Source organism: Polypterus senegalus, chromosome 5, assembly GCF_016835505.1.
Source record: "Polypterus senegalus isolate Bchr_013 chromosome 5, ASM1683550v1, whole genome shotgun sequence".
NCBI lineage: Eukaryota > Metazoa > Chordata > Cladistia > Polypteriformes > Polypteridae > Polypterus > Polypterus senegalus.
Window position 1 is genome coordinate 118,761,391 of NC_053158.1, and position 72,089 is coordinate 118,833,479.

The following is a 72,089-nucleotide window of genomic DNA, read 5'->3' on the forward strand; positions in this document are numbered from 1 at the left end:
CCCCATTTGTAAGGCCAACTAAATCACGATTCTCAATAACTCTACATACTTGGTCATTTAACATTAATAACTGGCTCATATCTTCATCCTCAGAATTCAATAAGATATCACATTGTATATACTCAAGTTAATGTTTCACACACGTGCGCTTAGGAGACAGTTAACAGTCCCAGAGGTGAGTGAGTTATCATTGGATGGGGGGTTGTATTGTGGTAATAGTGCCTCTCTCTCTGATCTTATAGAACCAAGGAAGATAAAAAATCCTCCAATACCATTAACAAACTCTTACCTGGAAAACAACTCTACAATAAGATCCACTTCCGGTCCCTCCACGATGATGTCACTTCCGTCTAACCCGAATGATGTCACTGCCGGTCCCTCCATGATGACGTCACTTTTGTCCAGCCAGAAAGATGTCACTTCCGGGCCCTCGATGATGACATCACTTCCTGCCACATCATCTTTGGTGGCCATTTTGTCTACTGTATAAATCCAAGCCAAACTGTACCCATACTGTCAAATGTTTTGATTCTTTTTTGAAATCTTTTTGACCAACAATTGTGTACCAGCAATATATGGGGCAAATCCCCAAATCTTTATTATTGTTTGTGATCTTATTTCATCACAATTGTTAATACATCCCTCTTCATCAGAAGCCTCCAGTGTGTCAGTCTCTTGATCACTTGCGATGTCTCTTGAAAGCTAGTAAGCTTCAGGGTCTTTGAGTCTATACAGATTCTTCTTGATGCCCCAGATGAGTTCTTTGCACACTGTTGTCATGACATATCCCTCAGCCGTGTCACTCCTTTTGGCAGAATCAAGACTTTCCCTGAGGTCTGATCACCTTCTCTGTAGCCAGCAGCTGTTGTCTTGACTGCAGCTACATCCGCTCACCTTGATCTTGTGGTTCTGGTATCACTGGATCTACTTCATTGAATAACTCAAGTGGAAGCAGATCTTGGACTAGCCCCCAGAATTTCTTACAGGCCCTTGAATCGGGCCACAGCAACAAAATGACAAAAGTAGCAAATCCAGAAGTGTATGCGAACTTTGCCTCCACCAGAGGATGAACTACGTTAACCAAATCTGGAATTGAACTCCACTGGCTCTCAATGGTGATGTAATCTGGGTCTTTGGCCCTGTGGAATAGGTAAAGTGGAGCAGTAATGAGAGCACACCGCTTTCAGTTTGTTGTCCAAGTTGCGTCTGAGGAGTGGGCAGAAGTTCGTTCCTTTACTGCAACCCTGACAGAACCACTTCAGTGTGAAACACATTCCTACCAATTACAATGCTCCATTCCACAGTTCCTTTTCATGGTCCACTCTATAACAGGAATCCTTTCTTTCCCAAATAGCATCACTTTCTGTGATTTATTACATTAATAAAAAAAACTCTTGTGGCCACTCTCTTTTTTTTTTTGAGTGCGCCACATATATTTCATGATTAAGTCCTAGAATTTATTATACAAGAGAAAACCAGGCACATCTATGCTGAGAAGTCCTCTTAGGAAACACCCATTCTGAATACAAAAGTCATTTTCTATCTTACAGATATTTTTTTTTCACAACATTCATCGCTTCTTTAATTGTTTATACCTGTCTAGAAGTTAGAAGTACAGGTAGTCCCCAGGTTACGGACACCCGACCTACAACATACGAATGGGGCTGCAGCTGCAATGCATGTGCCTCAGTAACTGCCAATCTGTCATCTTTGGCCTGGGGACGCTGCAAGCAGTGGCTGGACGGAGGCTGGAGGGGGGCGATTTTGCTGCTCGCGCAGTGTAGTGTCCCTCGGGCAGATACCGGCAGCAAGCAGTTTCACTGCCCGCCCACCACACAGGGCTGCCCCATTTGTTCTCGTTGGGCAACTGGTAATGATGCAAGCGGTGACCCGGTTGTGGCTGAACGGAGGCCATTGAGGGTAAATGGGGCAGCGGGGGGTAGCAGTGTAGTGTGCATCGGATGGCTGCCTATTGAATGGGGGCGATTCACTACCCGCCTGTGGAAGCACTGTGTTCGTTCTCGGTGGGCAGATGCTGTAGGCAGCAGACTGTAGTGGAGGTGACTGTGAGGTAGGCTGGTGATGAACCGCCCATCGATGCCCCCATTCATTCTCAATAGCAAGCCTACTTGTACTGCTACGCACATAGCAGGAAGTTGTCTCTTGTCAGTACATCAGACATGTTGACCACTGTTGCCTTCCTGCTATGATAGCGTGTACAGTGCTGTGCAGAAGAGCTCATCTTAATCTTTTGTCTTCACCCTTCAACAATGTCTCTGAAACACAAATCTGATGCAAGTGCTGGTGATACAATAAAGAAGAGAAAAAACATCACCATTGAAAATAAAGTAGAAATATTAAAAAGGTCAGAAAGAGGTGAAACTCCATCATTCATTGGCAGAGCACTTGGTTACAGTCTGTCAACAATAGCATTTATTAAATTTATGTACCTGTTCCCACTTACATACAAATTCAACTTAAGTACAAACCTACAGTCCCTATCTTGTATGTAACCCGGGGACTGCCTGTACAGTGTTTCCCCCGAAAATAAGACCTATCCCAAAAATAAGCCCTAATCAAAATTGTCAACTGAAAAGTAAGGCACCTAAGGCCAGGTTTATACTTCACGCGATGCGGTGCATGTGCCCAAAATATCCATTAAATTCCAAGGACACCGTGCCACAATATTTCTGAAATGGATGTTTAATAATTACATCCATCAGTTTGGGGATGCACCTATTCCAGCAGCATCAGTGCAAGACAGAAAGAAAATCCCTGGACGAGGTATCAGCTCATCGCAAGGTCAACACAAACACTCACATACACTGACGTCATTGTAGCTTCACCAAACCCCCAAACTTTCATGTCTTTGGATGGAAAACTGAGCCCACTGTGGAAACCCACCAGGAAAAACATGCAAACTCCAGACAGGGAACACAAGGGACGTGACTTCCTGCGAGACAGCAATGCTACTGCTCTGCCACCGTGCCACCCCATATGTGTAACTATTAGCAGTATTCATTATTTTAACAAAGTTAACGATTTATCTGTGCAATGTAACAGACATATTTTAATGCATTTATTCATGAAAGTGATATCAAATATAAATAAGAATTCTAAATGTGCAGAGAGCTGGAATATAACAAATGTAAAGTGTTCTGTGGGGCTTTTGCTGCTGTCAGTTCAGGAGGAAGCTCTAGAAACACGTAGAAATTTAACCACTGGGTCGGTTTTAAGATGACGTTAACAATGGTCTGCTTTAATGATAAAGTAAACTACAAGGTTAAAGTGGACATTTCGAGGTTAAAGCCGAAATTTTTACTTTAATCACAAAATAGACATTTTCATTATGTCCTTAGTTTTTTTCTCTGTGGCTCAAATATGTCACTGTACATTCTGACGGTATTGTAAAGGTGCAAAAAAAAAAATGGCACAGAAGATGGTATGTGAGACTTTTAAAATATATTGTGTCATCACGATTGGGAATATGCGATGCTTGAATATAAAAGCACCACAAGTGCATTTGTATGTCAACATTTTGCTTCACCACATCGAGCCATTCATCAAAAGCGCAACAATCCTGGATGATCCTAAAAGCTGTTGGATTCAGGATTTGAATGTGGAGAGTTATGACAATATTCCAGAAGATTACATGACGGCATTTGGATAAATGTATATTGTTATACATGAACAAATATAAGACATCCCCTGAAAATAAGCCCTAGTGCATCTTTTGGAGCAAAAAGTAATATAAGACCCTATCTTATTTTCGGGAAAACACAGTATGTTCTCTTTTCAATTGTTTAAAGCAATTTCAGTACGAGCCTTTATGAGATCATCTGAAGCAGCATTAATAGCTGCTTTATGACAATGACAGGAGCGTCGCAGCAAGGTCTTGAGGGTTGGAAGTTTTCTTTCTGTTCTGCTTGACATGATGAAGATCAGATGGATATGAAATGCTTTTACATATAGCATAGCCTTATCTTTTAATGAGGTACACTACATGCTAGTTCTATAAGATTCATTAATATTTTACTAGATGACAATGCATAATCTATGGGAGAGTCCTATAACCCCCATATATAGAATTGTATTGGTATATTCCTGCCATTTTCTAACAGCTTTGAGTAAACAATGTTCTCCAGTTAGTGACAGCCTTGCCTTGAGTAAGGTATGGAAGGCATAAGGTTTTAAACCATGCCTGGGCACACGCCTATGTTCCAACAGGCCTAAGGGCTTTTTGAGTGTGACATACCTCGTAAAACAGCACTTATTTAAGTGTTAAACCATATGCTTATAGCATACAGAAGAAGAAACTAAGAGCTTTTAAGTATAGAAAGAAGAAGTAAAGAATGTTTAAGTACAGAAATAACTAAAGTTTCTCAGGAAAAGCTAAGTTTATAGAAGATACATTTTTTCTTTTTTTGCCTTTTATTCTATGTGTGTAACTATTTTTTCTTTTATTCTTGTATGGATTATTTGCTTTTAACTTTCACTAAATATTTTTAAAACAAACTTTTGGACTGTGAGATTTCTTTCAGCATGCGTTTTACCCGTGCTTGACCACACCTTATATTTCGGCAGCTACACTAAAGTTTAAAACCTGCCTGAAGTTCAAAAACCAGCTTAAAATTGAAAACAATCTGAGTGAAAACTATAAAATTGCCTTGGATTATAAAAGAAAGCCTGCGTGTTCTACGCCTGAGATTGGACTGCGACGAAAGAAAGCATCGACAACTTGAAAAAGCCTCAACAGGTGCTTTTAATCTTTGTTTTTGATCGGAGTTGGACATATTTGAGAATTGCTAGTGTTCTTCACGAGACTGTATAAATTATAAAGGATTTTAAGTATGGTACTTTGTGGCAGGGCCATTCTTAGGACATTGGGGGCCCTGGGCATAATTAGACTGTGTGGGCCCTGTATTAGCTACAGTTCAGCCAGATTTGACCTGTTTCCACTGGGCGCCACATTGAGGTATGTAGCTAAGCCCAGCGTGTGCAAAATGTGCCGTGCAGTGGTGCATATTTTTATAAATTTTAGAGTATTTTATTTATTTTTTTGTCACAATTAAAAAGTGTGTTTTTTTATACCGTTTTCCATTTTTTTCTACCAAATTAAAACTTGGGCATTCCAGAATAAAGCTCAAGAAAGGAAATCAACTTTTCGCGCTTTAACACTTGCAAAATCTTTAATTAATGCCGAGTAATCAAGCGATTGGACAACGTCTCTCTCAATGGACATTAATGTTAAAGCGTTCAATCGTTCTTGTAACATGGTTGTCCTGAGGTAATTCTTGATTATATTTAGCTTAGAAAAGTTGCGTTCCCCAGCAGCGACAGTAACTGGTATGGTCAAGGCGATACGTAGCGCTATTGCGACGTTTGGAACAGAATCTTGCAAGCTGTTCTGGTATATAAACTGCAATGTTTCAAGAGCAGAAGCATTAGGAGGCACCAGATTTGCCAAAATATGCAATTCAGAGAACAAGTCCTGAGCATCAATATCTGAACCTGTCGTTTCATCTGTTAATATCGCATTGAGATCCTGACAGGATTTAATCAAATCCGCATCACTTAGACATTTTATTCTCTCATAATTATAAAGAAAACCAAAGTAATCATAATGACCTTTCATTTGGTCAAAGCGCTCAGTCTTTGACAATATCGCTTGGTCAAGCAATACATTGAAAAACTCAAAAAGTATTGGTTGATCTTGCGCTTCATAGTCAAAATTTGACTCAAATTGTCTGCACACTCTTCTTCTGCGCAAGCTTTCTGGTGCAGGAAAGCTAATTTCTTATGGATTCATTTCCAATTCTTCTGCTAATTCTTTAGCTGTAACCTGAGCGCCAGCAAACCCAGTTTCCTTGTAGGATTTCAAAAAGTCAATTGTCTTTTCAGTGCTCTTCAAAGCAATGTGAAACTGCATGTCCTTTGTTTGCAGTATTTTGCTTACCACGTTGATCTTTGACAGAAGATTGTACCAGATAATGAGTGATACTAAGGACGGATAACTTTTTAGTTGTTTGGCTAACACGGTTGCTTCAGTTCTAGCCTTTGGGTTGTTTGAGCTTTCAGAAATGTCTATCAATGCATCATAAATTGATGCAACTTGGAATCGCACAGCCTTAACCGAATCTACACAACACTTCCAGTGAGTGTCTGAGATGGGCTTTGCGGTAAAATTTGTCACGTGATTTTTCAGAATTTGCCACCACTGTGTGGAAGCACCAAAAAGTGTGTAAATCTGGTGTAACATACCAAAAAGCATCATGGCCATTTTTGATGATTTTGCCATGTCACAAAGAACAAGATTTAAACTGTGGCAACCACACGGGATGTAAAATGCCTTCAGATTTAGATCTAGCAAGTGTTTCTAAACTCCGCTATTCTGGCCTTTCATATTAGAGCCATTGTTATACCCTTGGCCCCTGCAATTCTGCAGACACAGCTCCAATTGCTCGAGGTGACATTAGCGGAGTACGATAAGGCCAATGCCAATGCAAAAAAGGGAAGAAAGCGTTATACGCGACAGAAAAACACGGGAAGAAGTCCGCGCCCATGCTCACGATGCAACCGTGGTCTGGAATGATATGGTCTCCTCCAAAGAGAGCACTCTATTTATTGACTTTTGTGGGGCGTGTCATAACAGGACTCTGCCTGCTTCCCAGTTCCCTGTTGCAGCATCTCCGGGAAAGGACAGTAAGCTTAGCATTAAACTTTGTAGTACAGATACGTAGCTTGCATCAATCTTAAAAAAAAAAAAAACCCTCAAATGATGGGGCCCCTTTTGTCTTGGGGCCACGGGCGACTGCCCTGCTCACCCATGCCTAAGAATGGCCATGCTTGTGGGATTGCCATGGCGTCTGAATCCGGAAGCAGGAATAGACATCATACGCCGAACAAACGTTTACATGGTGTGAATGAAATTCACAAAAGACTGATGTCACAAAAGAATGATGTCACAAAAGACTATCTCCATAACGATGGAAAGCCATTCAATTCAGCGACAACTAAGCTTCAATAGGAAATGGATTACAAATACAAAGAATTTTATCGTCTGATAAAGATTGTAAGGGATTTACAACAAAATGAACTTAACTGGAAAAATGTAAAAATAATTATCGAGAATCAGTTCCTCAACCTGAGAAAGGAATAGAAAAGTTTAAACGACAAACTTTTATCTATCCAGAGCAATGAAGATACATGAAAAATGTTACAAAATTGTTACAAAAAGGAATTTGATGCTAAAATGGAAACTTTTCGTACATTTTTGGAAAATACATTGTATTGGGTTTTTGAAATACGCCAAGAGAAAAGCCTCAATCAACAGCATGACTTTTCTGCTAAACAATTCAGGGATTACAAAAAGAAAGATGACATTTCCCCTGCAGTTAAAGAATCCCATACCTCTGCAAAAACTAAAAGTCGTACAAGTACAGTGACTACTTCAAATAGTGCCATCAGATCTCAAGAGGCAGCACACGCTGTGCTGTTAATTAAAGCAGAGAATCAAAGAAAGCAACAGGCTCTAGATACAGTATAGAAGAAGCACAGTTGAAGGCTAAAAGAGAACAATTGGCTTTAGAGGCAGAAATTGCAGAATAAGATGCAAAATTAAGAGTTCTTCAAAGACACAATCGAAGTTCAGATAAACCAAATTCTAATAACATTCTTCAGAAACCAGATGTGAGAAGCGCAAAGCCACAAGAAGCAAGTATTCGCGACATTCCATGTAACAATGAAAATAAAAACAAACCTCTGCAATCGCTTTATGATAAACAAAATAAAGTGCCAGCACCTCTTCAACATTTGCATTATGAACAGTGTTACGACCAACCGAAACAGTATAAGACTCAAGTGCCTTATGTGCCATACAGTAAGATTCCAGTATTTGACAGCGATCCCTTGAAATATGTAGATTTTATTGGAGCATTTGAGAGAGAGAATCCGCAAGATAAATTGAAATTTTTAGCACAGTTTACTAAAGGTTCACCTCACAAGATTGTTAAAAACTGTAAATACTTGTCACCGTTAGAAGGATATCAAAAAGCCAGAATGAAGCTCGAAAGTCTTTATGGAAACCAGCTACAGAAAGCAGATGCCTATATGAGAAAAGACAAAAGGCGGCCGCAAATAAAGCCATATGATGGAGAAGGACAGAGCAATTATGTGAACTTTCTTGGTGGATGTACAAACATTATGCCCAACTTACAAAATGAACAACAATTTGAAAGTAATGATAACCTTCCCTACGGTGGCTCTGAAGGACAAAGCACAAAAACAAATTCAACAACAAACCAAATGAAAAAACAAAATAAAAAAACACAATGAAATTAGTTAATATATGAAAACATGAAGTTAACAATAAAAAGTGAGGGCATAAACTTAGCAAACAGTGAGAGCGTAAAATTAACAATTAAATTACAGAGCATGAAATTAACAAAAAGTGAGAGCGTAAAATTAACCAAAAGAAAGAGTGTGAAATGGACAAAAATGACAGCATGAAATATACGTTAAGAAGCTGCAGCATGAAATCAACATTAAGAGGCCGCAGCATGAAATCAACAAAACTGAAAACGGAAGTGAATTTCACAACGGAAACAGCATTTTAAAAACGGAAATGTCCACACTGGAAATGAGATTTTCAAAACGAAATCTCTGCATGTGTAGTTGAAAGAGAAATCTGTGCAACGATATCTTCAACTGATCAAATTTTAAGGTGAAATACAGAATATTCTGTATATTTTAAACCTATATATTATACTGTATACATGCAGTGTGGCGACTGCAAGGGTCTGTAAATGTTTATCTCCTGAGCATTCAACATGTTAAGTGCGGGAAAGTCCGCTTCAGTGAAGGGTGTTCATAGTTGGTTGTAATAACTACCCAGATCTCATAATAAACGACAAACATATACTGGTTGTTCTTGTTAAATATAATCCCTTCACAACTACAGTTTTTGTGACTTCCTGGTAATTAAAAATGAAAACGTTGTCTTGGGAAACTGAGCAAAAAGTTTAACATCTTCACAAACTTTTAAAACAAAAATGTCAAACTTGAACTAGATAACTGCGGCTACTCCCTATCGTGTCGGCTTCTTCTTACTCCTCGCGAAGTGTTATTAATAACATATTTTATTATCAGAAAGTTTCGAGTGCGAAAACGCGCATGCATTTCTTTCTCTTTATTTGGTTGTGGTCCCATTTGGTGGGTCGACGGTGCAAACACATGTGGTATTGCGGACGAGGGTTTACCATTCATTTTACTGTTTTGTTACAAATACTCCACTTCTTCCTGCAACAAGCGTTCTCATTTTCCAAAGGCAGACAATGTTTTGTCCCTATTGTGGCAGTCAGCTGGGCACGGGCACTGCGCCAGCTTTTTGTTCCACCTGTGAGCAATCACTTGCCTTTCTGCCGTCAGGTGACCAATCGTCCTCAGTGCTGGGAGGACCACCAACAGGTAATATGTCTCTCGCATTTAAGTATATGTCATTTTTTTCGCTACAGTACTTTGTGTGCGCTAAAGCGATTAACCCTTTTGAAAATGTTTAGGACGCCAGCATCCTGAAAATTCTCCAACACTGACGGAGTTTTTTCGTTTCAAAGAAATAAAAAACAAAAAAAGATCCATTAATTTTACTACTAAAAGAAAGTCTCAGAAGGATACTGTAAGTCTGTGCCGGTTCTAGACAGGCATATATGAGGGGGCAGACAGAAATGTGAAGGGGCCACATGGTGACGACGGAGGCGGGAAAGGGGTGGGGGTGCTCTGGATAACTGTTTTTGTCATGTAATTGGATTGCACTTTGTCAGGCCTCTACCCTAAGACCAGTCCAACTTGGGTGTCCCACCTGAAGGCTAAGCTTCTGCTGGTGTAGCTCTTAGGGTCACTGAGGCACGCAAACCCCCTGACCACAATAAGGTGGCAATCCCTCAGGAGGAAAACTGAAAAATAAAACAACAAAAAGTTAAATAAAATATTCCTCATCAAATTATAACAACTAAAAACATGACATTTACCTTAATTTTATGGCCTATATCAAATATATTTGAAGCCAACAATAACACTTCTCAATACTAACAAAACTAAAAAGGGTAGGCCAAGTTATAAAAAAAAATCAATTCACCAAGTCTTGAAAAATAAAATAAAGAATAGAATAAAATAAAATATCCATCCAGATCTTTACAACCAACAACATAAAAATTATCTTAATTGGATGGCCTAATTCTCAAATAAATTTGCAAAATAAAGTAAGAATAAAATAAGACCTCTCAATATAGCCAATATTTACAAAACTAAAAAGGGTTGGCATAGTAATTTAAAAAAAAAATTTACCATGTCTTTTCCTACAATTCTCAAGCTAATTTGTAGAACACAACAGATTTAGAACAGAACATTTGAACTTTTTTCTTCTTTTTTTGTCTCATTTTAAGCTTGTTTGTTTTGTAAGCAACTGAACTCTGTTTGCAACTGAACAGCTCCGCTCTCCTTTCTCCTCAATACACTCTACAACAACAGTCTCCTGTTTCCCTTTGCAAACACTCTTCCAAATTCATCCACATCCAAGTTATTTGTTATGGACTTCTCATGGGCCAAGATCACCAAATTCCTCTTTTTTATGTAACATGGTGTGACGATAGGGGATTAGGACCCGTGACAAAGTGGAGAAGGAACTCTCACACGATGCTGAAGACACACCAATTACCAGGGCTGTTACATACAATTTATGCAACTCAGGAAAGGCTTCCTTGTACTCCTGCAGGAGTTTACACACAGTGGACAGGTCTGTTTCCTTTGAACATTTTTTGAGCAGCATCTGTTTTGCCACAAGAACTTCAATTTTCAGACTTACAACATCTGCTACAGTGCCAGCCATCACAGCAAGAGGGTGCAACAGGATGGGATCTAGAAATGCACTAGATTTGGGTGCAAGACTAGATATGGCTCTCATCAGGTCAATATTCTTGTGTGAAAATCTAGTTTCCATTTCTGAAATGGCCCTGTCAAGGATTTGAGCAGGGATCTTTTCAGAGACTGATGGGGAAATGGTAGGGTCACCAGAGTCTGTATGGCCCAAAGTTGAGAGCACAACACTTTGACCCAGGTGTTTGCTCATTGTTCTCCTTCTCTTTGTTGGATGTGACTCATCCTCAGCAGGAGATGACACTCCCTAACAGTCATCCTCACGGATGTTTTTTAAGGAGTCCGTGCTGCACTAACAACCTCAGAAGCACTGCACAGATCAACTGACTGAGACCGTAGAATAGCATTTGCTGGTTTCAAGACACCAAGCACCCGCACTAGGAACTTTCCAATCTCAAAGAAGTGATGCCTCTTAATTTGGCATAGCAGGCCTGATTCCTCGGTGCACAGGTCAACTGCAGCATCATCATCCTCTGTCATCTCAGATAGGATACTAAGGATTTGTTCTTGATTGTCCACAGTGCACCTTGTCACCTCACCTCATAGTGACTTGTCCATCTGATCTCAAGCAGCCTTTTTAGACAAGGTGCATCATGTTTATTGAGCACATAGTGGTGGTGAAAAAAGTTGTAGAGTGAACTAGATAGACTAAAAATCTTTTGCACACAGCTCACTCTGCATGGCATGCACAACCACTAAGTGCAGTTGGTGGTTGTAGCAGTGGATGTATGGGACATATCTGTCAAGCTTCTTTTGGAGCAGAGCTTGTACCCACCTCTAACCCCATCATAACACTGGTTAAGTATACTGTCAGCACTGTAGCCAGCATCACAAAGGTGTAACAGTATCTCAGAGGTGATGTACTCTGCATCAAGTTGTTGCAAGTCAAGCAACCCAATAAGATGCTCCTCTGGCATGGAATTTCTGACAAACCGTATTATCACAGACACATTTTCCACATTGCACCTATCCCTGGTCCCATCACTTTTGAGGCAAAACCCTGCAGAATCAGCACTTTCATATTTTTCCTGACCTTCCAAGCACCATGTCAGCCAGTGTTTGGATAATTTCATTTTGGATATCCTTAGATGTGTATTTTGCATTTTATGGGACACCCTTAGCAATGCTTGCTAGCTTCTCATCCTTCTCTAAGGTATATTCCATCAGTTTTAGAAAAATACCTGAAACAATGTCATCATCATTACCGCTGCATCATGTCTCAAGGTTTCTGCAGTCCCACGGAGCCCCAACTCATTTACACAGAGAAACCTTATAGCACTACCAATACTCTTGACATAGTAATGTTTTTTTTCAAGTTGTGTTTTACCAACCAACATTGAATCCACAGTCCCCCGCGTGGCCTCTCTGCTTTTATGCTCAGTCCAGATGGTTGAAGCATGCACATGGTTGTGGCTGGACACATGCCTCTGTAGCCCCTTGTCTCGATCAAGTGCTGCTTTCCAGTTGTTAAAACCAGTTAAGGTAAAAACTACATCCCTCTCATTAACAGTGCTGCCATATTTCCGACATGGGAAACAGAAGCATCGTCCCACACAACAGAGTACTCCAGCCATGGCTGTGTGCGGTACCAGGCAGGATTGAATGATCTTAATGTTGTACCACCAAATACACGTTTGGGGTAACTACCCAGTATTGGCTGGGATGGTGTATTACCATTTAACTCACTGGGTAGCTGAGCGGGTTGCTTTGGGGCAGCAATTGTTGGCAGAGGTACAGGAGAAGCAGTGCCTGTTGATGCCACAGGAGTAGACATGCTAGTTGCTGTCTCTGATCATTGCTACTGCTATTGGTACAGGCAGGGGCAGCGTCACACTTTTTAAAAGCTTGGGAAAAAGGATGCATATCACAGCATTAACTTTCCCTTTGTGAACTGCTGGAAGCTGGGGAGGAAAGTAATTAAGCTTTACTAAAATCGCTGTGATTTCATCAGTATATGAAACGAGAAAACTGTTGAGTGCAGAGTTGAAAGCTGGGGAGGGGCTTTGTGTCGGGTCTGACAGATAGACACGGGTCCTCCAGTCCTCTATGCAGCAGCATTGGTGCTTGTGGGATCGAGAAAGAAACACTTCTCTACCAGACTGAAACTGTGAGAAGAACAATGGACTAGTCCTCCATTGACTGTACAAATATAGATGTATTTTCTAGTTGTTGTTATTTATCTCACAAGTCGCTATGACTTTGACAACAGAGATTTGCTGCTTCCTCAAAGCCTGCCGCTGTTGCACAGCCCTGCCTACTGAGAAACCTGAAACCGGGTCATTTGCATACTAACAGTGATTGGATGTTTAGCTGGGGGGAAGGCAAGTGGGGAATCTCTGCGGAGTGCTGTGTGAGCTGCGGACAAACAGTGCACGGAGGGAAAGAGCGAACAAGAGGTGAAACCTATCATCTCATTTGTGCCTTTTCCAGTGGATTTTTCAGCTACTGTAGTAAATCTTGTCCATATTCAGTTTGTGGGTAATCTATTATTTTCTCTCTCAGCTTCTAAAAGTTTGATTTAAGGGGGCATTGCACCCCCTTGCCCCAGCGTAGAGCCGGCCCCGCTGTAAGTTGTGTACAGGTACGTCTGAATATTTTAAATATTACATGCGTGAAATATATTTTTTAAAGATCTGATCAATTACTAATTAAAGGTATCGTTATTTACGTTTGTTTTACTCATTTATTTTTATGAAACATATGAATGAATATATAAATGAACATAAATGCGTTTTTTTAATTCTGATTGTAATTTCTCAGTTCTAATCCAGTTTATGTAAAACTACTTTCTTTTTATTTATTTTATCATGTTTCATTATTTCTTTCTTCATTACTTTTTCTGTATGTAGATTAATGTAAGAATTATGAGGAAGTGTGGAGGAATGTTAAAAAAAGAAAGAGGCAGGACATTACCACTTCGAATTTCTTCAAGAAGTTCCAAAAATGAACTTTTGCATGCTGCTGAGACAAAACTCTGCACATTCAACAATGATTTACTACCAGGTCCATATGTGCTTTTGTATGCAGATGGGAATCTTATTAATAAAATACCAGGATCTGCAAATAATTTTATACTGTAAGAATAACATTCTTCATCTGCCCAGAGGCTGAATACAATAAATTAGGTAGGTTCAGAATCAATTAATATTTAAGTATTTCTGTATATTTAATTACAAATCACAGAATCAAAGGGTTAATTTTTAAAAGTTAATTGTTCTGTAAATGGTAGTAAATATAACTTATACAGCTTGATGGGTTGACCAATTCCTAGTTATGCACAACTTGTGACAACCTGTTTAAAAATGTAAAAATTTTGCATTTTTCGTACTGTAGTTTTTTAAGGATGTATCTAAGTATGTTTATTACTTAAATGACTATCAAGAAAGAAAATAAATATTGTGGTTTTTAGTAATTTTTTTCAAAATGAAGAATTTGAGCATCTTGTACATTATTAGTAAGTATATATACTCAACTGTTTAGGATACAATTCTGCATTTTTAATTGGTGGTTAACTTTTAATTTTTTAACTAATATTTTTGCAGAAAATGACAGTAGTGATCCTAAAGAAGCGACTATTCATCCAAAATATAAAATAGAAGAGGACTCTCTCAATGATACTGTGGTAAACAATTAATTAATTAATTAATTAATAGGTTTATTCATTCATAATCAGCTCAGCTAAACCTTTCATAGTGAAATGTACTGTAAGCAGTGCTTAAAGTAAAACAGTTGTCATAATGTTTCACCCAAATGTTCTGTATTAACAGCTAACTAGCAAGTGCATTGTGTAGAAACCCAGTTACTGTTTTAATTTGTAATTAGATGGTTTTTTTTTTTGGAATTCACTTTTATCTTCCAGCTTTTTGTCCACAGCTCCCCCAGGGAAAAAAATGAAAATCTAACTGCAAGGGGTAAAGATGTGGTAAATCTGAAATGTTTATTCATGCTTATCTTGTGTATACGATTTAATATTTTTTTCTTATCTTTGATTACTTTATACTAATACTGTACTCTGATATACTTTGCTAATAAATATACTATCTACCTTACTGCTTCGTGGTGACACTAATAATATAATTTTACAGCAATCTTTTTGTATTAAAGAGGAATTTAATAACCTTTTGCACTAAAGATGAAGAAAAAGTTGGAATTTAATTGTCTGTCCACACCAGGATTAGAGGGGATGGATTAGATTGTATTCCATTCAGTGCTGGTTAGAGATCTGGTGTTCAAATAAAAGAAGAGTCTTTGTGATTAATTTGGATGATTTTTGAGAAAGGCGTGGAGTTTTGAAGAGAGATGGTTTTCATCCTGACTAGAGAGGATCTTTTAATTTATCTGAAAACATGATTAGCTACTTTAGCAAAATCTAAATGAATTAATACTCATATTATAAAGAGCACAATTAGATCAAAAGTTATAAAGAGATTCTCCACTAGGAGTAACTGCATTAGTAACAATTTCAGTTAAACACAAAAAATATAACAGTAGTTTAAAACCATGTTTGCAGTTTAAAATGCAGGTTGCTACAAATTCTCACTCACTGAATTGTTGTTTTCATCTCCTCTGTTTTTAACTGGCCATAGTTCAACAATTAATCAAGAAACAGATAGTGCTGAGCTCTGTTTATGTCAATACGTTTTATGTACTCATTATATAATTAGAAAAGTTGTAATTGCATTTTACCTGAAAACTTGACGCAGAGCTCAGTGTCTGCATTTAGTTAAAAGTACTGTACAAAAATGAGAATTTAATTGAATTAAAATACAGTATTAGTAAATTACTGTAATTCTGTGCCTGTTGTGTTTGTTACTTTAAACTGTTTTGATTTTCAGTTTCTGTTTTAATAGATTTCTTTGATTAATCCTGTATCAAATGAAAAGCAAAATATGGCGAGCACATCATCAAAGGATGTTTCCACAAGCTATACTAGTGTTAGTACAGGTGCACATTGCTACATTTATTATCAACAATGCTACCTATATAATTTCCGTTAAATATGTTGCTGAACAAAGTATTTTATAGTATCTCAATTGTGATTAATATTACATGTATTATTACTGTTTTCACTTTACATGCTTCCACTGGGATCTCTCATTAGGAAACATAATGTTCATTTTCACTCGTATGCAGATGACACCCAGTTATACCTTTCATTTAAATCAAATGAAGTTTCTCCGATGTTGTCTTTAATTAGTTGTGTTAGTGAATTAAAGGAATGGATGAATGAGAACTACTTGTCTTTAAATACAGATAAAACAGAGATGTTAATTGTTGGAGGGAATGACGCTGATCACGATAATATTCTGCGATCATTTAACTCAGTTGGAATCCAAATTAATTTTACTGAATCAGCCCACAATCTAGGAGTTATCTTTGATTCTAGCATGTCATTTAAAGCACATATTACAAAGTTGTCCAAAACATGCTTCTTCCATCTTAATAATGTTAGGAAATTAAGGCGCTTTCTAAATAAACAGGATTCGGAGAAATTAATTCATGCATTTATCTCTAGTAGGATTGACTACTGCAATGCGGTGTTCACTGGCTGTTCAAACTGTTCTCTATACAGCCTCCAGTTAATCCAAGAATTATTACAAGAACAAGAAAACATGAACACATAACTCCAGTTCTTAAATCCTTACACTGGCTCCCGGTTAAGTTTAGGGCTGATTTCAAAATCCTCATTTTAACATATAAAGCATTAAATGGCCAAGGTCCGGCTTACTTGTCTGAACTTATCATGACTTACAAACCTGAGCGCACATTAAGATCTCAAGATGCCAGTCTGCTTTGGATTCCAAGGATTAATAAAATAACAGTGGGAGGTCGAGCTTTTAGTTACAGGGCCCCTAAACTGTGGAATGGTCTTCCTGCTTCTATAAGAGATGCCCCTTCAGTCTCAGCCTTTAAATCCCGGCTGAAGACTCACTACTTCAGTTTAGCATATCCTGACTAGAGCTGCTGATTAACTGTACATACTGCATCTCTGTTGTTAGTTATTAGCACTAAAACATAAGTAACATGATAGTTAGAATTGAATACTAACCCTCATCTATTCTGTTTCTGTTCTCGGTACCCAAATGTGGCAATTGGTGCCACGGCCCACCTGCCAAGTTGTTTGCCTGCCTATGGTAAAGTCATCCCTGATGGAGGATCACAGGAATCATGGGAAAGAGGGGTCCTTTCATCGGAGCAATGTTTCACTTTTAAATTCTGCTCTGTACCTCTAAAATTTTTATTATTATGCTGTATTAAGGATTTGTTCTGTTCTGTGTATTGTGTTGTATTGACCCCCTTCTTTCGACACCCACTGCACGCCCAACCTACCTGGAAAGGGGTCTCTCTTTGAACTGCCTTTCCCAAGGTTTCTTCCATTTTCCTACAAGGTTTTTTGGGAGTTTTTCCTTGTCTTCTCAGAGAGTCAAGGCTGGGGGGCTGTCAAGAGGCAGGGCCTGATAAAGCCCATTGCGGCACTTCCTGTGTGATTTTGGGCTATACAAAGATAAACTGTATTGTATTAATAGACACAAATTAAAACTTTTTTTTCTTTTTATTAATTAGCATGAATACTACTTAGAGTACATTTGCAAACCAAGCAATTTAAAATTAGTAATGTCTTTAATGCATGCCTTAGTACTCAAATCATCTTCAAATGTAACATTCAAATAAGAGGATACTCTTACAAATGTAATATATATGTAAATAATCACGTTTTCATATTGATTCTAGACAAGAACAGGTCATTCAGCCCAACAAAGCTCGCCAGTCCTATCCACTTAACTCTTCTAAAAACACATCAAGTCGAGTTTTGAAAGTCTCTAAAGTCCAACTGTTTACCACACTACTTGGTCGGTTCTTCCAAGTGTCTGTGATTCTCTTTGTAAAGAAAAACTTCCTAATGTTTGTGTTAAATTCACCCTTAACAAGTTTCCAACTGTGTCCCTGTGTTCTTGATAAACTCATTTTAAAATAACAGTATCGATCCACTGGACTAATTCCCTTCATCATTTTAAACTCTTCAGTCAGGTCTCCTGTTAATAATCTTCTTTCTTTTAAACTGTAAAGGCTCAGCTCTTTTAATCTTTCCTCATAACTCATTCCCTGTAGCCCTGAATCAGCCTAGTCGCTATTCTCTGGACTTTTTCTAGTGCTGCTATGTCCTTTTTTGAATTTTATTAGTTTATGTAGTAGTGTCGTATATTAGCCAGATTGTTACTTATGGGCAAAGTAATAATAAATGTAATTTATTTAAAATTTCTTACAATAAGATAAGAAGAACAACGTAGATTTCATAGGGGGGATGGTCCAGCTTGTCTATAGGCAACATTTTGAAATTCATCATTTTTACTATTGATCCTTCTATCTCAATATGTAATTGCTTTCTTATTTTTTCCAAGAACATATACAAAGGTTTGTGCTCCAATTCTAGTTGAAAGTGATACTAGTAGCTCATCAGAAGATGAATTTGCTCACAATGTTAATTGGTAAGTTTCTGTGGTAACACTTTCTCTTCCAGTCTGAATAAATGTAGTTAATATGGTAATTATTGTTATTTAATAATGATTTAATATCTGTTTCATTTATATTATATGTTCTTTAGAACAACTCATGGTTATCTTTTAAATTAATGTGTGTGTTTTATAGTCTGTCAGCAATGAGTAAAATCTTGTTATATATCCTACAGATATTGTGGCTGTTGCTTTTTTGATATAATTGTTCCTCAGTAGTTGACTTATACTGGTTATTTGTAAAAAGTAAATTTTATTTCTCCTATTTTTATTTCTGCATACAGTTTTAATGACAAAATAGTGTGGAAGACATCCTGGAAAATTTAGCCATGCAGATTAAGTCTGAAAAAGTCTCACAGTTCAATATAAACAGAGCTGAGATTTGGGATGGAGCTCAACGTGGTTTTAAGTGTTTGTCCTTTGATCCAGCACACACCATTTTAGTGAAATAGATAGATAGTGATAATACTGGCTACATGGAGAGTGGCATTGACACAGGAGGACCCAAGCGAGAATTTTTAGAACTCCTAATGCAACATCTTAAAAACAGAAAACTGAAAAATACTTGACCTGTGACAGTGCTGGTGAGTATTATGAGTTGTCACATCCTGTAATGGACTGACATCTTGTACGTGTAAGATTTCTTGTCATTTGCTCAGTGTAGCCATTATATAATGTGCATTAACTATGGCTGAAATAAGATAATTTAATCAATGGATAGTTGAATTGATGTGGTGACTGGTTTGGCACTTTGTTTTTGTTTTAGCATTTGATAATGATGAATATCAAATGGTGGGGGAAGATGCCGGTCAGACCTGGTAGGCCCAAACGTGTTGTGAGGGTCTGCTGGGAACGGCCGGCAGAGTCCCCTGTCAGAAGTAGCTTCAACTCCTACCTCCGGCAGAACTTCAACCACGTCCTGAGGGAGGTGGGGGACATTGAGTCCGAATGGGCCATGTTCCGTGCCTCTATTGTTGAGGTGGCTGACGGAGCTGTGGCGCAAGGTGGTCGGTGCCTGTCGTGGCGGCAATCCCGAACCGTTGGTGGACACGGCGGTGAGGGATGCCGTCAAGCTGAAGAAGGAGTCCTATAGGACTTTTTTGTCCTGTGGGTCTCTGGAGGCAGCTGATAGGTACCGGCAGGCCAAGCGGAACGCGGCTTCGGTTGTTGCTGAGGCAAAAACTCGGGCATGGGAGGAGTTTGGAGAGGCCATGGAGAACGACTTTCGGACGGCTTTGAGGAGATTCTGGTCCACTGTCCGGCGTCTCAGGAGGGGGAAGCAGTGCAGTGGTGGGGATGGTGCGCTGCTGACCTCGACTCGGGACGTTGTGGGTCGGTGGGAGGAGTACTTCGAAGACCTCCTCAATCCCACTAACATGCCTTCCAATGAGGAAACAGAGCCTGGGGACTCTGAGGTGGGCTTTCCCATCTCTGGAACTGAAGTCACCGAGGTGGTCAAAAAACTCCTTGGTGGCAGGGCCCCGGGGGTGGATGAGATACGCCCGGAGTTCCTTAAGGCTCAGATGTTGTAGGACTGTCTTGGTTGACACGCCTCTGCAACATCGCATGGACAAAAAAAAGGGGGACCGGAGGGTGTGTTCCAACTATAGAGGGATCACACTCCTCAGCCTCCCTGGAAAAGTCTATTCGGGGGTTCTGGAGAGGAGGGTCCGTCGGATAGTCGAACCTCGGATTCAGGAGGAACAGTGTGGTTTTCGTCCTGGTAGCGGAACAGCGGACCAGCTCTTCACCCTTAGCAGAGTCCTGGAGGGTGCATGGGAGTTTGCCCGACTGGTCTACATTTGTTTTGTGGACTTGGAAAAGACGTTCAAACGTGTCCCTCGGGGAATCCTGTGGGGGGGTGCTCCGGGAGTATGGGGTACCGGACCCCCTGATAGGAGCTGTTGGTCTCTGTACAACGGTGTCAGAGCCTGGTCCGCATTGCCGGCAGTAAGTCGAGCCCGTTTCCAGTGAGAGTTGGACTCCGCCAGGGCTGCCCTTTGTCACCAATTCTGTTCATTACTTTTATGGACAGAATTTCTAGGCGCAGCCAGGGTGTTGAAGGGGTCCGGTTTGGTGGACTCAGGATTGGGTCACTGCTTTTTGCAGATGATGTTGTCCTGTTTGCTTCATCAGGCCGTGATCTTAAGCTCTCTCTGGATCGGTTCGCAGCTGAGTGTGAAGCGGCTGGGATGAGAATCAGCACCTCCAAATCTGAGAGCATGGTCCTCAGCCAGAAAAGGGTGGAGTGCCCTCTCAGGGTTGGGGGAGAGATCCTGCCTCAAGTGGAGGAGTTCAAGTATCTCGGGGTCTTGTTCACGAGTGAGGGAAGAATGGAGCGTGAGATCGACAGGCGGATCGGTGCGGCATCCGCCGTGATACGGGCTCTGCATCGGTCTGTCGTGGTGAAAAAGGAGCTGAGCTGTAAGGCAAAGCTCTCAATTTACCAGTCGATCTACGCTCCTACCCTCACCTATGGTCATGAGCTATGGGTAGTGACCGAAAGAACGAGATCACGAATACAAGCGGCTGAAATGAGTTTCCTCCGCAGGGTGTCTGGGCTTTCCCTTAAATATAGGGTGAGAAGCTCAGACATCCGGGAGGGGCTCAGAGTAGAGCTGCTGCTCCTCCGCATTGAGAGGAGTCAGATAAGGTGGCTCAGGCATCTGATCAGGATGCCTCCTGGACGCCTCCCTGGTGAGGTGTTCCGGGCCCGTCCAACCGGGAGGAGGCCCTGGGGAAGACCCAGGACACGCTGGAGGGACTATGTCTCCCGGCTGGCCTGGGAACGCCTTGGGATTCTCCCGGAAGAGCTGGAAGAAGTGGCCGGGGAGAGGGAAGTCTGGGCCTCTCTGCTTAAGCTGCTGCCCCCGCGACCCGACCTCGGATAAGCGGAAGAGGATGGATGGATATACTTCATTAATTAGGATAATTTGTGAGAAAACTAAACTGATATTTATTTCACTGTGGTAACATTGTTTTGTTCTGTCAGTGTCTATGCATATTTCATGCAAATATATAAATACATATTATTTGTAATGTATTTTGATTTTAATACTATAAATCAAAATGTTATGTAATACATGAGACCCTTTTTAATTTGAAATTCTCTGTGTATATGTGTTCCATTAGGCTACCATACTTAGATGTGTGTCTCCTAGTCCGCAAGGTAGTCAATGCTGTGGGGTAATTCAGGGAATAAATAGGATCTCCTTTGCATCCCTGTTGTCATCAGTGTATTTGAAAATAGATATTGTAATAGTATTTTTCTGTTTTAAATGTTTTGGAACCCTGGACATATCAAATATTTGATGCCCTTTGGTAGTGGCTATTACTAAATTACTTTTATAATGCCTCCAGTTTCTACAAAGCAGTTAGATTTAAAAAAAAAAACCATTTGTGTACAGATAATGTATATAAAGAACCATACATAATATGTGTAAAAAACAAAAACAACTAAACAAACAAAATATGCTTCTATAAATCTGAATGTTAGAGTAATTAAAAAAGTTGGTTTAATACCCCTTGGATTCCTTTTTGTGCAAGTGCTATTAATTTGTTTGCAAACTTTTGAATTAATATACTTTATATATTTTTTAAAATTGCATTCTTTTCTTTGTGACTAACTGCTTTTAATGTTACATTTTATTATAACTTTGAAATGAATTAGATCAAGTCATCGTCCTCAGTGGAATGTCTTAGGAGTATAGTGGAGGTGCATGCTACAATGCATATGATAGCGGGATGTCTTTGCCATGTTATCAGGGAGCTTTCTGATAAAGACAAAATTGTGGAAGATTATCTGAAGTGGTATTTTTTCCCCAGAAATGCTGCTTGTATTCAAAGGTAAGCTGTAATAAATGCTTTATTTATAAATATTAAAAGTTACCAAGATGAGGAAGTAGCATTTACATTAAACTAGAAGTGAACAAATGACACACTAGAGGGATTATGCATCTTGACCAGCATGGAAGTGTCTCAGAATTCCCCAGGAGAATTTGGCAAAGGATATTGAAGATTCAATGACATTTGTAGTAGTTAATGGCTAATCCAAATTTTCATGTATTGCTGAGGAATGTGGCACATACAATATACCATATGACTTTAGTCATATACTGTATAAACTAGCAGCAGCAAAGAATATAGGGTAATGGTGAATATATCCTGTCATTTTCTAACCCGGTTAATTCAGATGAGGGTTACAGGAGGGCTTAAGCCTATCCCAGCTAGAATAGGACACTAAGCAGGAACAAACTGTTGACAGGGCGCCAGTCCATTTCTGGGCAATCTCACACACACATACACTAACCACATCAAACACACACTAGAGCCAATTTCGTGTCACCAATTACCTAACCTATATGTCTTTGGACAGTGGGAAGAAACCAGAGCATCACCCAGAGGAGTCCCAATCAGAGATGGGAAGAGCATGCAAACTCCATGCAGGAAGGACCCAGGATACAAACCTAGGTCTCCTTACTGCGAGTGTACCAGCTCTTCCACTGACCCAAAATATCACCCTTAAATAGTGACTATTTCTTAATTATTTTAATAGTGCTGGCATTCTTTTGAAGTAATAAAAAATAGTACTAACATATTAATTTGCACTATAATGTATTATTTCTGAACACAGGAAATATAAAGAAAAGAAATAGTAAACCCTGTTTTAGCAGCAAACATAGCAAAGCTAGAGGGAAGTCCAAATGCTTGTTTTGTTATCCATCTGTGTGTGTGTGTGTTAGAAAGACTTGATGTTGTTTTCATTGCAACAGTGTATTTACATTGTAGATCTGTATGTTCATAGCAATTACTTCTGTTGACATGTCAAAGATTTTGGAAACAATATCTCATTGTGAGTGCTCCTCAGAAAATGGCAAAAAGTGACACATTATAGTTTCTGTGAGAAATGCACTAAAACAAAGAAATGTTTGCATCTGTACTCCTGAGGTTCTAGCAAACAGTGCTGCAGATCTTATGGAAACATATCCTCAGAAGTTGACATAATAAACAATTTTCACAACATACAGGTGTGTGTTGATGGTCATATTAGTATGTGGTCCGTGTTTTTGGGCAACTTTTTTATGCTTCACCGAGTTCATAATGTGACATGCATTACATTCTTAAACCTGCCTAATCCCATTCATATTAGGAAGGAGAGGGTTGATGATTTATCCTGCATTGTGTTCAGGATTTAATAAATATTTTTTTTATGTGAACTATATCTTTGGTCTTCTGGTATCATCCTGTTTGTCCAGGTTACATTTGGCAAATGTATCATATCGTCAGGGCTTCTGCATTCCCTAAGCTGCTAAGCTATCCATAACATCTTATATAGTCATAACACTATATGCAGTAAGGATGACAAACACTGACCACGTTTCTTAACATGATGTACAGTACAGGATGGGCCATTTATATGGATACACCTTAATAAAATGGGAATGGTTGGTGATATTAACTTCCTGTTTGTGGCACATTAGTATATGTGAGGGGGAAAACTTTTCAAGATGGGTGGTGACCACCATGGTCAAAAAAAGTTGGATCCAAAATGGCCGATTTCAAAATGGCCACCATGTAAACAAAGAGAAACTTGTAAATAACTCATGAAAGAATAAAGTTACGTTAAAACCAAGCACATCATTGTTTTTCTTGTGAAATTCCCAATAAGTTTGATGTGTCACATGACCCTCTTCCTATTGAAAAAACAAAAGTTGGATCCAAAATGGCCGACTTCAAAATGGCCACCATGGTCACCACCCATCTTGAAAGTTTCCCTCACATATACTAATGTGCCACAAACAGGAAGTTAATATCACCAACCATTCCCATTTTATTAAGGTGTATCCATAAAAATGGCCCACCCTGTACATCACAGTAATGAAATATCCTCTCTTGAGTATGTCCTTCCTTGGGCATTAAAGGTGGTTTTACATGGCCTGGTCTATATTGTCAACTCATTCTCTTGGTAAATGCATTTTATTTATTGTTTTCTAATGACACTCACCTTGTAATATTCAGAGTATAAAATAAGTGCTGTATATAAAAACCCAATAATAACCTAATCTTTATTTGTATATGTTGTTTGCAGGTTCAAAGAAGGAATAGCCACACTAAATGTTCTTGAAGCAATGAAACAAAATCCATCAGGATTCATGAAATACTTCTGTTTTTTTGAGAAAAAAATAACTGCTGAAATTATAGAGAATCTTTTTAAAGCTGAGTTTAGCCAGCCTGGTAGCAACAGAAGACAAGAGGAAGGGAGGATAGCTGCATACTGGGCAGACTACTTGTTAGATATTGAAGGTGTGAATTCAAGTATTGGAGAAAATATTTGTTTAGTATACTTACTGAAATATGTAATATTGTGTATAGTACATGTAGATTTTCACCTTACACACACAATTTATGAAAAAAACTACACTGAATGTAAGCCCAGCAGGAGACACACAAGGTTCTGTCTACAGGATGAGAGTTTGTATTCTGTGTGCCCACAAGTTTAGAGTACAAATCAGCGTTCAATAATTTACTTCTGATAAACACACAACTAAGATAAACCAATTAAGCAATTTCTGCTTTTTTAACTTTTACAATTCATAGGGCTTTTTAGCTGGTTTTATGTTTATACATATTTTGTGTAAATAGAAATTTTACAATGTTATACTTCTAAGAGCTTTTTTTTATATTTCATATTATGTAATGTTTTAAACCATACTTTTGAAATTGTTTGACTTGAACCTTGTTAATGTTGCTTCCTGAGATGTACCATTGAAGTGATCTTGTTGTTATTAAACAAACATTAGTAAAATTAATGTTCATTTTCAAATAAAATATTATGATGGTTGACTTCAATTTCCAGTTCAATTATAATTATTTTGGTAATCGACTTTTGAACAGAAACAGTCTATCCTGTTTAATCTTCCCTGACACTTAAAGTTCAAGAAAGAAAAACATTTAATTGTTTAACTACTGTCAACCTTTAATTGTACATCAGTAAAAAAAAAAAAAGAAAACACAATATTTCACTACTTCTTACACTATTCAAACTGCCAAGGTACTTATAGCTCACAATCCTGTTTAAAGATTTTATTACATCATTTAACATCATTGTAGCTGAACCTCTCCAAAACAATGTATCCAATGCAAACTTGGACAATTGTACAAGTCTCTGATTTCTGACTTTCTAAGGAGCAGATTCTAGGCTGTGGAACAGGGTAGACATGTAAAAGAGTCGCTGCTCAGAAACATGGGATTGCATCAGGGACATTTTCTCTCTCCAGCCATTTACTCTTTGTACAACAATGACTGCAACTCTACTGGCTTGACTGTAAAACTTGTAATATGTGATGATTATGTCATTCTATATGCCAGACTGCAGAATGCCACAAGGAGCCATGAGAAACTATGAAATCTTTTGGGTAGCAGGGAGGATAGTATACCTAAAAGCAGAACGATACAAACAAGTCACGTCATTTTAAACTTTAAACCATTGTTTTATCTGCATTCTTTCCCGATAAGTCAAAACCGGGGAAATACCTGTTGTTGCAAACCCCCGAGCTTTCTACTGCTTTCCACCAGCTTTTACTTTACTTAATAAAAACCTATAGAGAAAAAAGTGAAAATGAAATTCTACAAATATTAGTTTTTATCATGTGTTTATTGTATATTGTAAGTTATATTGTCACCATTGGTGCATCTACTGTTGAAAGATTAAATAATGCTTGTCACTGTTGCCTTTTTATTGTTATATTTGTAGCTGGAACACACAAATTCATAGCAACTAAATTTCATGGTTGTTAAGGTTAATTCAAATCAATTCAATTTGTGTTTCAATTTGCAAGTGCTGTCTACAGATGGTTTCTGGTACATGCTTGATGGTGCTGGAATAACTAATTTAAATTATGCAAGATCTAAAAATGCACTCAGGAAAGAGAATACCCAAAAATATTTTTATTTAAATATAAAGTGTTACAATATTAGCTAAAATAAGTGAGAGAAGTAATAGTACTTTACATCACAACATACACAAGAAAAAAACAAACCACATTGATACATACTACAAAATATTAAGGTATTACAAATTTCTTTTAGCCTCAAAAATAATTCTACAGCAGATCTCCATGTGAGTGGAGTTTGTAAATTGTACTGCTGCTTTATGAAATCTAAATATTCCTGTATGGTTTCATCTCCACAATTGCAAATTTCCTTGCATTGTGTTGCCAGTTGATGAAGCTTCTCTTCTGAAACAACGTATCCAAAGTTTCTTGATTGGAATCTAGACAAATAAATAATATGTTTAAAAGAAGAAAAAAATGAATATATTCAGAAATCTATACAATTAATTGAGTACTGTGTAGTCGAAACTTGAGAACATTCTTAAAATGAATCATGCAATTTTAAAATCTGTAACTCTCCCCTTACAAACTTAGCTCTTTACTTTTACTGATGATTAAAACAAATAAAACTTAGTCCTGGCAAGATATTTTTTTATATTTTCTAATTATTCTAAATGGAATCGAAACTGTCGCTTTACATATATCAATTTATTCATACCTATGTGGTAGGCTAAAAATCTCATTGGAAATTCCAGAAGGACAAGATGACATCCTCGTGTGTCTAATTCTATGTTGGATCCAGAGGTCTTTAAATTCATTCAAATCCTTTTGCATCAATTCAAGAAAAGCAAAGAGCAGCAAACATTTATGCTGGTGGCTACCATTGAAATTGCCAGAATCTTTCAAATCCACCAGGACTTCCATCCAGAACTGTAACCTGAATGAAACGAAATGCAAGAGCTACTTAAATATAGCTTTGGATGCATTTTTAATTGCGTTCTTTAAATTGTTTTGTTTACTGGTGTAATAAAGCTTTCAGTGAAGGGCAATCAGTAAAATATATCACCGAAAAGGTTATGGAATGGAAAATTGCACGCAGTTACACATTTAAAATAAATCAAGTCTATGATGCAGGGGAAAAGTTGTTTTTTTTTTACATTATTCATAAATATTTTTCAGTTTTAAGTAAGTTACGACTGCACTTACTATACCAAAATATACTTTGGTATATATACACAAATATTCTTACCATTGGTTTCTGAAATGTGCCCACCAGGATTCTATTCTCTGATTCATTACAGAAGTACCATAAACATGACTAGCTGCACCAGCGAAGTGGTCGTTTCCTTGAGAGCAAAACCCACCTACCGCATCGTCCATGCCCCCCGCCCCCCGTGTTCGCAATACCACGTGTTTGCACCGTCGACCCACCAAATGGGACCACAACCAAATAAAGAGAAAGAAATCCATGCTTATTTTCGCACTCGAAACTTTCTGATAATAAAATGTTATTAATAACACTTTGCGAGGAGTAAGAAGAAGCCGACACGATAGGGAGTAGCCGCAGTTATCTAGTTCAAGTTTGACATTTTTATTTTAAAAGTTTGTGAAGATGTTAAACTTTTTGCTCAGTTTCCCAAGACAACGTTTTCGTTTTTAATTACCAGGAAGTCACAAAAACTGTAGTTGTAAAGGGATTATATTTAACAAGAACAACCAGTATACGTTTCTTATGAAATCTGGGCATTTATTACAACTAACTATCAACACCCTTCACTGAAGCGGACTTTCCCGCACTTAACATGTTGAATGTTCAGGAGACAAACGCTTACAGACCCTTGCAGTCGCAACACTGCATGTATACAGTATAATATATAGGTTTAAAATATACAGAATATTCTGCATTTCACCTTTACATTTGATCAGTTGAAGATATTGTTGCACAGATTTCTCTTCCAACTACGCATGCAGAGATTTCATTTTCAGTTTTTGTTGATTTCATGCTGCGGCCTCTTAATGTTGATTTCATGCTGCAGCTTCTTAACGTATATTTTATACTGTCGTTTTTGTCCATTTCACACTCTTTCTTTTGGTTAATTTCACACTCTCACTTTTTGTTAATTTCATGCTCTGTAATTTAATTGTTAATTTTAAGCTCTCACTATTTGCTAAGTTTATGCCCTTACTTTTTATTGTTAACTTTATGTTTTCATATATTAATTAATTTCATTGTGTTTTTTTATTTTGTTTTTTCATTTGGTTTGTTGTTGAATTTGTTTTTGCGCTTTGCCCTTCAGAGCCACCATACCTTCCTACAAAAGTCTCCAAACCTCCTCAAGACCTACTAGCACTGTGGCAATGCAAAGTACAGAGTATTGAAAGTACGGAGAGCAGGCGAACTCCTCCCGCCGATCCAGTAAATTTTCTGGACGAACAGACAACATCAGCTTTGGATCCCGCGTACAGTTCAGCTCCACAAAACCATACCTTCAAGGAGGAAAAGGACAAAACTGATCAAGAGAAGTATCCTTTGAAAGGCTTCCTGAGAGAAAGCAGCTTTGTTACAAACTTTTCTGCTGCAGGCGAAAAAATGGATACAGACACCTCAGTCGAAAAGGCGGAGACGGTTGGATGTGCAAGCGGTAAGCTCTGTCTTTTGCAATGAAAATCACGATCTTAACGAATGCAGTGCAATTCAGACATTAACTTATGAAAGTAGAACTGACGTTTTGAAATCTAGAGACTTATGCTTTAAGTGCCTTAAATAAGGACATTTTAGTAAAGACTGTGAAGAAAAGATTTAATGCCAAATATGTTCTCAGTTACATCCAGTAATTCTGCATATGAATAAGGAAAAAGGCATCGACGATAAAGCCACACCTCATAAAGAGGAGAACGTTATGTCAGAAGAGAAGAACATTTCTTCTGCCCAAATTTCTGTTGAACCATTAGAGACTTGTACTGATACCGGGGCCGGTAAAGAGTGTGTCTTAGCTGCGACTCCAGGTCAAGTTAAGTACGAAACGAGTGAAAAATGTGTAGAAACATATGCTCTAAAAGACTCTGGCAGCTCAGTTACATTTTGCACAGAAAGTTTGCAAAAGCAGTTAAATTTTTCAGGAAGAAAGTCTCACATCTGCATCAGCACTGTAGAAAGAGACACAGTAAATAGACAGAAATTAGTAAGTGTACAGTCTTAATGAAGTTACAAGTCTGTGTGATAGAAGAAAATAATTTTTTTGATTTACCAGAAGTGTACACACTGAACTCTGTACCAGTGAAAAGGGAGAACATCCCTAAAGGAAAAGATGTCAAGAAACTGTCTTATCTAAAAGTTGTGCATCAACCCCAGATAAATGCTGACCAAAGCAATAATATTGTAATTATAATTCTATTATTAATATTGTTGTTGTTAAGTACAAATGCCCGCAAAGTCATGGAACCATGGCACATCACACATAGTGAAGATGAAAGACTTTATGTTGTGAAAACATTCCAAAGGTGGATTGTTAATGGATTTATAAAGGGCCCAGACAAAGAAAGACTGCAAAGATGTTCAGTCAACATTGTGACAATAATGGAGATAGAGCAAATGCTACTCCTGCAATACAATATAGACTTTCCAGAGCACAGTTGTGAGGAAAAAGAGGAAATGTCACAGGAGGACATTAAATTCATGTGCATAGCTTCAGATACTGCAAGGCTAATAGATGGACACTATTGCATTAATCTGCCTTTTAAAGATGAGACTCTTAAAGCGCCAAGCAATCTTTGTGTTGCAGAAGAACCTGCTATTGCACTTAAAAGGAAATTTACAATCCAACATCCCATGAGGATTACAAAATTTTCATGAAAAACATTTTAGATAAAGACATGGATCTTAATCATTTTTTGTGGTGGCCTGAGGGTAATCTAAACAATGAACTTGAGGAATACAAAATGACAGTGCATCTTTTTGGTGCTAATTCATTGCCCAGTTGTGTCTCTGATGCCTTAAGAAGAACAAGTAGAGGATGCAAGAGGCACAGCTCCAGAGGAGGCAGTTAACACTGTGTTAAATAATTTCTATGTTGATGACTGTTTAAAGTCAGTTGCCACAGAAGAACAAGCCATAAAATTGGCCAAAGATCTTCAGACACTGTGCTTAAAGGGAGGATTTTATCTTACAAAATGGATAAGTAACAGCAAAGCAGTCTTGTTGTCCATCCCTGAAGAAGACAGGGCAATAGATCAAAAAGACTTGGACTTAAGCCATGATTTGTTACCAGTTGAAAGAGCCTTGGGTGTTCAATGGTGCACACAGACTGACAGTTTCAAGTTTCAGGTAAAGCTGCAAGATAAGCCTGCTACAAGATGTGGTATTCTGTCAGTGGTCAGTTCAATATATGACCCACTTGGATTTTTAGCACCAGTCATACTGCCTGCTAAGCTTATTCTAAGAGAACTATGTAAAGAGAAATATGCTTGGGATCAAGAAGTGGAAGTTAAGTATTTTCGGCAATGGAAAAAATGGATGGACAATTTGCAGCTACTTGCGGATTACAATGTAGACAGGTGCACCGCCTGGATTTGGTCAAATAATGACCGCACAAATGCATCATTTTGGAGATGCCTCAGAAAACGGGTATGGCATTCTGTCCTACCTCCTTCTAACTAACAAAGAAAATGAGAGACATTGTTCATTTCTAATGGGGAAATCAAGAGTGGCACCACTAAAATCTGTCACTATACCAAGGTTAGAACTTACAGCAGCAGTGGTAGCAGTCAAAATGGACAAAATGTTAAAACAAGAACTGCAGATTCCCATGCAAGAGTCAATCTTTTGGACTGACAGCACTACAGTGCCACGGTACATTTCAAATGAAAGCACACTCTACAAAACTTTTATTGCCAACAGAATCGCAGTGATAAGAGAGCACACACAACCCTCGCAATGGAAGTATGTCGCATCTGTTCAAAATCCTGCGGATCAGTAATCAAGAGGATTGACAATAAAAAAGCTTCATCAAAAGTAAGACTTGGATACAAAGCCCGAATTTCCTACTAAAACCAGAGCACAAATGGCCTAAGAGAACGGATGAAGTGGACCTGTCTACTAGTGACGATCCGGAAATCAAAAGGTGTGTAGTAAATTTTACAAGTGTAGAAGAATATACTGAACCAGTAAAAACATTTGTGGAGTATTACTCAAAATGGTTCAATTTAAAGAAAGCATTGGTTATAGGTTATAGGGATAGCTTGGTTCCTTAGATTCAAAGAACTGCTACTGCATCTGAAAGAAGAGAGAAAGTCAATTCAATATACAGTCAGTCAATCTGGACACAGCCCAGAAAAACAAAAAACATTAATCTCAGAACATACGAAGGAATACTGTATAAATCAACAATGAGACTAAAGCCACTGTCTCTAAATGCCTTGTCTAAGGCAGAAGACGAACTTATTCGCCTCAGTCAACTACAAGCATACCCAGAGGAGGTTAAAGCCTTGCACAAAAATCAGCTTGTAAAGAAAGGTAAAATCAACAAACTGGACCCAGTCTTGCAAGATGGAATATTGAGAGTTTGAGGAAGACTCAGCAAATCAGCTATGCCATAAACGGCAAATCACCCTGCAATTTTTCAGAAGGATTCACATATTGCTACTCTAATTATGCGACAGGTTCATAAAAAAATTGGACATTGTGGGCATAATTATAAGATGGTACATCCTGAAACTCCTGGGTAAAGACACTGCCAGATGCAAAAGGGGCAGTCAGAAGAATTTGTGTGCAGATCCAGACCAGCACACTGGACAGACTTGTGAACATTAGAACATTAGAACAATCTAGACGAGAACAGGCCATTCAGTCCAACAAAGCTCGCCAGTCCTATCCACTTGTTTCCTCCAAGAAAACATCAAGTCGAGTTTTGAAAGTCCCTAACGTCTTACTGTCTTCCACACTACTTGGTAGCTTATTCCAAGTGTCTATTGTTCTTTGTGTAAAGAAAAACTTCCTAATGTTTGTGCGAAATTTACCCATAACAAGTTTCCAACTGTGTCCCCGTGTTCTTGATGAGCTCATTTTAAAATACCAGTCTCGATCCACTGTACTAATTCCCTTCAGAATTTTAAACACTTCAATCATGTCACCTCTTAATCTTCTTTTGCTTAAACTGTAAAGGCTCAGCTCTTTTAATCTTTCCTCATAATTCAACCCCTGTACACCTGGAATCAGCCTAGTCGCTCTTCTCTGGACCTTTTCTAGTGCTGCTATGTCCTTTTTGTAGCCTGGAGACCAAAACTGCACACAGTACTCAAGATGAGGCCTCACCAGTGCATTATAAAGGTTGAGCATAACCTCCTTGGACTTGTACTCCACAGATCGTGCTATATAACCTAACATTCTGTTAGCCTTCTTAATGGCTTCTGAACACTGTTGGGAAGTTGATAGCTTGGAGTCGACTATGACTCCTTATGGCAAGCCGAATTAACATTTAGAGATATCTCAAAATGGATTTTAAGATATCTGGAAATGCATTTTAGATATCTCAAATTGACTTACAGATATCTAAAAATGCATCTATTTTAAGATATCTAAAAAGCATTTTATGATATCTTAAATAGATTTCAAGATATCTTGAAATGATATGCTGTACATTTTGAAATATCTGATATGAATTTTAAGATATCTTTAATGCAATTCGAGATATCTTGAAATACATTCCTGTGCATTTTGAGATATCGCAAATACATTTCGAGATATCTTAAAATAACTTCCTGTGCATTTCAAGATATCTCAAAATCACTTCCTGTAACATTTCCTATTCTTTCAATGGGACTTCCTGTCTATTTCGAGATATCTCAAAATGAATTTGAGATATCTTGAAATACACAGGAAGTTATTTTAAGATATCTTGAAATGTATTTGAGATATCTTGAAATGTGCAGGAAGTCATTTTAAGATATCTGAAAATGCATTTCAGATATCTCAAAATGAATTTGGGATATCTTAAAATGAGAAGGAAGTTATTTTGAGATATCTCGAAATATAATTTAGATATCTTAAAAAGCATTCAAGATATCTTGAAATTCATTTTTTTTCAGATATCTGAAATACATTTTTAGATATCTAAAATTAATTTCATGATATCTTAAAATGGGTCTCTGCTCCATTTCAGAAATCTAACAATGTATTTCAAGATATCTCAAATTGTATTTCAAGATATCTAAAATGCATTTTAAGATATCTTTAAAAGGACACTCAATTATTTCAAGATATCTCAATAGCATTTTCAGATATCTACAATACAATTTAAGATATCTCAAATACATTTCCAGATATCTTAAAATGACTTCCTGCACATTTCAAGATATCTCAAATACATTTTAAGATATCTTATAATAAACAAGTAGTCCCATTGAAATAATAGGCAATTTTACAGGAAATGATTTTGAGATATCTTGAAATGCATTTAAGATATCTTAAAATGCATGAAAGGTCAATTTAAGATATCTGAAAATTCATTTGAGATATCTTGAAATGCAGACACAATTATTTTGAGATATCTGAAACTGTATTTGAGATATCTTGAAATACATTTGAGATATCTCAAAATGTATTGCAGATATCTTAAAATGTAAAGGAAATTATTTTAAGATATCTCAAAGCGAGTTTCAGATATCTTAAAAAGTAAATTACATTTTAAGATATCCAAAATTCATTTTGAGATATCTCTAAATGTTAATTTGGCTTGCGATAACTCCTGAATCCTTCTTATAAGGTGTACTCTCGATTTTCCAACCGCCCATTGTGTATTCAAACCTAATATTTTTACTTCCTATGTGTAATACTTGACATTTACTGACATTAAATTTCATTTGCCACAAATCTGCCCAAGCCTGTATGCTATCCAAGTCCTTCTGTAATGATATAACGGATTCCAAATTATCTGCTAATCCACCTATGTTGGTATCATCTGCAAATTTAACCAGCTTGTTACTTATATTCCTATCCAAATCATTTATATATATTAAAAATAGCAGCGGCCCTAGCACTGACCCCTGTGGAACACCACTCTTAACATCGGCCAGTTCTGATGAGGTTCCTCGCACCATCACCCTCTGCTTCCTGTGTTTGAGCCAATTCTGCACCCATCTAAAACATCACCCTGAACTCCCACTTCTTTTAACTTGATGCCCAACCTCTCATGTGGCACCTTATCAAATGCTTTCTGAAAGTCCAGATAAATAATATCATAAGCTCCACTTTGATCGTTTCCTTTTGTTGCCTCCTCATAGAATTCCAACATGTTAGTAAAACACGACCACCCTCTTCTGAACCCATGCTGACTGTTCACAATAACTCCTGTCCTTGCCATGTGTTGCTCAATCTTATCCTTAATAATTCCTTCCATTAATTTTCCTGTGATGCATGTTAAGCTTACTGGCCTATAGTTGCTTGGATCTGCCCTGTCACCCTTTTTATATAATGGGATGATATTTGCCATTTTCCAGTCCTTTGGAATCTCTCCAGTGCACAGTGACTTCCTAAAAATATGTGTCAAGGGTTTATATATGTACTCACTAGCCTAATTAAGAACACGAGGATAAATATTATCTGGGCCTGGTGATTTGTTTGATTTCATCTTATTTAACACCTAGAAGCAATAATAATTGAAATGACTAATTTTTCTTTTTGCATGTCTAATTTTAATTGTTTTTGTGTTTTTGCAGTAGAGTTTAAGTTCTATGTTTCTTAAGTTTACTGTTTAGTATACAGTGGAACCTCGGTTCACGAAGTCTCGGTACACGTACAATTCGGTTCACGACCAAAAAGTTCGCCAAACTTTTGCCTCAGTTCACAACCACACACTCTGTATACGAACAAGCCAGTTTCCCTTTCGGTTTGTGCGCGCCGATGATTTCCGCACGTGTTGCATTGTTCTCGGTCAGACGTGCCTGCTTGTCTGCATGTGCGTGCTTGCCTGCCTGCGCGTGCCTGCCTTCCTGCACGTGCGTGCCTGCGCATGTGTGCCTGCCTGCCTGCCTGCACGTGCGTGCCTGCCTGCCTTCCTGCACGTGCCTGCCTGCATGTGAGTGCCTGCCTTCCTGCACATGCGTGCTGATTACTGTATTTAAGCACGTGTTGAGCCGCTCCCTGTTCATTGTTCTCAATCAGACGTGCGTGCTTTACATGTGAGATCTTTGCGCTCTATATTTCGTGTGCTTTTGCAGTTAACCATGTGTAGCAATGACACCCTTGGGTGCTGCTGATATATTATAATTACTCGAGTCTTCTCCTTCCGTCTCAGTGGCACACTCCACCAGGTCCCCAGTCCAACACACCAACAGGGAAAGTTTCAACAACAACAACTTTATTCAAAGGAGCAACCCCCAATTGAATGGTGTCCCAAACAAAGAAATAGAATAAAAGCTTAACAACAATGCAGTGAAAATTAATAAACAGTAATAAGTATCTTATGCAAATATGTTATATACAATCCTATAACCTGTGCCTCTAAGCAAGCAGTATTTAATAAAAGTTCCCTTTATGCTCCCAGTCCCTCAGGAAACCTTCTTCCCCTCCCACCTCACTGGCCAGTGATACCAGGAAGACAAACAAAAAGAAAACGGCGTTGGGGCCCTTTGTTTCTATTGTTGGAGCGCTCTATCTCCAAATGGAGCATTTGTAATCCACTGAAAAGATATCTGTCCTCCAACTGGACTCTCCAAATAGGTGGCCACAATAGAGTAAAGTAAAGATAGTGATAATTGTGCGATATACAGCTCACCACTCCTGGGTTCCGGAAGACGCGGGCTGCAGACGCTCCTCAATGATCCAATAATCCCCAGCGGCCCTCTCGAAGCTCCGATAAAATCACTCCTCTCACCGGTTCCTCCAGGTCGATTCTCTCTCTCTTCTGCAAAAGTCTCTCTCCTCCGCACAAGTCTATTCCTCCAAGTCCGTCCTCCCCCAAGTCCGTCCTCCTTCTTTTTTTTTATCCTTCCTACGTCCGTCTCCGCCACCCCAAACAACAGAGTTCCCCCCCTGTATTCTGTTCCTATCCTGATCAGCCGCTCTGCTGCCATCTAATGTCTAGTTCTTAAAATCACAGCTCCATGACTCTCTTATTCAGACATACACACACAAGATGTCTGTGTACATAGCTACACATGGCTTCTAAGCAAGTGAAGATTGGTGACAAGAAAGTTTTGAAGATAATTGAAATCAAAGTGAAGAAAGAAATTATTGGAAAGTTTGAGCATGGCGTTCGTGTTACTGATCTTGCCGCCGAGTACAAGAAGTCAAAATCTACAATTCGACTATTCTAAAGCAGAAAGAATCTATTAAAGCAGCTGATGTTGCAAGAGGCTTTACAGCGTTAACCAGGCAGAGGCCTCAAGTGCTGGAAGAGGTGGAAAAACTGTTGCTAGTGTGGTTGAACGAGAAACAACTTGCAGGGGATAAGTGAGGCAATGTTATGAGACAAAGCCAGGAAGATTCATGGCGATTTGCTGCAAAACTATCCTTCTACGAGTGCCGGAAGTGAGGAATTTAAAGCCAGTAGAGGATGGTTTGAAAAGTTTCGCAAAAGAAGTGGCATTCATAGTGTGGTAATGCATGGAGAGGCTGCTAGTTCTGACGTTGAAGCTGTGAAAGAATTCGTGAAAATTTTCACAAAATTAGTGGAGGACTAAGACTACATCCCGCAAGAAGTCTTCAACTATGACGAGACCGGATTGTTCTGGAAGAGTAGGCTGAAGAGGACCTACATTACCCAGGAAGAGAAAGCTATGCCCGGCCATAAACCGATGAAGGACAGGTTAACCGTTTTGCTGTGTGCTAATGTTAGAGGCGACGTAAAAATCAAGCCGCTACTCGTTTACCAATTTGAGAATCCTCATGCTTTCAAACAGCACAATGTAAACAAAGCCAGACTGCCTGTGATGTGGAGGGCAAACACGAAAAGGTGGGTCACAAGGACCTTGTTTTTGGAATGGCTGCACGAGGCTTTCGCTCCCGCCGTGAAGCGATATCTCGAAGAGAATAACCAGCCTAAAAAATGCCTTCTTCTGATGGACAATGTATCGACACACCCTCCAAATTTGGTTGACGATATGGTCAAGGAGTACAAATTTATTAAGGTCGTGTTCCTTCCCCCCAACACGACTCCTCTTCTGCAGCTCATGGACCAGCAGGTTATTTTAAATTTCAAGAAACTGTACACCAAAGGACTATTCACCAGGTGTTTCAATGTGACTGAGGAGACGTCTTTGACCCTGAAAGAGTTCTGGAAGACCCCTTATCATTCGGGGTCATTTTTGCTAAATCGCTTGTAATTCGACCTCTCCAAATTAGAATCATTGCTGTTATTGAACTATCTGGAGTATAAACACATGTTTGGTCTCTTTGTAAAGGTAACATTCTCTAGTTTCACCCTTAGTAGTCAGAATCACTGTAGGTGTGACTGATCAAAAGTTATGCACATTAGAACTCACAAAAAAAACATATTTTTTCGTTCTCGCCTAAGATTTTTTTATGAAAATAAAGGAAAATAAAGCTGCAGTAGGTAGGTGGGGACAGAAACACACTATGTACCAACAGAATAACTTGTTGACTACTCAAATTTCAAATTTGAAAAGAATACCTGTAAAAATGACATTTTTTACACCAGTTTTTATGTGGTCATGCCCAGGGGCTTTTAGAGGGACCATTATCCACATTTTGGAACATATGGAAAAGTGTAATAACTTTTGAATGCTTCAACCCACATATATCAATGAGGGCTCTACTGAAAGCTTACACCTAAAGGAATCTATATCTACACACAGTGTCACTCTATTAGTTATGGAAATTCATGTTCCATAATAAAAACAATAAAAAATACACATTTCTATGTAAAAATAGTCAATACAAGTTATGGGCCAAAAATATATTTATATTTTTTATTTTTTACTTTTTTTTTTATAAAATGCACACAAACTATATATATTTCTTTTGCAAACTGTTACAACACAGCTCAGCGTTTTTCCATGTGCCACTTGATGGCAGCAATCACTAGCAAGCAGAAAGCACAAGGGCGTGGCACGTCGCTCTCCGCCATTACATGTCCCCTGTGCCGGTTGAATACTTTCAACGCGTACATGCATCTATTATTTGATCGAGCGTTTATTTACGTTTAAACTTCTACTTTTATTCATATTTAAAATGCGAAAAAACTTGGCGAAATCGCAATAAACAACCACGCACCAACTCTGCAGACTGGCACAAATGCCACCTTCACGCAGCTCCAATCGTTTTGTTTACAAGTTAGTATGGCAAGTTACATATCAAAATGCTCGGCTGCTCATTGGCTGTAAGTTTTGAGTGTCAGTCACAGTGTCCAATCAAACTGGTAGATTCTGCCAGAGTTCAGAGCTATACGTCATCCTGCTAGCTTTCTCTGACACTGGTTGGCTATACGAGGTGCCAGTCAACCCCAGACCTGTCGTAATTGGCCAACTTAGGTGTCTTTCGGAAGCTAACACTTCCGTGTTTCATGCGGTAGCATGGTTATCGCCGACAGAAACAAATTACGTCTAATATGAGCAATATAAGTGAAAAAAAATTACATAGGTGGTCTCAAGTTATGAAACGTTTTCTGGAGTTTTTGTCCCTTTGAGAATATATTGTGTGTTTTGGACCTAAATCGTTTTACTGGATTATATTCGCTGGAGCCTTACGGACACAATGGGATCAATACTGCTCGGAAATATTGATGTTTGACTTGCAGGGGGTCTTCAAAGGTAGGCACAGTCAACTCTTAAAAGTATGTACTTCTCTGTAAAAAAGGCTTTAGTGTCAGTGCTGTGGTTGTTGTGTGTCAAAATGGTTTATATCATCAGAAAGACGAGACTTTGAAGTTTCATTTGATGGGTAGGGTGTCGAGATGCATGGCAGATGGGCATGCACACATTACTGTAACGTTTTTAAAACGCTGTTATGTCCCGGGACCGACACGTGTGCGCGTTAAGAGGTTTTAATATCGTTCATTGCATCGGCCTCATTGATAAAGCCTGGGAAGACGTCACACAGTGCACATTGATCTCGGCCTGGAAGAAACTTTTGCCTGAATGCGTTCCTGAACAGGTTTTAGAAAGCTTTGAGCCTCCTGTTGTGGATGAAATTGTGTCCATGGGCAAGAGCATGGGTCTTGAAGTGGACAATGAGAACATCGAGGAGCTGGTCCTGGATCACAAGGAGGGGCTGACGACAGAGGAACTCGCTGCACTCCAGCAGGAGCACCTTAGGTTGCTCACCGAGGAACAGTCCTCCAGGGAAGAAGAGGAAAGGACGGTTATAAAAAGTGATGCGATAAAAGCCATCATGGAAAAATGTAACGAGTGCCAGGATTTTTTCGTAAAGAACCACCCTGACAAAGCGGTTTCGAACAGAGTGATAAACATGATGAACGGCAATTTGTCTCGCATTTCCGAAAAATTTTAATGCGTAGGAAAAGGCAAGTCATATTAGACCGCTATTTCACTAAGTCTGATCCACCAGCTAAACAGCTAAAAACACCAGAAACCCAAGAAATCACAACAAGAGAAAAAACGCCTGAACGAAAACATCTTTCCATCGCGGAGCCAGACTCTCCCTCAAAACTGTAACCTCCTCTGCACACAGCTCCTCCTCACTTCATGCCAGAACTCGACTCATGCAAGGTTAGTTTTCTTAGTGGTTTATACAGTAGTTTTTGTATTACAGATTTTTCAAAAGTTAATTTTTCAGTTCATAGCATGATTTGTTGCAATGTTACTTTTCTCTTTTTTCAAATGTTCCTTTTTTTCCACTGTGCTTAAAACTCATTTAAAAAAAAGTGTTTACAGCGATCGGGCTGTAAGGCTAATAGCGTGATCTCCTGCACTGTTACTTTTTCGGTTGCTTGTGGCTGGTTTTTAAATAAATTTCGGATTTGTTCTAATGTTCCTTTTTTCCACTGTGCTTAAAACTCATTTTAAAAAAAGGGGGGCCGTATGTGTAAGAGCCATTTTCCTAGTTCTATAAGATTCATGAATATTATACTAGATGACAATGCATCATCTATGGGAGGTTCCTATAACTCCCATAAATAGAATTGTATTGATATATTCCTGCCATTTTCTAACAGCTTTGAGTAAACAATGTTCTCCAGTTAGTGACAGCCTTGCCTTGAGTAAGGTATGGAAGGCATAAGATTTTAAATCGTGCCTGGGCACATGCCTATGTGCCAACCAGCCTACGGGCCTTTTGAGTGTGAAGTACCTCATAAAACAGCACTTATTTAAGTGTTGAACTGTATGCTTAAGCATACAGAAGAAGAAATTAAGAACCTTTAAGTATAGAAAGAAGAAGTAAAAAACTTTTAAGTATAGAAATAACTAAAGTTTCTCAAGAAAAGCTAAGTTTATAGAAGATACATTTTTTTCTTTTTTTGCCTTTTATTCTACATGTGTAACTATTTTTTCTTTTATTCTTGTGTGGATTATTTGCTTTTAACTTTCACTAAATATTTTAAAAACAAACTTTTGGACTGTGAGATTTCTTTTGGCACTACATTAAATAAAACATATCTATAGCTTAAGCTTTCAGGTCCACTAAAGGATAACCTTAGTGTTTCTTACTAGCAACCTGAAATGCTTCCAAATAGTACTTAGCATGCCTAGGGTACATTTGACGAGCTAGAGTTGAAATTTAAAAATTGCCTCTAGGTTTTTTAAAAAGTGCAATGTAATTTGCATTCAGACTTATAGTTCTACTCTGTTTTCTTTAAAAGAATAGATGTTGAACCAAATATGATATATATATTGATTTGATATATATATATTTTGTAAAAACTTTATCCGCTTCCTGGTTTCTACTAGCTGCTTTCATTAGATCATCCAAAACAACTAAATTAATTTTCTCAGGTGGGAGAAATTCATCATCACATAAAGACGGAAGCCCTTCAATAAATTTTATATCACACAATTTATAGAGGTTTCATCATACAACTTCTGCCAACAGCTATAAAACCAAATTACATTTTGTGGCACTTGCGAAAAAACATGGTTTACATTCTACAACAGCCGTTTCACATAGTGTGACTTTCCGGAACACGATGGGCCTGAAATTATTTTTGCTGAAGTCTGAGATCAAAGTCTATCTTAAAATCCATAAGATAATATATCAAAATAATCCAGAAGGACTCCTTTATTGTTTTTTCTAAGTGACTGATTCTCTAAAGTAAGATTCTTTTTATTTCTAAAAATCTGCTTACCGTGCACTATTGCTTTTTGAGGTGCTTCATAAGTATTAGACGTTACAAAATTTTGGACCAACTCTGTGAGACAGGCTATACTGACACTGTTTCCTGTTTCATGATTAAGACTTATCCCTTTTACTTTCATACAGGTTTTTCCTAGGGTTGTTCAGTATGTGTAGTTTTTAGGACCCCCAGATACAAATTCAACAACAAATTCTTTGATGCTCAGTTTGCTGGTGAGCTGGCCCATATAGTCTCCTAATTTAGATGCAAATATAATGGAATCAATATTACGAAATAAAACATGAGTTCCTAATTGGTCTAGCATTTCATACAATTCTAAGCACACATAAGCTTTTTGTGAAAACTCATTATTCACACACCTTTCCTTGGCATACCTCTACTGAACCTAAGCAATTTCATGAATGATGAAACTGAAATAAGTCACCTTGTACTCTTTTGAAAAAAAGTACTGCAAAAATTCTGAACTGTCTTTTACTAACGTTGTGTTGCAATGTTGCGGATTGTGTCTAAATATACCCCAAATAGAATTCAAAGATAATGGAAATTTGTCTCTTAGCAACAATTAAACTTTCACACGTTTTCCTGGTTTTTAATTTTAATGCATGATTGTTCTCCTTGTGAATATTACAGATGCAACACATATATATTTCTCTATTATATAAAAAAATCCTTTTGAAGACTTGGTTATAAAATATAGGCTGCGCAGATTTAATTTTTTTAGGTTTCTTCAAATCAGGGATTACATTTTTAAAAGCGCTACTCTTATTAGTAATTCCTCCATGTCAGTTATAGAGAAGATTTTGCTGAATCCCCCGTTGTGTAAGCAGATTTCATTTTTTTATGTTGGTCTTTGTTCATATGAAGTGGTGAATACCGAGGAGCTTAGACGATTATGGGAGGAGGAGCTTCAATTGACCATTACAGAGGAGGAATGGGAGCTGGTTTGGAGTCAGGCAAATAAGATTTCCATTTGTAATATGGCCAAAGCTATTCAATTTAGGATTGTGCATAGATTGCATATCACACCCCTTCTTAGAAGCAAGTTTGACTCAAGCAATTCACCATTATGTGTTAAATGTAAGGTGGAGGTGGGAGATTATACCCATTTAGTATGGAATTGTCCTGTTATTAGAACTTATTGGTCGAAAGTTGTTGTTTGTATGAGCCGTATGTTTGGATGTGAGCTACAGTTGGATCCAGTGTCATTGATTTTAGGTCACCCCGTTGCACAACTACGGAAAAAATTCAACAGACGTTTATTTGATATTTTAGCCTTTGCTGCCAGAAAAAATATATTGCTAACTTGGATCAGTGGCAAACCCCCATCCTTGAAAGGATGGCATAAGATTATTAAGGAAATGATTCCCTTAGAATCCTTAACTTGTCTTATTCATATGTCTACTGAGCTGTTCTTCAAGTTTGGACTCCATACCTGGATTATATTGATGTCTCGTTAAGTCATATTTTGAGCTTTGGTATTCTTTAATTCACTTCCTTTTTTTTTTTTTTGGTTAGTATTGTATTATTGTATTGTAAAAGATGGGCATTGTTTGTTTGTTTGTTTATTTGTTTGTGTGTTGTATTTATTTAAAAAAAAAATAAAAAGAAGAAAGGGAAAAGAAATACATTGTAATTATGCAAGAAAAGAGGTGCAACAGAGCGGGAAACTGTAAACTCTGGCCATTCTTTTGTACTGCTTAACAGGAAAAACGTGGATATAAGATATACATAGTCAATACAGTATATATATAGTGTCAAATAAATGTCAATAAAGCACAAAAGATTATATAAAATTTTAAATTCTATTAAGATGAAATACATCATGTATGATTTTGAATGAATACAATTTTGAAAGCCCTTATACTTACTGCAAATTAAACTTTAGTCCAAGGTTTTGATTCTTCAAAACGTAATGAAACTCTGTCCCTTTCTTACAAGTACAAAATTGATTGGAGGTCCTTTATAACAATCAAATAGTGCCGCTTTATCAATGGGTGAATGGCTAGATATAATAGGCATAATGATTTTCCAGTTATTCTTAACAAATTGTGAATATAACCCCTCTTTAGAGATGGTAATCATTATTTGCATGTTATTTTTAATACGTAAAAAAGGTTGGGGAATAAATTTACAAAAAAAAAAAAAAAAAATCCTGGGACGAGACGTGACTTTTTCAGAGAGATACTTTCAAGTTCTTGATAAAGTCCCTGATAAAGACTTGAGCTGAGAGAGGTTTTTGCCATTTCTGCGGCAGTGGGTGAATGGGATAGCAGGCTGCTTGCTGCTTGGGACTATCGACATATTTACAAGACAAAAGACACTGACGAATAGGTGGGCCAGATTGACAGGTTTTTTCATAAGATTTGGTAATTCTAGTGTCAAAAGATTTGTTGTTTGGTGAAAGTGAAATCCACATACGTGAGCAACAGAGATGCAAAGTGGTTGGTGCGTAGAGCAGGCTGAGGGGGTTGGTGAGCGAAGAGAGCAGAGGGAAAAGCCCCCAAGTTACATAAAAGTAAATGTGTGTTTTGGTAAATGTTTTTAAAATTATATCACTTGAGTGAGTAAATTGTTTAATACTTGAAGTACCAATACTTATTAAATGATTCTCTATATTTTATATTGTTAGTATCTTGATGGTGGCACGGTGGCGCTGCTGGCTCGCAATAAGAAGACCAGGTTTGCATCTCAGTTCCTCCCTCTGTTGAATTTGCATGATCTCCCCATGTGTGCGTGGGTTTCCTCCAGGTGCTCCAGTTTCCTTACTCCATCTATAGACATGCAGGTTAGGTAGATTGGTGTTGCTAAATATTGGTCCCATTATGTGCTTGGTGTTTGTATTTGTGTCCTTACTGAAATTGACTGGCGTCCTGTCTAGAATTTGTTCTTGCCTTGTGCCATATGCTGGTTGGGATAGGCTCCAGCCATCCACGAACCAGTTCTGGACCGAGTGGGTTAGACAATGAATTAATGAATGGTATTTTGGTTACCCCAAAATTATTATAAACAAATTATTATGGTTATTTATGAAATTTTACCCAGGATAAAAAGTTTTGGTTAGGGTGCCTCCATTCAGATACAAGAAATAAGAGTAGATATTTCATTTATTTTGGCTCTGTTTCAAGTAGACATGGTCCTTGCTTGATATTCTTTTGGAATAACCAAGATTCCAGATTTATTTGTCATATATATTCAAGACAGGCATAACATGTAGTGAAGTGTAACAGTTTAAACAGGACAAAAGACTGGGACTCTAACTTATGTTCTTACCAAAAAAGTGAGGCAAATCTCTTAAATTGCTTAATAGATATTATTGTTTGTTTTCCTAAAGAAATTATTGCATTTTTGAAAGTTGCACCCTTTGTGCCTTACTTCCATAGACTGTCTTTCATTTATTTTGGAACTGAACTAACACATTGGTTCAGATTTTAAGCTTAACTTTAAAAATATTTTGTATGAGTAGATGCAATTACTAATCTGATTTTTAAATGATTTTTAATCTTTTAATCACCATATATAATTTCTTGTATTAGGAATTTGTCATTTCTCACATATCCCAACTTACTCTCCAAATGGAGGTATACATTTTTGTAAATGATATTAACGTTATTAGGTCATCGGTTACTGCTGTCTTTGACCACTTTGAGCATGTGTCATCGACTCTGTTGTCTGATTTGGTGCAACACCTGAATCCTACAAATTGCCCCCCTGGACAGTGTCCCCTTTCGATTAGTTAAAGGGGAGTTTGATTCTGTCAAAAGTGTTGTTACCTTAATAAATGCTACTTTTATTTTCTGGTTGTGTTCCTGCTGCCTTGAAACATGCTGTGCTGCAGAAACTTTTTTAAAAACAAAATCTGCACCCTCCAATGTGTCAAATTTCAGGCTAATTATAAACTGCCTTTTTTATCCAAAATCTTAGAAAAGTTGTCCTTACGCAACAAGGTTTACAATGACCTCCTACTAACTACTAATGCTGGAGATTCTACCACTCTTGTACTGTGTGGTAGATTGCCGGCATTTCACTCCGGCCCTCAACCCCAGGCCGCTAGGAGGAGCTCCCGACAGCATGATCATGCCCCGAGTTCCAGCAGGGCATCATGGACTATGTAGTGTTTGTACACAGCCCTGCTGGATACCTTGGGGGCCACCAGGCGTCGCTGTAGGGGGGCTCGTAGGCTCTTATGTGCCCTATAACCCGAGGGCGTCACGGTCACGTGACAGGAAGAAACGACGTGCTCCCGGGTTGAAGAAAAGGACTATTTACCCTGACCCGGAAGGAATAAGGACTTGTGGACTGTTGGGCAGGAACACCTCCGGGTCAGGGAATATAAAAGGACTGTGGGAGCTCCCAGATGATGAGCTGAGTTGGGAGGCAGGGTGGCTAAGCGTCTGGGAGTGGAGAATTGGTTTATTGTATTTGTGATTTATTGTTTATTGAAGAATTGTGGAGAGGAGCGTGCTTTGTGCACTTTATTATTATAATAAAATATCATCATTGGATTTTACCTGGTGTCTGACGTATAGTCTGAGGGTACAAGGGTGCGAGAAGCATCTTAATCTGTCACAGTTGGCGTAGCTTCGGCAGGATTCTCTGGCCGTCAGTTTGGCAGAGGACCTGAATTTAAAACATTTACTGTGGACAGAATACCCCAAGAAGGCAGCGTCAAGACATGCAGAAAAATCACCACTAACCCTATTTTCAAGTCCGTAATGGGGAAGAAGAAGACAAAGCAGAGCGCCAACCACAGCGGAGGTCTAAAGCTCGGCATTGCCTACGCTCAAGATGAGCCATGGAGCAGCTACGCGTTTCGGGAGAGATTTCCGGAAGAGGACGTCTCCGACGAGGTATGTGCAGGGAATGTACTGTACAATCTTTTTAATGTAACACATGATGTCCCATGTACATACCTCCCAGATGTCCATCCGAAGGCTCTGCGGGAGGCAGAGGACAAACCTGAAGGCGATGGCGCGCTCTCGTTCAGGCAGCCGAGTAATCCTAAGGACTTCCGCATTACGGGTGCCGGCGAAGGACACGTGACCCACCCCGGAAGATTATGGGAAGGAGAAGGTCCGTGTTCAGCTGCTTGTGGCTTCACCCAGGAAAAGACGGACTTGATTTTTCCGAAGGGGAAAGGGGAGGTGAGCGAAGCACCGCTCAAACCACGAGAAGGTAAGGAGGGCCGGGAAATGGCTGGTCGATCTACCGACAAATTAATACAGGCAGATCGCAGTCAGCCAAAGATGGCGGCCCGGTCCTCGTCCGAAAAGAACTCCAAATCCCAGGCTCCCTTGCGGGACCTGTCTGAGCACGTGCCAGGAGCGGCCGTGTTTATTGGCTCCCACCCGGAGGGTAAGGCTAATGATGGCTCGAGCATGCCTCCGGGTGAATTAAGTAACTTTTTGGACGTGCACGAGCTGGAAAAGTTGCTTCAGCCCGTGCACAAATTTTTACAGGTGGTGGAGACAATAAAGAAGATCGCTGGGGATCTGGGAGCAGCAGCCGAAGCGCCTTTAAGGAGGGTGGAAGAATTCCTACGGTGATTTGGTCAGGAGTCTCCCATTATGATTGATTTGGCGGTACAGGTGAGTTTTACCGGTACCGTACAGAATAAGGGGACACAGAGTGACACGGGACCGCGGTTAATTAGTAGCGGGTGCCAAGTCACTACTAGCCCTACAAGTGAATGTGGGGTGATGACAGAAGGGCGGTGGAAGCACCGATCGTACCAGAGCAGCTGAAAAGTGCTGTCTCTCGGAGCGATGCGGTGCTGAAGACGCCGCCTCTGGTTTCTTTAAAGTCAACGGGCATGCAAACAGCAAAGAGGCTCTCTTTCTCTAATAGAGAGACTCAAGCTGTGCGCCGACCCCAGAGTAAGCAGGAGATGCCCGAAATATACCGTGGGTCTCCTAACAAAGTGGAAAAAAGGGCGGAGAGCAGAGAGGCGGCCAGAAAACCCTCCTTAGCGGGGGAAAGGGTGGAGCTGACAGAATTCCCGAGATGTTTCAGATCTCGGGAAGAAAGACAACCAGGAGGACATTGGCGATGCTACAACTGTCGGCAACCAGAACACGTGTGGCGTGATTGTTCCCGGAGGACAGGGGAGCAGAGGGATAGAAGATACACCGTTCCCCCATGGTTCGCCGGGAGGTACAAACAATACGGCCAAGGCCCAGATGACGCGTCCTCCTGGAGGGGGACGTCCCTCGCGGGGATCGACGCTCCGCCCCAGTTGTCGTCGCTAAGGGGGGAGAACTGTGGTAGATTGCCGGCATTTCACTCCGGCCCTCAACCCCAGGCCGCTAGGAGGAGCTCTCCCGACAGCATGATCATGCCCCGAGTTCCAGCAGGGCATCATGGACTATGTAGTGTTTGTACACAGCCCTGCTGGATACCTTGGGGGCCACCAGGCGTCGCTGTACGGGGGCTCGTAGGCTCTTATGTGCCCTATAACCCGGGAGGGCGTCACGGTCACGTGACAGGAAGAAACGACGTGCTCCCGGGTTGAAGAAAAGGACTATTTACCCTGACCCGGAAGGAATAAGGACTTGTGGACTGTTGGGCAGGAACACCTCCGGGTCAGGGAATATAAAAGGACTGTGGGAGCTCCCAGACGATGAGCTGAGTTGGGAGGCAGGGTGGCTAAGCGTCTGGGGGTGGAGGATTGGTTTATTGTATTTGTGATTTATTGTTTATTGAAGAATTGTGGAGAGGAGCGTGCTTTGTGCACTTTATTATTATAATAAAATATCATCATTGGATTTTACCTGGTGTCTGACGTATAGTCTGAGGGTACAAGGGTGCGAGAAGCATCTTAATCTGTCACAACTGCTAGATCCTGCCTCAGCTTTTGACATTGTGGATCTTACAATTCTTATATCCTGCCTTGAAAAGTATGTAGGAATTCAATGTAATGACCTTAAATGGAATGGTTTAAGTCTTATTTAAGCAATATGAGCTATTCTGTTCACTTGGGTGAGTTCTCATCCTCTTTAATTCCTCTTACTTGAGGGGTTCTGCAGGATTCCATCCTTGGACCAGTTGTCATTCTGTTATACATGTTACCTTTAGGCTCCATTGTTAACAAGTATGGCTTCTCCTTTCCCTTCTATGCTGATGAAACTCAAATCTATTTGCTACTAAAATCAAAGCAAGACAATACAGACACTGCATGTGTGTTTGAATGATATTAAAACTTGGATGGCAATGAATTTTCTTAAACTAAATGATAATAAAACTGAGATTGTGGTGTGCAAAAGTTCAGAAGATTTGACTATCTCTGATATTGCTCTTGGATGTTTTGATATATATGTATCATAAAGCTTCATTTAGGAACCAAGGTGTGATCTCAGTCAAGCTCGACAAACAGAAAAATTTTGAGGTTAAATGAAGCTTTTTCCAGCTGAGACTTTAAGGTAAGGCTTTTCTTTCTTTCGGTAATCTTGAAATGGCCATCTAAGCTTTTACAACATCTCATTTATACTATTGCAGTTCTTTGTAGGTAGGTATTGATCAGATCTTGTTGTGAAGCCTACAACTAGTTCACAACTTTGCTGCTCACTTATTGAAGTCTCTCATAAGCTTGGCCATATTTCACCAATACTGATCTTGCTTCATTGGCTTCCGTTTCACTTCAGAATTGATTTTACAATTCTATTTCTTGTTTTCAAATGTTTGAGTGGATCAGCCTCATCTTGCCTATTGGAACCTCTTCACTTGTATGTGCCAACAGGAACACTGCAGTCTACTAGCCAGATGCTCTGAGTCGTCCCAAGGTCAGTGTTGAAGCAAAGGGGTGATCGGGCTTTTGTGGTGGCTGCTTCTTTTCTTTGGAAAGGATCACGTTAAAGTCTGCCCCAACACTGGCCATTTTTAAGTTATCATTAAAGTCTTATTTCTTTTTGCTGGCATTTTACCCTGCAAGAGGTTGACATTATGTTTGTATATGTTGACTCATGTACATTCATTATAAATGCTGTATGTATGTATGCATGTGTGTATTTTGAGTTTATCTGCTTTGTTTATGCTTTCTTGTTCAGCACTTTGGTTCAGTTTTGACTGTTTTAAATGTGCTTTATAAATAAAGTTTACCTTGCCCTGTTTTATAAAACATCATTTTAATACATAACACTAAGAAATGCACATATGTGACAGTGGTCTACAAAGATGAAGCTGGTTTGCAATATTTATTACAAAACGTTAAACAATATATAAAATATAGAACATGAATTGTAGGTTGTAACAGTACAATAAGGGACATGTTTATGTTACATTTTCTCACAAAGCACAGTAATTTTTTTTTTCCTCTCACATTATCTAAAAACAGATGCATGTCTTCAATACGTAAAAAAGAAAGGTGAGGGGACTAAAGACATATTCTCTCTTCTCTTCCTCTGGAAATTCAGATAGGAAATCAAATTTCTGAAGGACCTCCATGTCATCTGTCTCCAATGACAGTAACAAAGGGAATGAGACTTGCCCCATGAACACAAATTTATTCACAGCACACCACTTTTCTGCCTCCTTAAGATGCCGAAGGATTCTACGTTTCTGTAATACTTTTTCTGAAAGAAAAGGAAAATTCTTTAAATGGTCATCATAAAGCTTATAACGTTTTCCTCCACATTTCCAAGGAATGTAAAAAAAGGAATGAGAAAAAATACTGTATATTCTTAATTTGTTTAACATTTTTAACATTACTTGATCACTGATTCTGCAAGAGTTCAATATTTCTTACAATACATTAATATTAACACAGCACACAATGCATTTAAAATTTTCTAAGGCCTTTAAGAGTTGTATTTCTGTGTCAGAAGATGTTAAACAGGCTTTTAGTCTTTTGTGCTTTGACTTCTGCTGGTTAACGTCTAACAGTATGCATCTGAGACAAGCATTAAAAGTGTTTTCATACCTTTTATTGACTATATAATAAACATTGTAAGCCAGTGTCAACAAAATGTATTTCATCTTTCTTATGGAAGTTTATAAAATGATATGTCTGTACCTGCTCATTAATGACCTGTGCTGGATATTGGAGAAGGGAGGCTGATGTTCCTTCTAAAAGAAAAGATTTGAAACCTGCATTAACGCAGTGCTATATAACAGCAAGACATTTTTTCACTTCATATGTAGTACAAGTCTTTACTCATCTTCTGTCTTTTCATTAATGGCTCAATAGAGTCTAAACTGGAAAACAGAAAAAATGTATATTTACCTAAGGAACGTGTTAAAAAATAACCAAAAGAACGTGCACAAAAATGACACTGTCCAGGCTGTACATCATGTCTGTACCTTCTAATATTTTGTTGGGTTATTGGCCTTCATTTAGAATGGCATTTGCTTGCTCAGACCAATGACAGCAGTTACATCAGTGATTTCAGAAAGAAGTTTTAAGTTTATAATGGTAAGCATTGCAATTATGTGTCTTTGATTTACAACATGGATAAGCATAATTGCCACATTACTACAGAACTGAGCGAAAGTTGTAAAAGGAAAATTTAATTTTATTTACCCCTTGGAGCTGGAGTTCGAAAGCAACATTCTACACCACAACTTCCTCAACGCTGGCATGTCATTCTAAAGAGGATCGAGCAGAATCTAGTTAAAAGGAGTTTAATTTTACAAAAATATTTACGCAAACCAATTACAAACATACATTTAAAATATGTGGATTTTGAATGGTAAGTGTTTCTGTAACATCAAAACCACTAGGGACAATATGCTATAAGTAAAAAAAATAATAGAAATATAATAAAATAATGTAAACATAATACAGATATCCAACACAAATTGTAGAAGGTGCCAAAAATGGCAACTCACAACCATATATAATCCACCCTCCACAAATGCTACAATGAAATAAGAGAGAACTAAAGATAAGAAACAGCCTAGATAAAATTGAAGGGGGCCTCAAGGATGAAATACAATGTGTTCTACAGAGAAAACATAGAATGGTTATTTGGAAACCTAGATACAACATTAAATACAAACATATACAATAATATAGCTATAATATGAAATGGTCATACCATCAACATGTAAATTCCACAGTCATGGTTATTCATCTAACTTGGAAGGCCCTAATATAAGGATTAAAAAACTAATCGAAGAAAAAAACATTAAATACTGATATGCAGTAAACTGTAGACATTGACTTATAAACAGAAACAACATTAGAAATGGCCACTTGTGACAAACCTCTGTATCTGTAGATAGTAAAAACTGTCCAACAACAGAAAACGCGGAATTGGCTCAGCTTTTTTAAAATGTATTTAAAAAGTTCTAATTTAGAAATCTAAATATCAGAAATATTTGCATGTAAAGTAGCCTAGTGTCATTTTATTTTAAATAAAACACACAAACATATACTACAGGCATAATTACCTGCATACTTTACAATGTGGGCTTCATGGGTCTGAAGTTGGGCAATATACAAAAACAGCGTGTAAAGTTCCACATTGAAAAGTTGGAAAACAAGAAGACATGGAGCCTTTTGGAAAACACTGTTATGAGCACAGTAATAATGTTAATTATAGCCAAAAGCACTTGGTAAAACATAACTTTGAAAGGTTAAAAGTACAAGTCATGAAGCTAGCTTACAGAACTTTTAGCCCAAATTTCCTAAAATCAAAAAGTACTTTACGATGTGGTGAGGAGATCTTCTCATTATTCAATTTGAAGCAGAATGAATATGTAGGGGAGGTACCAAGCACCACTCTTTTCTCACCCCAGGAACAAATGTTTGTCGCTGAACCAATCTAAGTCCCAAGGTGATACTTCAGCAGTGTGTCCAAAGGTGTATGTGTTCTAAAGAAGCACAACATCTTGTTATTTTAAAAGCTGTTCAAAGTTTCATTTAAAAAAAAAAGTCTATGTTAAGAAAAAAGTTGACATGTCGAATTTATTCTCAATATTTCCACTTTAATCTAGCTGTTTATGTCAAGATTAAAATTGACATTACCACTTTATTCTCAATATTTCCACATTAATCTCACATTTATGCTGAGGTTAAAGTTGACATGTCAAATTTTATTCTTGACATTTCCAGTTTATTCTCGCACTTTATGTCAAGATTAAAGTCGACATTTCTGCTTTAAACCTTTGTTTTTTCTCTCTCTAGTTTAATTTTGCCACATTGTAAACTTCATCTTAAAATCTATTTTTAATTTACTATATTTTCTCAAACCCCATCATAACTAATGGAGCACATTAAATGCTTCATATTAAGTGTTCTCCAACCCAGTTGTTAATCACTATGTGCTTCTTAAACCGACTTAAAGCATATATTAAGCATGTGGGGGTGAGGTGAATGGAGAACCTTTATGACAGGTATGACGAGGCTCCAAAAAGCTGGATGTATGAATGGATATCACACTGGTTTAACTGAAAGATTGTGAAAATGTTGGGTTTGTGAGCCGGTGGTCACAGACACGAACACAGAATTCAATAGATGTTCTGAGCAGGGTTTCTTTATTACAGGTGTGCTGTTTCTATCAAACATACCAAACCCCCAGTTCCTATCCTTCCCTTTTACTTCGCCACATAACCATTTACCACACAATAAACATCTTTGTGAAAGTAAAGCTAGCTATAAACTTAGGACACTGAGTGTTCAGAACTTTGAAGGAACTTTGAAAAAAAATTGTTATATATGTTTAATTATGCCATCCATCCAGGGTTGCAACCATCCCAGAAAACATCGTGCGCGAGGTAGGAGCAATTCATAAATAGGCACCAGCTTTTCGCGGGGTGAATACGAGCACGCACATACACTAGAGTCAATTTAGCATAACAAAACCCCACATCCTACATGCCTTTGAAAGGAAACTAAAGCACGTTGAATAAACTCAAAAGAAAAATATGCAAACTGCAGGAAGGGAACATCCGGGACCCCCTTGCTGCGAGGCAGCAGTGCAACCGCCATTCCACCTGCCCCCATATGCTTAATACATGCCTTAATGCATTTCATCATGAAAATTGTATCACGTGTTTATCTTAGCATTCTAAATGTTCAGAGAGCAATAATATCATGAAGTGAGTGCAAGTTGACCTTATTCTCGACATACACTTTCTTACTTCACTATTTCTATTTTCTTTTTTCCTTCTCTGTGGCCTTATTACGCTTCCATAGACAGCCAGTTATGTGCTTGACAGTTTTTTTAAAGTTATTCAAAGTTATATTTGCTTTTAGCCACTTTTGGCCAGAGATGTTTCCATTTTTCAAAGCTGATCAAAGTTACATGGGTGTCTTTTGTGCTTGAGACAGGGTTTGATTCCTTCCACTTTTCAAGATGTGTTTCAGTTATTGATCATGTAAAACACTTGTACTACTATGGCAAGCCTTTGAAAGCACCACTGTTTTAACAGATTTCTGCTTCTTGCTAAACTTTTTTTCACAACCCAGCTTAAGTGCACCACTATCGCTTTACGCTACCCATATACAAGGTAAGATATTTATCTGCCTAATTCTTTGTTAATGTTCCTATCAGCATGTTAGCACTTAATTTTTGTTAATGGTCCTCTTGGTATGTATGTAAATTGTATTACATTTCTAATGTTTTTTTTAGGTATTACTATATACTCTAGAGCAGTGATTCTTAACCTTTTATGAGTCACAGACCCCTTTAAGAATATGATAAAAGCTATGGACCCACTTTCCCCAGAAATATTTACATAAACACAACTTTACATGCAATGAATATAATGTACTTTATTTATCGAGATTTGATTGTCACATGCGTATATGACATACACAAAGCATTATTAAACTTTAAAGTAAACAATCCAAAAAATCCTTTTTTATGCAAAAAGTAATCACCACTCATTATAATTATGAAATATAATCCTCATGTGCAAATTAAAACAGATCTACTACTACTACTACATCAACTCTAAATCAACAGAACCAGGTTGTATAGTGAATATAAATGTTAAGTTTTACGTGATCCTCACGAACCCCCTGAAACCCACCCAAGGACCCCCTAGGGGTCCACGGACCTCAGGTTAAGAACCCCTTCTCTAGAAGCATATTACTGTTTCATTCACAAACTGTGTTGACTAACAATGTTTTTTACAATTGAAATTTTTGATCAGTATTTTATACTGTATTCAATTTTTACTGTTTCAGAATGGCTGAAACCACATGGTAATGGACCATATGATTGAAAGAGACATAAAGGAAGTACGAACACTTGAACAAAGTATCCCGCTAGAATATGGAGTAAGAACACTGTCAAAAATAACTTGTAATAATTTAAGTCAAATTTACATTTCACATGTGTCGATTACACTTGCACTTCTGAAAGTTATCCTTGCTTCTGAAAATTACGGTTGTACTTCTGAAAATTATGCTTGCTTCTAAAAAATAAGCTTGCGCTTCTGACAGAAACAGTTGCTTCTGAAAATTAGAACTATAATTCTCAGGTGTGAACAAACTGTCTAAAATATATCATTGGACGCACAAGGCATACTCTTATCAAAGAAGAAACAATCAATTTTTGTTACTACGCATGTGTCACAAAGGTGAAAAGATGGAGTTATTTTTGATAGCGATCTTACACCATATGTATAGGCTAAAGCTTTGGTCTTTGGTTCAGTTGCCACCTCAGTGTTGCATGTTTGTGATTTAACTTTAGGTCTGGGGAACTGGAGTTTTTCCTATCAGCATTTAGTGAATGTCTGTGGGCAATCAGCCCAGGCTGTGATGCTAATCCATTACGGGGGTACACCATTGGACTCTCTATTTACTTTACCTGCGAGTCTTTGGGAGGTCTGGCGTAAAGTCCACAGAGATATCGGAAGAACATGACCTTTCAACGTGAGCCTGAAGTTATTCACTTCCAGCCAGTTTCTTATTAATAGATAGACAGAAAAATAAGTTTTCCACATTTTCTACCTGATCGGATACAAAGAAGTTACATCATGTTGGACCAACTTAATTTTCAAAGTTTTGTGACAAGAAAGGTGCCTTTGATAAATGGCAGTTCAGTTTTGCCCAGGTCAATGGCAAACTTGGCACTAGGGCTGCAGCGATTAGTCAATGTAATTGACAACGTCGACTACAAAAAATCGTCAACTACAAAAAATCGTTGACGCGGATTTTTTATTATCGACGTGTCATAAACAGAACCTTCAATAGAGGCTCCAGTCACAAAGAACCACATTGGTTTTTGTAACTGCAATGCACTACATGAATGTCTGGGGGCAGTATTGTTTGTTATTGTTTGTGAAGATGCACACAGTCCTACCAACGCAAACATCCTGGAGCTGTGATGCCGCCGTCTCTCGAGAGATAAGTTTAAGTGAGTAAAGTTAGCGTCACCTGTTAACATTGATGTTTGTACTATAATGTCTATATCAAGGTTTCAACAATGATGGTTAACCCTTAAACCGACACATACTTGGGGGTTAATGCACCCCTGGTTGCCAAATACTTTTTAGCTGCACTTTTTAAGTAAACATCACAATTCACAAAGAAAATGTGAAATTTTAATGAAACACTTTTTTTTCATACAAAGAGCATCACAATTACTGCAACACTGATCATTTTATACACTGCAAATGAACTGTAAAAACTATAAAAAAAAAAACTACTGCAACAATCTATTACTATATGTTCAATATGCAACTGAAGTCATTGATGAAATTCAGAATATCACCGATCCAACTGTGCTTGAACTGACTGCATGCAAACACACAGGGGTAAACGCTGATGATTGCAGGCTCGTCTAATGCAGCGGCTGAATCCCAGAGACAGTGTTGCTGCAGTTCTGCCGGGGCTGGCAGTGGTCGTGAGCTGGCTGATCAATGAATATACGGAACTGACTGATCAGCTCTGGAATGCTGGCAAATTGCACTGGAAACCGACTCTAGCTGGTTGCGGCGTTCAACAAATGTACTATTCCGAATATATTTGGCTCCGGTGTGCTGGCAGTAATTACCTTTTTACATATTTTAGTCTGTTATTTTTTTTTATTTTGGCATAATATAGTACATGATGTGATAAACTACAACACTTTTCTTTTAGAATGTGATGATTAAAACATCTTTCTCTGTCTGCAAAACCATTCTAATGTATTCCTGCTACCTCTACTCCCTCTGAGCGTCTCTTCTCAGCAGCTGGGAACATTGTCTCAAAGAAGAGAGCCAGCCTCACACCAGAGCACGTCGAAATGCTCACGTTCCTGCACTGCAATCAGGAATATATGAACTGAATCTTTTATAAGCTGTACATTACTGTTTTATTTTATTTGAATTGAAGCTTTATTTAAACTTTTGGACTTTAAGACACACCAGTCATTTTTGGTTAAGTTAAATGCACTTTTTGTGTTTAAAAACTATGTGCACTTTAGTTTGTATTGTTTAATGTATTTCTTTTTTATTGTGATGGTCACAATAATATAAAAACATATGGTTATTTTCAAATTCATATGTTTCACTGGTTGTTATTTTAATTTGATTATTATTAATTTTAATCGTGTTAATGCAGAGACATCAGGTTGACATTCACAGGTGGACAGATGTGAGCAGATGAGGTAAGACATGCACTGGAGCCCAGAACAGGAAGTGCAACCACAGGTCGCAGGCATCAAAATAGTCAGGCATGAAATAATTGTGACTAATCAAGAAAAAATTGAACGATTAGTCGACTACCAAAATAATCATTAGTTGCAGCCCTACTTGGCACACTGTCATATCTAATGAATAAGATATAATATGATGTGTAATGGGCACAGTAAAGCATAAGGTGATGTTGGACAGCCCTCATTTTCACGGCTTTGTGACAAGACAGATTCCTTTGTTATATCTGAGTTAGGTACATGGGTCAAATTGACAGGCAAAGTTGGCACATCCCCATATCTAATGAATGGAATTAGATGTTTAATGGGCACTTTGCAGAGGGTTAGATGGCATTCAGCTATGCTAGTTTTGAGAAAAGAAAGATGTCTTTATTAAGTTGCAGTTGAATCTTGGGTACATGGGTCAAATGGACTAGCTAATTTGTCATATTCCCCTATATCTAATGAACAGATTTCAATGTGATGTTCGACTGGCATTATACTGGGTTGTATGCTACTTACCCACTCTAATTTTCAGAGAAAAGTAAATACCTTTGTTAAAGTGCAGTTGAGTTTTGCTGTCCCAGTGTGGTTACATGTGTCAGACTGACTGGCAAACTTGGCAATGAAAGAAATTAACTGTGATATTTAATGGCCACTATAAAAAGCTAAATGGTGTTGGGTCAATCTATTGGTCACAGTTTTGAGAAAATGCAAATGTCTTTGTTAGGTTGCAGCTGTGTTTTGCACAGACTAATGTGACTACCTGTATCAAACTGACTGGCAAATTTGTCACATTCCATTTTCAAAGACTAGGATTAACTTTGATGTTTAACAGGCACTGTAGAGGGTTGTACAGCATTTAGTCACCCTTATTTTCATAGATTTGTGACAAAATTTCTTTTTTATGTTGCGACTGAGATTGCTTGGCCCAACATGAGTTCATGAGTTAAATTGACTGGCAAACTTGCCATATCAGATGAACAGGTTTCATTATGATGCTCAGTTGCCATTGCAAAGGGTTAAATGGCATTGGACCACCCAAATTTAAATAACTTTGTGACAAGATGGATGCCTTTGTAAATTTTCAGTTCAGTTTTTCTCTGTCAAACATGGTTACATGGGTCATACTGACTGGCAAAGTCGGCAAACTGGTGTAACTGTCGTCTGGAGTTTGTACCTTTTCCCATTCCTGTTATTAGTGGAATGGCTTAATTTGTAAAGCCGGCCAATTGTACAGGGAGAGGGGAGCACCTGGCTTGGAGGGCCAACAGACTGTACGGGGAGGAGCCAACAGTATGTAAATGGGTGGCTGGAAAAAGGAAAGAAGAAGCACAGAGCCAAGAGAGAAGTGGACACCATCACAGGAAAAGGCAAGAGGGAAAGGATTGACACCGCCTGGAAAACATCAGGTGAACCCGGGTTCTTTTCAAGACGAATTAATTTTACTTTCTAGTGAAAGGTATTTGGGAGACGACCTGACGGGCCAGCACAAGGAACTGTTAATCTGCACGTTTCCTGGAATAGGAGGTATGGTCGGCGCCTCATTCCCCACCGCAGACTGAGCTTGAGATTCCGTACAAATAATATTTCAAAGACTACAAATGCATTTTTTTTCTCTTGCTCAAATTTCAGTAGTAGTAGCTTATGAGTTTAAGTGTTTTGTGTTGTGATCTGTGTGGGATGGGAAGCTCTGCAGCGTGATATTATGTATATAGGGTTTTTTATGTTACAGTTAGTGTGTGAATCATCTTCTAATAATCATTTTTTACTTAACCCTGCTTTCACTGGTGTGTCTCTATTCTTGGTGTGGTGTACAAGGAAAGTAGTGTTGGTACCTCGCGCCCCGGATTATTTTTTTTCTTTTTCCTTTGCTGCCACTCTAGGGGGGCAGCACATATTATAATCGTGCCGGTTCTAAGAGTGGTACAGATTATTGGTGGCCCATACGGGAAGCCGGTTGACTGATTTTCATCCACTTTATTTCATTTTGTCACTCACAAGAACAGACAGAAATGTCGACTGAGAGCCTTGAGCAGCAGTTTGCCGACTCTTGTGTAACGCTGGAGCGAGGTGAATTGCCAGGGCGTCACGTTACGGTCAGAGCACAAGAAGAGGTGGACGAAGCAGCAAGCCTGCTAGATACTTTATATATTTCGACTCCCAAGAGCAAAAGCCAGGATCTGGGATCTATGGATGCCTCACTGAACTTGCAGCCGCCATGGGCAGAGGTGCAGGTGCAGCTGGATGAGCTTCAAATCCAGCTAGCTGAAATGGCTGAGTGGTACGGTAGCTCAGGAAGAAGCTCTACATGGATACATGGATTCGGTGGTGGCCGATTTGCGTGAGTGGATGCAAGTACGTCTAAGAAGTTTGGAACAGAAGCTTTCAGACTGCTAACTGAGGCACGATCAGCAATGGGAGATAGAAATACTGGACGCGATGAGGAGGTGTATTGCTACATACTTTCAATATCAGCATCGATCCACACCATTGGTTGAAACACGGCTGTCCTACTCCTCTACTGTTGCAGCTGCTGTGCTGCTGGAGCTTCCAAAACTAGAAGCTTCCTGTAAATCGGCGGAGGTACTTCAATTAATTGAACAGGCAGACGCGCTTTTAGAACTACACCCATTAACTCTAGCTGAACTGATGTGCTTCTTGAGTACGTCTCTGCAGGGACCAGCGCGCTGGTACTGGTGGCAGGCGGAAAAGAATAATATTAAGGACTGAGTATCTTTCCGTGCGGCTTTTTTGGAAGCCTTCTTACCAGCTGACTACCAAACTGAAGTCGAAGAACAGCTGCTGGCTGCTCGACAGGGTCCCTCGCAACCCATCAGAGACTTTGTTTACGAATACCTTGTGTTCTGTCTAAAGTGGAACCCCTATATGTGAGAAGAACGCATGGTTAGACGCATTCTTGGTGCTTGTAACCCACGGCTTGCTGTAGCACTTAGGGGCACGGTGAATTCAGTGCAGTCCTTAGTGAAAATCAGATCCTTGATCGAGAAGGATTGGGCTGCTATGAGGGATAAAAAAGATTCACCCGATGGCACCTCTAGCAGAGATACACCCAAGGCCATATATCAGAAGGACAGGGATTGGTCAGTTGGGGCTGAGCTCACCATGTTACATGCACAGTTGCCCTTACCAGTGGTAACAGCGAGTGTGCAGGGCATCATCGGTGATGTTGCCATTGATACAGGGAGCACCTTTACCTTAATTAATTGCAGCTTGTGGGGAAAAATAAAGTTGCCTGGCAAGCTGCTTAAGGAAGGTGGCACAGTAAAGTTCTTCTTGGCAGATGGGCAAGTGTATGGGGATAGTGTCAAGGTTCTGATGTAATTTAGGTTGCAAAATATATCTTGGGAAATTGAGGTGTATATCTATGCCACTTCTCCTAGGGCTGGATTCCATCGTGGCAGCCAACATCATTTTGCACCCAAGGACTCATGAACACGTAATGCATGGGGGTGGGGTATTCAGTTTTGAGGTAAGAGGGCGTGATGAATTACAGTGACCAAAAGTAAATTACAATTTGGCAGTACCAGTGAAAGATATCAGCCCTGTGGAGGACAGCATTTATTCTGAACCCTGCAAGGTGCAACCTATTCTAAAGGAGATGGTCCATGGTATGGACGGACAACCTTGGGCGTATGGAGGTTATTCACCATCATACATACACCATCGATGAAGTCCCTGTCTATCAAAGAGCTTACAGGATCTCTCCTGTGAAGAGAAAGGTTATCAAAGAGTGGGTTGATCGTATGCTGCTGGAAGGTATTCTTGAAACCTTTACTTCAGCCTGGGCATCCCCGGTGGTTTTGGTGCACAAGGCCAATGGAACCTTTCACTTTTGTGTGGATTACCATGGGCTAAATGCTAAAACCACCAGTGACACCTATTCTATGCCTCTGGTGCATGAAATTTTAGAGTCCTTACAAAGTGCAGTGGTTTTTAACACTCTGGTTTTACAATCAGGCTATTGGCAGGTTCGCATGGGAGAAGACAGTGTTGCCAAGACTGCAGTGATCACTCCTGATGGCTTATTCCTGTTCCGAGTAATGCCTATTGGCCGGAAGAATGTGGGGGCATCTTTTCAACACCTAGTGGAACAAGTACTGAGGGGGCTGATTGGGAAGAACTGTTTTGCCTATATTGATGATATCATTGTCTTCTCTGCGTCAATAGAGCAACACCTCTGGGACCTAAATGAGATCTTCCATTGGCTTCAGCAGGCTCGGCTGACCCTAAACATCATTAAGTGTCACCTTGGACAACCTCAACTTACCTCTGTCATGGTATTGGTGTGGATCCAGAGAAAATCATGGCCCTTGTGGACTACCCACCACCTTCTAATGTTAAATCCCTTCAGAGTTTTTTGGGAATGATGGGTTGGTTCCACAAGTTCATACCCAAATTAGCTAACACTGCAGACCCATTACATCGCCTACTGAGGAAGGGAACCTCATGGCATTGGACTCTGGTGTGCCAGAAGACATTTGAGCAACTGAAGAAACATCTGTTGGAACCATCAGTTTTGGCACAACCTATTCCACTACTCACTTTTCAAGTCTAGACCGATGCTAGCAATGTGGTGCTTGGGCGGTATTAACTCAGATCAAAGAGAGAGAGAAGAAAGAGTCATTGCCTATGCATCAAGGTCTCTCTGGGGCCCCGAACTCAACTATTCAGCGTCAGAGAAGGAGTGTGGGCAGTGGAAAAGTGGCATCATTATCTTGAGGGATCACTGTTCAAGGTGTACTCAAACCACCATGCTCTAACCTGAGCTTGAAGATGTCCTCACGACTTACCAGGTGGGTTCTTCATCTCCAGCAGTTCACCTTTAAGGTCTTTTATCGAAAGGGTAATGGAAACGTGGTTCTGGATTTGCTCTCCCGGGTTCCAGAGCCTCGGGAGGTATCTTCAATAGCCCAGATCTTGACTTGAGGTTGTGACCTTCCTCTTGACATATCAGATATAGCCCGAGCCCAGGCCAACAGTCTGGTTTGTCAGGAGGTATGGGAGAACTCTGGGTCATGAACTGGATGCATTAATTTCCAAGAGCTCCAAGGGATATTGTATCGCTGTGTGCCATCAAAACCCAGGGGTGAGAAATACCAACTAGTCATCCCCAAGGCCCTTCTCCCAGAGTTCTTGGCCTATTTTCATGACAGCCCTTTTGGCGGTCACCTTGGCAGATTGAAGACCCTACAGAAGATATTAGAGGTAGCCTGGTGGCCCACAGTGAGGAAGGACAGTGAGGAAGGACGTTTGGAGACATGTGAGAACCTGTACCATCTGCCAACTGTACAAAAACCCACCTGCAGGACAACTACAATCAACACATATCACTGAACCTGGAGAGATGTGGGGAATTGACATTATGGGTCCATTGTCGCCAAGTAAGAACAAGAAGACCATCCTGGTAGTGGTGGTGGATTATTTCTCTAAATGGGTGGAGTTTTTTGCTATGCCAAACTCAACAACCGAATGGCTGTGCTCCACCCTAAAGAATGAGATGTTTACCCGCTGGGGGGTTCCAAAGGTCATCATTTCCGACAGGGGTCCACAATTTACAAGCTCTGAGATGGAAAGTTTCATGAAGGATTGGGGAGTAACCCATAAAAAAACCACGGTATACCATCCACAATCCAAACCTCACAGAGTGAGTGAATCATACCTTGAAAACTATGATAGCCTCCTATGTCGGTACTCACCACCAGTACTGGCATCAGAGGTTTCCGGAGTTAAGAATGGCTCTCAGCTCGGCGTGGCATGAGAGTACGGGTTAATCGCCTGCTCATTTGGCTCTCAGAAGACAGATATCAGGTCCCCTAGAGCAGCTTGTCACTCCCCCAACTCTTGATTCATCCCAATATCTAGTGTTTTCCAAGGCCCAATAAGCCAGGTTTTTCAATAAGCACTGACAGAGTGTTAGATATTCTGAAGGAGACCGGTTTTGGCTGAGGACACACTATCTCTCAAAAGCATCATCCAGATTTACATCCAAGCTAGCACCAAAATGGTTTGGTCCAGGAACAGTAATAAAACAATTAGGGCCTGTTAATTACCAAGTCCAATGGCAAATTGACAGTAACATGAAAACAGATACATACAACATGACCAACATGTAACCCTACTATGCCCCAATGGAGGGTTTGTGGGTGTGGCACTCTGTAACAGTCGTCTGGGATATGTGTGTGTCACTGTGAGTTTGTACCTTTTCCCATTCCTGTTATTAGTGGAATGGCTTAATTTGTAAGGCCGGCCAATTGTACAGGGGGAGGGGAGCACCTGGCTTGGATGGCCAACAGACTATATGGGGAAGAGCAAACAGTATGTAAATGGGTGGTGGGAAAAAGGAGAGCAGAAGCGCAGAGCCAAGAAAGTAGTGGACGCCATCACTGGAAAAGGCAAGAGGGAAAGGATTGACACCGCCTGGAAAACGTCAGTTGAACCTGGGTTCATTTCAAGATGAATTTATTGTACTTTCTGGTGAAAGGTATTCGGGAGAGGACCTGACGGGCCAGCACAAGGAACTGTTAATCTGCACGTTTCCCAGAATAGGAGGTATGGTCGGCGTGTCATGGAAATAATATTTAAAGGACTACAAATGCATTTTTTTTTCTCTTGCTCAAATTTCTGTTTTAGTAGTTTATGAGTTTAAATGTTTTGTGTCATGATTTGTGTGGGGTGGGAAGTGCTGAAGCACGTTACTCTGTATATAGGATTTTTTATGTTATCGTACGTGTGTGTATCGTCTTCTAATAATCATTTTTTACTTAACCCTGCTTTCACTGGTGTGTCTCTACACTTGGGGTGGTGTAGTAAGAAAGTAGTGTTGGTCACTCGCGCCCTGGATATTTTTTTTTCTTTTTCCTTTGTTGCCGCTCTAGGGGGGCAGTGCATATTATAATCATGTCAGTTCTAAGAGTGGTACACTGTAATCTGATGAATGAGATTTAAGTGAAATTTAATTGGCACAGACAAAAAAGAGAAAAGAAAAGTGCTTTATGCTTCCTGGGATAAGCTCCATCCTCCCCGTGACTCTGCCTCTGCATAGGATAAAGTTGGTTCAATCAATCAATCAATCAACATTTATTTATATAGCACATATTCATACAAAAAAAATGTAGCTCAAAGTGCTTTACAAAATGAATAGAGAAATAGAAGACACAATAAAAGATAAACATAAGTCAACATTAATTAACATAGAATAAGAGTAAGGTCCGATGGCCAGGGTGGACAGAAAAAAAAAAAACTCCAAAGGCTGGAGAAAAAATAAAATCTGTAGGGTTCCAGACCAAGAGACCGCCCAGTCCCTCTGGGCAATCTACCTAACATAAATCAAACAGTCCTCTTTGTATTTAGGGTTTTCATGGAAGGACCTGATGATGATGGTCACGTAGACTTCTGGCTTTCAGTCCATCAATGTTGGTGCATCATGATGCTTTGAGTAGGTGGTGGTGGCGCAGGCCGCCACCACAAAGAAACCGGAAAAAGAAACAGAAGAGAGAGTAGGGGTCAGTACGGATTTTAGAGCCACCATGAATAGTTATTATGAAGAATTGAACATACAGAGTATCAGGATTAAGTTAAAGTGAAGTTATAAAAGGCCATGTTAAAGTAATGTGTTTTCAGCAGTGTTTTAAAGTGCTCTACTGTATTTGCCTGGCGAATTCCTATTGGCAGGCTATTCCAGATTTTAGGTGCATAACAGCAGAAGGCCGCCTCACCACTTCTTTTAAGTTTAGCTTTTGGAATTATAAGGAGACACTCATTTGAAGATCTAAGGTTACGATTTGGAATATAACGTGTCAGGCATTCCGATATATAAGATGGAGCGAGATTATTTAAGGCTTTATAAACCATAAGCAGTATTTTAAAGTCAATCCTGAATGACACAGGCAACCAGTGTAGTGACATCAAAACTGGAGAAATGTGTTCGGATTTTCTTTTCCCAGTTAGGATTCTAGCAGCTGCATTCTGCACTCGTTGCAAATGATTTATGTCTTTTTGGGTAGTCCTGAGAGGAGTGCGTTACAGTAATCTAGTCTACTGAAAACAAAAGCGTGAATTAATTTCTCAGCATCTTTCAATGATATAAGAGGTCTAACTTTAGCTATGTTTCTTAAGTGAAAAATGCTGTCCTAGTGGTCTGATGAATATGCGATTTAAAATTCAGATTACAGTCAACGGTTACCCCTAAATTTTTACTTCCGTCTTAACTTTTAATCCTAGTGCATTAAGTTTATTTCTGATAACCTCGCTGAATCCATTATTGCCAATTACTAAAATTTCAGTTTCTCTTTATTTAGTTTGAGAAAATTACTATTCATCCATTCAGAAATACCAGTAAGACATTGTGTTAGTGTATCGAAAGAGTCGGAGTCATCAGGTGCTATAGATAAGTACAGCTGTGTGTCATCAGCATAGCTGTGGTAGCTCACGTTGTAACCTGAGATAATCTGACCTAACGGAAGCATGTAGATTGAGAATAACAGCGGACCCAGGATAGAGCCTTGTGGAACACCATATCGGATATCATGTGTCTTTGAGATTTGATTACCACAACTCACAAAGAATTTTCTCCCTGCCAGGTAGGATTCAAACCAATTTAAGACACTGCCAGAGAGGCCCACCCATTGACTAAGGCGATTTCTAAGAATATTATGATCAATGGTGTCAAATGCAGCACTCAGATCTAAGAGGATGAGAACAGATAAATGGCCTCTGTCTGCATTTACCCGCAAGTCATTTACTACTTTAACAAGTGCAGTTTCTGTACTGTGATTTGTTCTGAAGCCTGACTGAAAAGTATCAAGAATAGCATGTTTATTTAGGTGGTCATTTAACTGCATAATGACTGCCTTCTCTAGAATTTTACTTAAGAAGGGCAGGTTAGAAATGGGTCTAAAATTTTCAAAGGCAGAGGGGTCAAGATTATGTTTCTTAAGAAGGGGTTTAACTACAGCAGTCTTAAGACAGTCTGGAAAGACCCCGTATCTAATGACAATTTACTATGTCCAGAATATTGTCAATTAGACGCCTGATATTTCTTTGAAAAACCTGGTTGGTATTGGGTCAAGGACGCAGGTGGAGGGTTTCAGTTGAGAGATTATACTATGTAATTCAGGTAAATCTATCCTGGTGAAAGCATTTAATTTGTTTATAACGGAGTACCGGGCTTTGGAGGTTCTGCAGTGTTGGGGAGATATACTATGTTATCTCTAATATCATTAATTTTTTGAGTGAAAAATACAGCAATGTTCTCACAGGTTTCACTGGAAGTATTCTGGGGCATTCCTTTGTGTTACCTGGGTTTAACAGACGGTCAATTGTTGAAAATAAGACTCTGGGATTACTAGCATTGTTATTTATAATATTAGAGAAATAGCAGCCTCTCAAGACGGACAGTGTTATTGTATTCTGTTATTTTAACTTTTAATATTTCATAGTGGATAGTTAGTTTAGTTTTCCTCCATTTACGCTCAGCTCTACGACATGTTCTTTTTAAATCAGACACTCTTTGGGTCTTCCATGGAATAACAGTACTAGAGGATTTTTAACTGTCTTTTCAGGTGCAACTATGTCAACAGCAGTTCTTACTTTAGAATTAAAGTTTTCCACTTTACTATTTACATTATCCTCGCTATTATAGCTGGCATTATAAACGGACTGATTGCTTAGAATAGTTGTAAGTTTTAAAGCTGCTGTGAGTCAAAGAAGCGTTTTTAACAAAATGCTTCTCATGAGCGTTTTCTATCTTTATTTCTATATTAAATAGTAGAAGGAAATGGTCTGATAGACCGATATCAGTGACCTGCTTTATATCAACTTTAAGTCCTTTAGTAATCACTAAGTCTAACGTATGACCTGCTTTATGTGTAGGCTGATTTACGAGCTGCCTCAAATCAAAAGAGTCCAGGAGGTTCATGAATTCCTTTACCTTTTGGTCACACTGATTGTCGACATGAAAGTTAAAGTCGCCGACTATTAAGAGTGTCATAGTTTGTAACTAAAATTGACATTAAGTCAGAGAATTCCTCAAGGAAAGACGCGTTATATTTAGGAGGTCTATACACGGATAATACGAGAACGTGAGAATCTCCATGAATAACAACGGCGAGATACTCAAAGGACTTAAATTTACCAAAACTAACATCTTTACATTTTAATCGCTCGAGTAAATGTTTGCCAAACCCCTTTTTCCCTGGCGGTCGCACAGTAAAACTGTAATCCGGGCGCAGATTCGATTAAAACTGCGCCCCATTGAATTAAGCCATGTTTCATTTAGCGCAATAAAATCAATGTTTCTATCACTAATAAGATCGTTTATAAAAAATGTCTTGTTAGTTAAAGCTCTAACATTTAATAGTGCCATATTTAATGTTTCTGAAGGGCAGAGCTGAATTTTATGCGTGTTATCGGTAATCGGAACAAAAATTAAGTTATTTTTGTTACGCCGCTCTGTGTGTACTTTTTATGTAATCTACAATCCGTTTTATAGTCTTAATGCAGTGTTGATCTGAAGTAGTAATTTCAATTAAATTATTGGTGTTTTGCCGCACTGCCTAGATTTTTTACGTGCATTAAGATTTGTTATTAGATTATTAATGATGTGCACTTTAACGGAAGACTCTGTTAAGCCATTATGTCCTATCAAACCAGTAGCATTACGTAAGGGGTTAGCAGTAGAAGTAGACAGTCAAGATAGACGAATTACCTTAGCGATGTTTTCGGAGAGGACCCCGGCGCCAAATCTATTCGGATGCAGTCCATCCCGCTTGAAGAAGCGGCCTTTCCCAAAAAAGATCCCAGTTGTCTATAAACCCGATGTCTTGATTCTCGCAGAAGCCTCTCAGCCAGTTGTTTAAACCCAGCAGACGACTGTAGTATTCATGCGATCGTCTGACGAGAGGTAGTGGACCCAAGATGAAGATTTTTGCGGATGGGGTCCTCTCCTTCGTGTCTTCAACTACTGCTGCAAAGTCAGCCTTGAGAACCTCTGACTCTCGGTGCCTTATGTCGTTTACGCCGGCATGTAGAATGATGGATCCAATTGCCCTCTTGTGCTTCTGGTAGAAGGTCGGCGCCCGCCTCATCACATCTCGAACTCGAGCACCGGGAAAACAAGAAACAAAGGATTTTTGATTAGGGCACGTGATATTCAGGTTTCGTACAATGGAATCACCTACCACGATTACATCACCCGGGGTTGAAGGCAGACTGGGGACGCGGAGAGGGTCGAATCGATTCTGGATTTGAATGCTCGCCTGTGCCGCTGGAGGTGTTCTAGCCTTGAACCCCCGCCTGCAAAGCTGAAACCCGTCGAGGTCTTCATCAGCGTTGTCGTTGTTCCTACGAGGCGCGGGGGTGAAGCTTACTTGCCCTTGTACTTGAGCGGCACGAGGTGGGGTTGATGTTACGCCGACTTCAGTTGTTTGGTGTGGTTTGTCCAGCAGCCGAGTCTTCAAGTCTCTGAGGTACCTTCGTCTAGACAGGAGTTTCTGAACTGTTTGTCGAGTGCCTGGAGTTCCTCGACAACGATGGCAACGCGATTCATCTCACTGTCGGCTATTGTCTGCTTCTACTTCCGCTTCCGCTTCGTCACCTAGGAAAGAAAGAGAGAAAGTTAGTTAGCAAAGAGAGTGATAGTAGGGAGCAGTTTGAGGAGACCCTGGAGAGGTGGAGATCCAGTTTAGAAACTGGATTGATGCATAGATAAATATGCAAATAAATAAATAAAATGAAAATAAATAAATGTATTGTGAAATGTGACACTAAATAATTAACATGAAATGCAAATATAAATAATTAAAGGAGTCAGAAAATATGCCTTTTGTTCCTTTTTTATTTATGTCACTCAGTCTTTTTCAAACCCGCTTAGTCCTGAAAATGGTCACAGAGGTCTGACAAAACCATATCTGAGACAGCATAGGACACCAGTCCATCTCTGCACTCAGTCATTAATCCAAGTCAGTACTTCCACAGCAAAATCATGAGTGCTAAAAAAAACTCACTTAAAAGCAGGGCCGTCACAAGGAGGCTTCTTCAGAAGTTTATATTATGCCAAGCCCCTAATCTTTATGTCTGATAGTTTTGTATATTTTCATATCCTCTAAAGGGGGTGGTCATAATTTTGTGCTTTCCACCCCAACCACAAATATATGACCAAGAGTGCTGAAATCTGAAGGTTGGGAGCTTTCCGCAAAATTTTGCTTTCCTATATACGTATAACAAACATCTAGACACTCGGGTAAGAAGTTATGGAAAGTTTTAAACACACCGCCATTAATTTCCATTAATTTCCGCCATTTCATGCTCTCGCTTTTTATTGTTAATTTCATGTTGTCATTGTTTAATTAATTGTGTCGGTTTTATCTTGTTTATTGCGTTTTGTCCATTGAAGTTGCTGTAAGGGCTCTAAGTATGACATATAATTGCTGTCAAAAATAACTCCATCTTTTTAACTTTGTGGCACATGCGCAGTAACGAAAATTAATTGTTTCTTCCTCAATAGCGAATGCCTTCAGTGTAGCCACTCCTATGTTTTTCTGGTCCTGTCCATGTTTCTATGTTTTTGACTCCAGCATCTAGGTTTATTCATACCAATCAGTAATTCTTTTAACACAATTTTTAAACTAAAGTTTCTATTGTAATACAGTTTCTTGTGATAGATAGATAGATACTTTATTAATCCCAAGGGAAAATTCACATAATCCAGCAGCAGTATACTGATACAAAAAAACAATATTAAATTAAATAGTAATAAAAATGCATGTAAAACCAGACAATAACTTTGAGTAATGTTAGCATTTACTCCCCCGGATAGAATTGAAGAGTCGCATAGTGTGGGGGAGGAACGATCTCCTCAGTCTGTCAGTGGAGCAAGACAGTGACAAAAGTCTGTCACTGAAGCTACTCCTCTGCCTGGAAATGACACTGTTCAGTGGATCCAGTGGATTCTTCATGATTGACAGGAGTTTGCTTAATGCCCATCGCTCTGCCACAGATGTTAAACTGTCCAACTTTACTCCTACAATAGAGCCTGCCTTCTTAACAAGTTTGTCCAGGCGTGAGGCGTCTTTCATCTTTATGCTGCCTCCCAGCGCACCACCGCGTAGAAGAGGGCACTTGCAACAACCGTCTGGTAGAACATCTGCAGCATCTTATTGCAGATGTTGAAGGACGCCAACCTTCTAAGAAAGTATAGTCGGTTCTGACCTTTCTTACATAGAGCATCAGTATTGGCAGTCCATTCCAATTTGTCATCCAGCTGCACTCCCAGATATTTATAGGTCTGCACCCTCTGCACACAGTCACCTCTGATGATCACAGGGTCCATGAGGGGCCTGGGCCTCCTAAAATCCACCACCAGCTCCTTGGTCTTGCTGGTGTTAAGGTGTAAGTGGTTTGAGTCACACCATTTAACAAAGTCTTTGATTAGCTTCCTGTACTCCTCCTCCTGCCCACTCCTGATGCAGCCCACGATAGCAGTGTCATCAGCAAACTTTTGCACGTCGCAGGACTCCGAGTCATATTGGAAGTCTGATGTATATAGATTGAATAGGACCGGAGAAAGTACAGTCCCCTGCGGCACCCCTGTGTTGCTGACTACAATGTCAGACCTGCAGTTCCCAAGACGCACATATTGAGGTCTGTCTGTAAGATAGTCCACAATCCATGCCACCAGGTGTGAGTCTACTCCAATCTCAGTCAGCTTGTCTCTAAGGAGCAGAGGTTGGATGGTGTTGAAGGCGCTAGAGAAGTCCAAAAACATAATTCTTATAGCACCACTGCCTCTGTCCAAGTGGGAGAGGGATCAGTGTAGTATATAGATGATGGCATCCTCCGCTCCCACCTTCTCCTGGTATGCGAACTGCAGAGGGTCGAGGGCATGGTGGACCTGTGACCTCAGGTGGTGAAGCAGCAGCCGCTCCATAGTCTTCATCAGATGTGACGTCAGAGCGACGGAAGTCATTCAGCTCACTAGGACGTAATACCTTTGGGAGTGGTGTGATGCAAGATGTTTTCCAAAGCATTGGGACTCTCCGCTGTTCCAGGCTCAGGTTGAAGATGCGCTGTAGAGGACTCCCCAGTTCCAACGCACAGGCCTTCAGCAGTCGTGGCGATACACCATCTGGACCCGCTGCTTTGCTGGCACAAAGTCTTCTCAGCTCTCTGCTCACATGGGCTGCTGTAATTGTGGGTGGGGATGTCTCACCTATGGTGGTATCAGCTGAAGGATGGTTGGAGGATGCAGTACTCCGAGGTAAGAATGGGTTAGGGTGATCAAACCTATTTTGTTCATTTGGTTTGCTTTCTCCACGTCTGTCTCGATGGTGGCACCCCGCTTTGAGCTGCAGCCAGTGATAATCTTCATCCCATCCCACACTTCCTTCATGCTGTTGTTCTGCAACTTCTGCTCCAGCTTTCTCCTGCACTGCTCTTTCGCCGCCCTGAGCTGGACTCAGAGTTCCTTCTGCACGCACTTAAGCTCATATGCTGATCACCACCTTTAAAAGCCCTTTTCTTTTTGCTCAAAAGGCCTTTGATGTCACTTGTAATCCATGGCTTGTTCTTAGCATAGCAGCGTACTGTTCTTACTGGAACTACAATGTCCATACAGAAGTTGATGTAATCAGTTGTGCATTCAACAGCCTCTTCAATGTTCTCACTATGTGACCCCAGCAGTATATCCCAGTCTGTAGTTCCAAAGCAGTCTCTCAGAGCCTGCTCTGCCTCAGGGGACCACTTCCTGAATGAGCGTGTGGTTGTAGGTAGCGCCCTCACTCTTGGTTTGTAGTGAGGCTGAAGCAGAACCAGGTTATGATCTGCTTTCCCAAGCGCAGGCAGCGGGGTGGCGCTGTATGCATCTTTAATGTTTGCATACAGTTGGTCGATAGTCCTATTTCCCAGGGTGTTACAATCCACATACTGGGAGAAGGCAGGTAATATTTTGTCCAGCGTCACATGGTTAAAGTCTCC